This window comes from Malania oleifera, chromosome 6 (assembly GCF_029873635.1).
Source record: "Malania oleifera isolate guangnan ecotype guangnan chromosome 6, ASM2987363v1, whole genome shotgun sequence".
NCBI classification, from domain to species: Eukaryota; Viridiplantae; Streptophyta; class Magnoliopsida; order Santalales; family Ximeniaceae; genus Malania; species Malania oleifera.
In genome coordinates, this window is record NC_080422.1 from 81,157,700 (window position 1) to 81,229,788 (window position 72,089).

A 72,089-nucleotide genomic window follows, 5' to 3' on the forward strand; every position below is an offset into this window, starting at 1 on the left:
AAAGTCCTGACCTGATTGGTATGTTCCAGTACCTCATATGAATTGTCAAGCTCATAAGAGTTTGAACTACATTATGACCTGATCCTGATAAGGTACATAAGCAGCTTGTTTTGAGAATAAGTTCGGTCAACTTTTTACACAACTAAGGGCATAAATGTCATTTTGGAGAGGGGTTTTTGAGCTTTAATTTTCCTATTCTTCTGGAAACTTGTATCCTTAGTTTACACTTCGTCCTGTGTCTTAAAGTCCACCTGAGATTGGAATATTAAACAAAATACCCGATAAGACAAAGATTGCAATTCAAGATGGATAGATTGAAATGGGTTAAGTAACACAAATTAAGATGGTACTATTAGAAGTTGGCATCAAATTTATAGTGGAATAGTATGTAAAGTGAATGTGGTAGATGGGCAATGTTAATTTTGCTTTTTCCCATAAAGAAAGCAAGTATGGGGTTTAAAAAAAAGCAAGTTAAGGGTGAAAAAAATAGAGGTATTTGCTCGTTAATTTGATTCTCTAAGTTAACATCAAGGCTACGCAGCGGTAGAATACTGGTAAAGCCACTTCCGGTTAAATAAGCATGAAAACCAAGTAAATAGATAGGTGTGAGCATTTCATTTGTATCCTTAATGAGATTATGTTATATGATTATATACTTATTTATTTAACTTCAAAATGATCTAAAGATAAAGAGTGTAGACCTTAAGGGGGTGCCAACGTCAAGACATTTCAGTGAAGAATTGGTTAATCAACATTTTTTAGATAAACAGGTCAAGTTGAATAACTTGGTCACAAGTAGCTTGAGGCAGATGACATGCCAAGTTGTGAGAAAAAAAAATCTTGGGGCACTCACAACAGACAACGTGAGAGATATTTTCTACTCAAGATCATAGTTTTTTGAAGATTGTTAACAGAGGCATCATTGGCAAAGCATGAACTTTCTGCTCCATCTATTGGAATTTTAAAAATGATGAGCAAAATTGATATGACAAAGATGGGTTCTATAATCTTGTCTGTTGATTGGATAAGAATTGGTTCACGAGCATACTTGAATAGAAAATCTGTGCATCTTCATGCATTGCATGCATAGCATCAATAGCGATAGGAAGCAATCCACGTGTACTTTGTAAAATCATTGCATGAGTAGAATTAGTATGTGTTTTCACTTCATGCATCATAATGTTCATATCATACAAATTTCTTTCATAGATTTTGTGAATAGTTTTCATTTCACTTCTTATATCTTCAAGTCATTGTCTCCATAAATTGGAATGATTCGTATTCTACTTAGGGTATGGGGGTTTTCGTACCCAAATCTGAGTAGTTCCTTTCAAGTTGTTATATCTGTTAGAGATTTATACTAAAAGACATGCTTTGTGTAATCAAATTTATTGTTCATTAATAACTTTAGTTATTCCATTTTAATGAGAATCTTTGTGAGCAATGTTTTCCTTTAATGATTATGCATATGTGTCTTTTATTCTATATAGTAGGTGATCTAGTGTGTAGAGTACGACTTACACACAGAAGATTAGATCATTAGTTCTTATAGAATATAAGTTTATTGTTCACAGTCTTAAATGGAATTGGACACACCATAGGTAGGACTGTAGCACAAGGTTTTAATAGGTCTATTTAGACTATGGGGAATGGTACATTTTCAACTCCTTGTACTAGTACACTTTGTGTGTATTGAACAGGACCATCTTGGGGTAATTTTTTTTTATACTGACTATATAAAACAATTAATACCTCATGATTATTATGAGTGCTTATGCTCTTAATCCTGATATGATTATTGGACACGTGCATGTAGTGTTTATTATTTTGATTCATAGAAGAGTGAGATTCTTTATGGGTCAATAAACTCAATAAGTTGGCTAATGACATTTTGTGTATGGTGAACATTAATTATTGATGGAATCCATGTCTTTGTATTAGGATTGATGATACCCCCTTGAGGAAGCTTATAAGTTTTGATTGTGTCAAACTCTGCAGGTGGATTTTGAATCCGACACATCAATAAAGTTAAGTGGAAGGTCTCAGGGAACTGATATGTCAATTAATTAAATTGTCAGTAATTTAATTTAATTGACGGGTATCTGTAATCTTTATGTAGGAAGATAAATATGCATTTAACAATAGGAGCTCGAAATTTAATTTGGAATATGACAGAGAGTGCAATTATAATTCTTTAGTGGTATGAATTGTAATTAATGTAATTAAGGATTAATCTGGGTCGGATTAGGAATTTTTAATTACGTTAGAAGCCCTAGTCATATTTGCCTAGAGGTACCTGCTATAGCCTATATACATGCGCTCCATTCAACGATGAGGGTTAGACGAAAACGCACACATAGAGGCAAACGTTTTTATGAGAAGAAAACCTTAGCCGCCGCTGACAAGTCCACTCTCTAAGGAGCAAGGAGTGTTCGAGGAATATAGTAGAAGATCCCTGGTCTTCATCAAGAGTTCTTCTTCAATCTCAAAAATCCGGATGCACTACAGCCAGATCTTAGGGCTATTCCACAGCAGACCCCTTCAATTGGTATCAAAGCCTTGACTGATACTGTATATGAATAATAATACCATGTTCTTTAGTTTTTGAACCAGTGTATGCGTAGGGTAGAATGTGTGGATGCACTGACTTCTATTTTGCAACGTTCTGCCCTGTTATTATGGTCACACGAATGTATGGTTTATGATTACAATTGTTTAAAAATTCATAGTATGTGAACTCCGGATTATGGAGGCATAGGATTCTATAATCTAATTGCGAATGTTTGTTACAAGATTCATAACATGTGAACTCCGGTCATAGAGGCATAGGATTCTGTAATCTATCGTGGGTTCATCTGAGACGCGGGCACAGTTGCGGAACATAGTAGTGGCAGAGAAAAAGAAAAACCCTAGAACACTGTTGCAGTTTAAATTTGAATTTGAATTTAAACGAAAATAGACTTGTAGCCACATTCTACAGGTCGGACCCCACCGACCGCCAGGACTCCGTAATGGCAAGCAAGGAATCACGATTTTATGATGCGAGCTGGTAGACCATAATAGCTGGGATTTTTATTATATCATATTTATTGTTTATATATGCTTGCTTGGCGTGTTTTTTGTTCTTATGTTATGTAATTAGCATGTAAGATTTACTATTTCAATATTGGTTTATTCATGTGCAACTAGAGAATAAAATTAATTCCCAAGTTATAATTTTTTAAAAAATAATTTAAGGGAATTTGGAATTTTATTTGTTGCGCGTATTTTAGTTACCAATATTGGAATATTAAATTTATTGGAATATTAAACATGAGCAAATTTGCAACCCTCATGAATTAAAGAACTAAGTGGGTGAGGGAATTTATTACATATAAATGTCATGATCTCCATCACTAGTTTATAGGTGATGTAATTAATTTTATGAGTTGATATTAGTATCTTCCTGCCCATCGGATGAAATTAATTATAGACTCACCAAGTATAAACTCTAGTAATTGTTAGTATTGGGCCTCTCCATTTGGGGAATTCACTACGAGACAATAGGTCTAGTATTATGTGATGGTATACACTTAACTATGAATAATAGTATTCTCACCATCTGAGTCACTGCTATTGTTTATAGGACCAAGTAAAATTAGCAATTTAATTTTGCTTGGCATAGTCACTTGCCTAGATAGTAAAATTAATAGGTCCTCACTTGTCTACACAAATGTTGAGTAATAGACGGCCTTCCCATCGAGGCATATTACTCACGGTGTGCTAGGTTGCTGATAGATTCTTTAAAAGAAAATTATTGGTAGAGGGAACCATATTCTTTTAATTGAATTAAAAGTTTATTATTGCTTATAATATTTTTCTTATAATATGTGATTCTCAGGATTAAAATGGCTTTCAATCCCCTGACTACTATTCTCATAGAAAACAAACTGGTTGGACCTAATTATATTGACTGGAAAAGGAACTTGGATATTGTACTGATTTTAGAGGAGTACAAGTATGTGCTTACAAAGGTATGTCCACAGAAACTCGGTGAAGGGGCAATCGATGAGGAAATCCAGGCTTACCAAAAGTGGATTAAGGCTGATGAGATGGTGCGGTGTTATATTTTGGCATCTATGTCGAATGTTCTGCAACATTAGCATCAGTCTATGCCTTCTCCCTATGATATAATACAAAACCTCAAAGAAATGTTTGGGGTTGAGAAGTCCTTGGACCACCCAACACGTATATCTTATTCACTAGTAGTTGAAACATGTTTAGCAGTTATATCTACCAGTACCTGGTGTGTAGATACGGGAGCCATTAATTATTTTTTGCAATTCTTTGCAGGGGTTCCAGCAAACCTGCCAGCTAAGTGATGGGGAGATTTACGTATGTCTAGGAGATGGCACGAGAGTGTTAGTAGTTGCAGTAGGAGATATTCACATTTTTTTTGGTAGAGATAGGATTTTAATATTGAAAGACTCTCTTTCTGTACCTTCCATTAGAAGGAATTTGATTTTAGTTCCAAGTTGGTGGATAATGGATATTCCTTTTATTTTAATGACTCGGTTGTTATTAAGTTAAATAAATGTTTTATCTATTCTGGTACATTGGTGGATGATCTTTATATTATTAATAATGCTTCTCCTACAATGCAACTAAATGAATTGAATAACACTGATAAACAACCATGTAAGAGAAAGAAACCTTTTGAATTGAGCCAAACTTATCTTTAGCACTTGCAAAGTAAGGTGTAGTCCCAGGAGGGGGGGGGTGTGAATTGGGTTTTAAAACTTTCTTTTACTTCCTATGAGAACTTCTTCTTGGTTAATTAATTTTAGATTTGTTTGTTTAATTTACCAATCACACAAGAACTTAGTTTCTTTTGTACAATCAACAACACAACTATGTAAACATCCAATCAATTAAGCACAATATTCAAACCAAACAACCAATTAATTTTCCAAGTATAAGTTAACTGCAGCACTATTAGATTAATGGAAGTATGCAAGATTCAACACTCTTTGGAATATAAACACATTCAAACTTTAAACCATTCAGCCACAATATATCAATATATTAAATTCAACTTTCAGCTTTTATTGTCAGTCCTGGTTATAAATTTGAATTAAGGTTTGTAGTGAATGATAATTTGGGTTTGCTGATGTGAAGCTTTGTATTAATTGATTTGCTTAATATGATATGTAATATAAAATCCAACACAATATTCAAACTCTTCCCAATATTCAAAATTCAAATAAACTCTTAGTTAATTTATTTTTGGGATATTTAACCAAGTAACGTACTCTCATATGATTTCCACAAGATATGGTTTAACCAACGTACTCTCTTTCGGTTTCCGCAACCCAAATAAAAATAAGACTTCAAGTTTACTTGATTTTCAAATATACGTAGTATATATGATTTCCAATTTAAACCATCCACGCAATTTAAATATGTACTGAAAATAAAGAGTAAGGGCAAGAAAGAGTGAGACCAAGATTTTTACGAGGTTCGGCTTATACCTAGCCTACATCCTCGCCTTTGGCAAACCATCAAAGGATTCACTAAACCTATTCCTTTGAAAGGTGGAACAAACCTTTACAACACTCCTTGGGTAAGGCTAGAGTCTGCCTTCTCCAAATGATATCCTCTCGTCTGGTCACTCCTTAACTAGGTTAGAGCCTGCCTCTCTAAGCAATATCCCTCGCTTAGCCAATGATCCAAATAATCCTTGGAATCATCAATCTACAAGAAATAAATCAAATAGATGCGTACAAATAATTTTCTCCTCAAAGAGCTGATTAGTACAACAATTCAAAACTACATACTTCAAAGTAAATAATAATATGAAATTTTAACTTGGAGCTCATTGAAGTATATCACCGATTAATTCTTTCAATGATTGAAAGATTTAGAATTTGTAGCACAATTCCGGTGGAAGAAGATTAGCAAAAACTCAGTCGAATTCGTGCAAGTTGAGAGCAATAGAGAGCCTTGAGAATTTGAGAGCAATTGAGAGAGATTTTGATTTTTTGCTGAATTGAATTCTTGGTGCATAGTTTCAATGATCTTTGAGACTTTTTTATAGACTTTAAAAAGTATGTAACTTGATCCCCAAGTGACTTTGAGTATTCCCCAAGTTTTCACAAATTTTGAGCCCTAAGCAGCCTCATTTAAAAATTTGACCGTTATGAAAAAATTCAAAATAGCCGTGTGACAGATGACTGTCCATTTTTGGCAGTCATCTGCCAAGTTAAACCAAAGGGACGGTAAGGTGGCAGTCGGCTGTCCAAACACGAACAGACGCCTCAAAGTGCACTGACAGTCATTTGATCATAACTTTTTTTATGTAACTCCAAATTTAACGTTCTTGGTGTCAAATGAAATCTAAGAGAAAATTCTAAAACTTTCATGTTGAACACATTTTAAAATAAAGATTGTTTGATGAAAAAAAATGTACATCAATGCAGATGTAGAAAAATTGACAGCATTTAAGAAATCCTCTTTTTGGTGTTTTTCATTCCAAAAATGATTCTAACCTTTTTGAAACAAATTTTGACCTTATAAAAATATTTTCCAAGTATGTTAAAAAATATCTAGGTCCAATAAATTAACTTAAGAGTTTCATGCATCCATATTGAAATTCTTTGAAGTACTTACATGACATTTCCTATAAACTCTTTCAAATTTTCAATTCTTGAATTCCTTGAGGTCTTTATGTTTGCTTCATCTTTCTTTGAGCTTTCCATGTTGATCACTTGGACTTTAATTCTTGAAGCTTTTTCTTTTATATCAATGCTCTCATGATCTTCAAGTTTTAATCCATGCCTCAAGCTTGATATATTCATCCTTCTTTGAAGTACTAGCTTACATTAATTCTTTAACCTTGCATTTATCATTGAGTCCTGAAAATACATCACTTAAACAAAGCATGTTAAGTTCTACTTGTTTGTTAGCATCAAAACAAGATGTTAAGCCTTGTAAGGCCAACAACACTTACGCCTAGGTTATATTAATCTGAGATGGATTTCAAGGCTGATTCAGAATGGGCCATTAGATTTATTAGAAGTGGAGGCACTACCAGTCTTTGAATCTTGCTTAGAAGATAAGATGACCAAGTGGCCCTTTTCGGCCAAAGGCTATAGAGCAAAAGAGGCATTAGAACTGATTCACTCTGATTTGTATGGCCCCATGAATATCAAGACTAGAGGTGGCTTTGAGTATTTCGTTACTTTCATTGATGATGACTTAAGGTATGAGTATATTTATTTGATGTGTCGTAAGTCTAAATGCTTAGAAAAATTCAAGGTATTTAAGGCATAAATGGAGAAGTGTCAGGGAAAATGTATCAAGACACTACGATCTGATTGTGGTGGTGAGTACCTCTTAAGAGAATTTGTGGATTACTTATCAGAGGATGGAATTGAATCCCAATTGTCTGCACCTAGTATGCCACAACAGAATGGTGTAGCAGAAATAAGGAATTTGACTCTTATGGACATGGTCAGATCTATAATGAGTTATTTATATTTGCCTAATTTATTTTGGGTGCACGCACGATAAAATAGTAGCCTATATTGTGAACTTGGTCCCATCTAAGTCAGTACCTACTACACCCATGGAATTATGGACTGGGCGCAAACCTAGTATGCGACATGTTTGGATATGGGGTAGTCCAGAACACGTGCTAAAAGGGAAAGCAAATAAGTTGGAATCAAGGACAGACGTGTGTTTATTTGTTGGTTACCCTAAAGGAACAAAAGGTGGTTTATTTTATTGTACTAATGATCAGAAAGTCATTGTTAGCACCAATACTCGATTCTTAGAAGAGGACTATGTATGAACCACAAACCCAAAAGTAGGATTGTTTTAGAAAAGTTGAAAGGAGATATACCAGTTATACTAATAGTGCAAGAAGAACCATAACAAGACACAGTTATTGACATCCCATTGCCTTGTCGTAGTGGGAGAAATGTTGTAACTCGAGTTGAGTCAGACCCCTCACGTGCAACTATCATCAATACGCCGGTTGTACAACTAGGGCATAATGATAGTGCACAAGGATCAAGATCAACACAGCAAAACGTGCCTCGTCATAGTGGGAGGGTTATACACCAGCTTGGTCAGTGTATATTCTTGGGAGAGTCTTATGATAGGGTCCATGATGAACTAGATACCGAACCCAACAACTATTGTGAAGCACTTTAAGATAAAGATGCAGAACTCTGGCATAAGGCTATGAAATCAGAGATGAAGTCCATGTACTCTAATCAAGTCTGGGATCTTGTAGAGCCACCCAAAGGGATAAAACCCATCATATGCAAGTGTATCTATAAGAAGAAGAGAGGAGTAGACGAGAAGGTGGAAACCTTCAAGGTTAGGTTTGTTGCGAAAGGGTTTACTCAAAAAAAGGGAATCGACTATGAGGTAACTTTCTCGCCGGTACCCATACTGAAGTCTATCCAGATTCTTTTATCCATTGTAGCTTATTTCGATTATGAAACTTGGAAAATGGATGTCAAGATAGCTTTCCTTAATGGAAGTCTTGATGAGTGCATCTATATGGTGCAACCAGATGGTTTTGCAGTAGTAGGCCAACAACACATGTTGTGCAAGCTTAAGAAGTCCATTTATGAACTTAAGATGGTGTCTAGGTCTTGGAACATCCATTTTGATCAAGGCATTAAATCTTATGGTTTTGATCAATGCCCTGATGAGTCATGTGTATACAAAAAGAATGATGGAAATGTGGTTGTATTCTTTTTTTAGATAATGCTCCGGGTGTCCACGTTCGTTTAACGGTCCGCGACTAATCCCACGCCCCGTGCCAGCCTGCCCCACAGTCCACGGAGAGGGTAAATTTCAGGAGCCTGCCGCAGGAATCGAACTCGGGAGGGGAGAAATCCCTGACCTCGTCAAAGGCACTCCCAAGGTCCGCCCTGCCAACTAAGCCATGCCCTGGGGGCAAATGTGGTGGTATTCTTGGTGATATATAAGGATGATATCTTATTCATCGGAAATGATGTGGGGGCATTATCTTAGGTTAAGGTATGGTTATCCGGACAACTTGACATGAAGGACTTGGGAGAAGCCAGTCACATCCTTGGGATCAAGCTTTTGTGAGATCACAAGCAAAGGATGTTGGGCTTATCACAAGCTACTTATATCAATATGATTCTTGCCCATTTTGGCATACAGGATTCCAAGAAAGGGTTACTCCCTTTCAGACATGGAATCTCTCTATCCAAGGATCAGTGTCCTAAAACACCGATTGAGGTAGAGAACATGAAGGCAGTTCCTTATGCATCAGCAGTAGGAAGCCTCACGTATGCTATGCTTTGCACTAGACCTGACATCTGTTTTGCCATAGGCATGGTCAGCAGATATCAATCTAACCCAAGGCGGGAACACTGGACTGCAGTAAAACATATAATCAAGTACCTGAAAAGGACTAGGGATTATATGTTGGTTTATCAGGAAAATAGTCTAGTATCCATTAGGTACACAGACTCAGATTTTTAGTCAGATAATGATTCCAAAAAATCAACCTCGGGAAATGTGTTTACCCTAGGAGGTAGAGCCATTAGTTGGAGGAGTATCAAGCAATCATGTGTTGCTGATTCCACTATGGAGGCCGAATATGTGGCAGCCTCTGAGGTAGCCAACGAGGTCGTTTGGCTCAGGAACTTTCTATTGGATCTAGGAGTAGTGTCTTCGGTACAATCGCCTATTATACTTTACTGTGATAATAGAGGGGCAGTTGCTAACTTAAAGGAACCCAGGACCCACAAGAGGGCAAAACACATCGAGCCTAAGTATCACCTAGTGCGAGATATTGTGCAAAGAGGTGATGTGATGGTGACCAAGATTGCATCGGCAAGCAACCTAGCAGACCCGTTTACAAAGAGCTTACTAGCTAGTACTTTTGATAGTCATGCAAAGGGATTAGGAGTGCGATGTATGATAATATGGCTTTGAGTATAAGTGGGAGATTGTTAGAGATTTATACTGAAAGACATGCTTTATGTAATTAGTTTTATTGTTTATTTATAACTTCAATTATTCCATTTTAATGAGAATCTTGTGAGCAATGTTTGCCTGACATTATCTATTTAATGATTATGCATGTGTGTCTTTTATTTTATATAGTAGGTGATCTAGTGTGTAGAGTACGACTTACACACAGAAGATTAAATCATCAATTCTTATAGAATATAAGTTTATTGTTTGTAGTCTTAAATGGAATTAGACACACCATTGGTAGGACTGTAGCACAAGGTTTTAATAGGTCTATCTTGACTATGGGGAATGGTATAGTTCCAACTCTTTGTGCTAGTACACTTTGTGTGTATTGAACAGGATCGTCTTGGGGTAATTTTTTTTATACTGACTATATAAAACAATTAATACCTCATGATTATTATGAGTACTTTTGCTCTTAATCTTGATATGATTATTGGACACGTGCATGTAGTGTTTATTACTTTGATTCATAGAAGAGTGAGATTCTTTATAGGTCAATAAACTTAGTGAGTTGGGTAATGACATTATGTGTATGGTGAACATTAATTATTGATGGAATCCACATCTCGATATTGGGATTGATGATACCCCCTTGAGGAAGCTTATAAGTTTTGATTGTGTTAAACCTTGCAGGTGGATTTTGAATCTGACACATCAATAAAGTTAAGTGGAAGGTCTTAGGGAATTAATATGTCAATTAATTAAATTGTCAATAATTTAATTTAATTGATGGATATCTGTAATCTTTACATGGGAAGATAAATAAGCATTGAATAATAGGAACTCGAAATTTAATTTCGAATATGACAGGGAATGCAATTATAATTCTTTAGTGGTATGAATTGTAATTAATGTAATTAAGGATTAATCTGGGTTGGATTAGGAATTCTTAATTACGTTAGAAGCCCTAGTCATATTTGCCCAAAGGTCCTTGCTATAGCCCATATACACACGCTCCATTCAGTGAGGAGGAATAGACGAAAACGCACACACAAAGGCAGACGTCTTCGTGAGAAGCAAACCCTAGCCCCCGCCGATGAGCCCACTCTCTGAGGAGCAAGGCGTGTTTGAGGAATATAGTAGAAGATCCTTGGTCATCATCAAGAGTTCTTCTTCGATCTCGCAAATCCGGGAGTTCCTCTTCGTGCTTGCAAATTCGGGAGTTCTCCTTCATACTTGCAGTTTCGAGATCAAACCAGAGAGATCTCGCAAGTATGATCCTAATCACGGAATTAGGATTTGCAAGATCGAATTTTTATTGTGATTCGGGTTTGAAAGATCGAATTTTTGTTTAACCCGGGTATGCAAGATTGGTTTTTTTTTTTTTTTTTGTTATCCATATGCACTACAGCCAGATCTTAGGGCTATTCCGTAGCAAGGCCCCTTCAATATCTATTTTAGATACTTGACACATTAGTTCCCAAATTTGAATAGTTCCTTCCAAAATTTTCTCTCTATTTCAGACATGTGGGATAATTTTTCCCAAATTCAAGTAGTCACTTTTAAATTATTTTGTCTATTTCAGATAATTGGGACATTAATTCCCAATTCTAAGTAGTCACTTCCAAATTGTTTTATCTACTTCGGATAATTGGGACATTAGTTCCCAAATCCAAGTAGTCACTTATTGTTTCGTCTACTTCGAATACTTGGGACATTAGTTCCCAAATCTGACTAGTCACTTCCAAGTTGTTCTGTCTACTTCAAATATTTGGGACATTAGTTCCCAAATATAAGTAGTCACTTCTAACTTGTTCTGTCTACTTCAATTATTTGGGACATTGGTTCCCAAATCCAAGTAGTCACTTCCAAGTTGCTCTATCTACTTCGGATATTTGAGGCATTAGTTCCCAAATCTGAGTAGTGAATTCCAAATTGTTCTTCTACTTTGGATACTTGACACATTAGTTCCCAAATTCAAGTAGTCGCTTCCAAATTGTTCTGTATACTTAAAATATTTGGGACATTAGCTCCCAAATTCGAGTAGTCAGTTTCAAGTTGTTCTGTCTACTTCAGATATTTAGACATTAGTTCCCAAATCCGAGTTGTCACTTCCAAATTATTCTATTTACTTCGGATATTTGGGGCATTAGTTCCCAAATCCGAGTTGTCACTTCCAAATTATTCTATTTACTTCGGATATTTGGGGCATTAGTTCCCAAATCCGAGTTGTTACTTCCAAATTGTTCTGTCTACTTTGGATATTTGAGACATTAGTTCCCAAATTCGAGTAGTCACTTCCAAATTATTATGTTTACTTCAAACACTTGTGACATTAGTTCCCAAATCTAAATGGTCGTTTCCAAGTTGTATTGGCTATATTAGAGGCATGAAGCAATGGTTTCCAAATTTGAGTAGTCGATTCCAAGTTATTTTGGCTATCTCGGTGGCACATGGCATTAGGTCCCAAATCCGAATAGTTGTTTCCAAGTTGTATTGGTTATCTCAGAGGCATGTGACAATAGTTCCCAAAATTAAGTAGTCATTTCTGAGTTATTTTTGCTATCTCAGAGGCATGCTTCCCAAAATAGAGTAGTTGCTTCTAAGTTGTTTTGGCTACCTCGAAGTTATACGTCATTAGTTCCCAAATCTGAGTAGTTGTTTCCAAGTTGTACTGGCTATATTAGAGGCATGTGGCAGTAGTTCCCAAATCTGAATAGTCACTTTCAAGTTGTTTCTGTTGTCTTAGAGGCTTGTGACATTAGTTCCCAAATTTGAGCAGTCATTTTGAAAGTTATAATGATTTATCTAACTTAGTGGTATGTGGCATCGTTTTTCAAACCCGTGGTAGTGATCTTTTCATAAATTAGGACAATTTACACCTTACTCTATAAGTTTGTTGAGTTAACTTAGATTTTATGCATTTTTGTAAATCCATACATTTTCTTTTGTTAAGGTTTTGTTATATAAGGTCTGGTCCAAAATTCTTGTCTCTTGTCTTTATAGATTTATTACTATAGGATGCCAAGAGTTAGGTCTTCCCATCATCCTAAGTAACAAGTTTATAAAGGGGGGTAACTGTAGACACCCCATTTTGTTCGAGGCTTATATAACACAAAATTGGGCAAAATTTATGAATGCAATACAGTGAGAAAATATAGGAAAAATAAAAATAAAGGGAAAATTACCATTTTAAGTTGAAAAAAAAAAATAGAAAAGGAAAAAAAATGAAATGAAAGAAGAGGTGGGCCAGATTCTCCATGCTTACACCTGCAAACACAAACACAAAAGAATTCCAGTTAGGAGATTAGAATAAAAGGTTAATTGGTTTTTTAAAATATCATTGAGTGTTTTTTTTTTTTTTTGAGATAGAATTATGAGGATTAAAAAGAGAATTCTGAATATTTGAATTAAGAATGTGAAGAAAGATAAAGGATTGAGAGGCTTGAATTACATAAGTAGTGAAGGAGCAGCAGTGAAAGGGTTTAAAAAAAATCAGGCAAAGGAAGAAAAGGTTGTAGATTGGAGAATTCAGGAACATAAGTAGGCATTTTTAAATTCTACATAAGCCTTGTTTAAATTTCTGGCATGTTGAATATTGAACTTAAAATTTTGTAATTTAAGTTTAAGTTTGAACGTAATAGGAATCAACAAATCCAAAAATTTTCTTGAAATATTCCAAAATAAAAACCAAACATTTGACCCAAATACCCATACACATACTTATATCCAGATCCAATAACCTGGATTCAAATGCCTCAGATCTGACTTAGATCTGGGCCAACTTGACCTGGGTCCTATTTAGATGACCTGAAGACTCAAAACCCAAGTCCAACTTTGACCTTGATCCATTGACCTTTGATCTTTGACCAAGCCCTAATATTAGCCTAAAACTAATAGAGCCCAATCAACCCTAAAACCTATTGGATCCTAGGAAAATGCAAGAAAAACTCAAGGAAAATCATTAAAAAATCACATAATAATAGAAAATAAAAAAGGTTAGATACTTATCGTTAGGGGCTTGGATTTGTTGTTCTCGGCTCCTACTTCTGAATTAAGGCCTACAAAAGAAAATTAGGGAGAGTCGGAGAAATAGAAAGAATAGAAAAAGGAAAAGTGAGAGTGAGAGATAGAGATATAGATCCTTGTGAGAGAAAGGAAGAGTGAGAAAATAAGAGATTGATTTGTGAGAGAGAGAAATAAAGAAAGAGAAAGAATAGATAAAGAGAAAAAGAGCAGATTTATGCGAGAACAGAAGGGAAGAGAGAAAGAAAGGGAAGGCGAGAGAGAGAAAGCAAGATGTGTACGAGAGAAAGAAGAAAGCAGAGAGAAAAAAAGAGTGAGAGATAGACAGGGATTTGTGAAAGTGAGAGAAACACAGAGAAAGAAAGTGAGAGGCAGAAAGCGAGTAAGAGAAAGAGAGAGAGAAGAAGGAGAAATAACGGAAAAGAGAAAGTGGGAGAAAAGAGCACAGGGAAGAGGGAGGACAGAGAAAGAAAAGAAAAGATAGAGAAAAAAAGGGTTTTAACATATATATATATATACAAGTGGGACATGTGTCACCGTCCATACGTTGACACGTAGCACAACTAGGACTGCGTATCTAGAAAGCGACATGGCGCAATCCTAGCCGTCCAATGTGTGTTTTCTCTAGACGGCTCGATTGCTATCACGTTAGCGATCTGCATCAAATTCCTAAAACGAACCATGTTCTACCACATGGCAAGGTGATGTCATCCTTGCTGCAGATTTTTTTTAAAAAATAAATTTAAAAAATAGTGCCACGTTTCGCCATTACTGGCTGACACATGGCTAGCCACCTTTCCCTAACTAGGTCAACCCGATTCGACCCAAGTCAACCTAAGTTGACTCGTTGACCTGATTCAGATTGGGTTTGACTTGTCTGAATTCCCGGTTCATTTTTTTAAATTTAAAGATTGATTTTTAATTTATTTTTAATTTTTGAAAAATAGGGAAAATAATATAAAAATAAAAAATTGGAAAAAATATTTAAAAAACGAAATTTTTTTTTTAAAAAAAGTGAGTTATTTTGAATCAAATAACTAAAATATGGAAAAATAAAATACCAAAAATGAAGAAAAAAATCTTTAAAAATCCCAAAAAGTTGCATAAAAGTATTGAAAAAATTTCAGAAAATTCTAAAAACTTTTGGAAAAAATCTAGGAAAATTTTAAAGACTCTTTTGGATGAAATTTGAAGAAATTGTTCAATTTTTATCTATATATATTTTATTTTTATGTGTGTACGTTCCAATGATTAAACAAAGGGTAAAGAGTTATTTCATACCTCATCTATATTAGTTTCGAAGGAGGTTATCTAATAAGATTCCCTCATTTAGAAGTTTTATTATACATTCCTAAATCATACCTTAATATTTATTTATTTATTTTATATTTTCTTTTAAATTTTAAATTTTATTTATTTTTCTAAAAGGAGTTAATTAAATATCATTAGATTTAGTTTAGGGATAATTTATGGTTAATTAGGTACCATTTGTAGAATGGGTGTGTAGGGTGTGTAGGAGGTGCTGGTAGTTTCTCCTCACATAATTGAACTTCCGATCCCAATTTTGGTAAATGTAGACTCAAACTACTGGTTTCATTTAAAGACCAATCAACGAGTAGTAATTAGGTGAACTAACCGCACCTAAGTAAATTATAGGTTAATGGCGATTCCATCGAACTTTCAATTTCTCGCCATTACGTACCCTTCTTCGGGACGTTGCGACACAACCATTTTTATTTTTTTATTTAGATTTTAAAATAATAAAAAAAATACTTTTTTTTTAAAATTTTACTAACTATCATATTTATATTTGTTATCATGAATTTTGGAAAATAGAATTTAGATTTGTATATTTAGAAGAAATTATATCATAGCCTACACAAGTTAGTCGACTGTTAAGCCTAGTGGAAAAAGTTAACCTTAATAAATTGATAATTTTACCTTCTTATCCAATTTTGATAAGATAAAATAAGAAAATGACATTATTTAATAAATTAAGTTGTGGAAGTTTAGACACCCAACAATGGTTTAGGTCAACTGGTCAATATAAACATGACAATATAACTAAATTATTATTTAAAAATTTTAAAAATATATAAAAAATGAACTAATCATTTATAAAAATACTTAGATATTTATATTGTTGACTTTTTGAGTTCGATCTTTGGTTTTGATGCCGACGAAACACAATGATCTTATGTGTGCATCTAACTTGTGAACATGTTTACAATATTGCACACTCATGAGAGAGGATTGATGGAAGCCTGAGGGACATAAAGATCATACCGTCTGACATATTCCATGTTTTGAGAAGCAAAAGAAGAAGAATAAGAAGATACTTATTTTAAATGTAAATGCATTTGGTATTTGTATTTTGAGTCTATAATATTTGCATAGCATGCATGATATGTATGATTATCTCAACATGACCATAGATTAACCATAGGGAACCAAATGACCGTTTCAGTCGACCAATGTCAGATTTTTAGGGTTAATGCTCAAAGACCATAGATTGACTTTAAATGAAAATTCGGACCTAAATGCACGATTTGAATGACCTTGGTCGACCGAAGTTATCAGAGTCAACAGTTTGACTACTCGGTCAACCGAATCTGAACCTACATAGTAGCTTCGGTCGACCGAACCTTCCTAGGGTCAAAGTTTGAACATTTGGTTGACCGTCCTTAAAATGTACACCAACGCCTTGGTAAACCAAATTGACACGTGGGGAAATCCTAACGCCTTGGTCGACCGAACTTGAAGAAGAAAAATGGCTCGATCGACCGAACATCCAAATTCAGTCAACCAAACTTAGGCTAGTCGACTGAACCTCGGAGGTTCAAAAATCGCCTTAAGTCTGGTCGACCAACATCTAAGTTCAAAAACACTCTAATCGATCGAACTGAGCAATCTGGTCGACAAAACTTTAAAAATGGTCAACCGAATCTCTCGGGTTGCTCGAATTTTATCGAGGTTAAGACGTGGTTATTCTTTATTAACCCTACTTAAACTTTCTCAAAAATGCCAAATATGTCAATAACGGTCAGATTTTCTAAGGAGTCTATATAGACCCCCCCCCCCCTCCATTACTCATTTTATCAATTAGATTAGTGAGGAAAATTCTCCCAAATTTTGTATCTTTAAAAAACTTTACTGTACATACTCTCTTATACTCTTTTATTTGAAAATCATTTTGAAGAGAGTTTAATTAATTTCTTTACTTCTTTCACTTGCAAGTTCTTTACATTTGAAGGTTGTTGAATAGGAACATTTATTTTTGGGCATTCGGTTTTGTAAAGCATTATACTCTCACTTGTGTTTATTTGTTGAAAACCTTTGAAAGTGAGCTTATAAGTTTCTCCACATATTTTCTTGGTAAATAATCTTTGGATATATAAACACCTTCTAAGTTGGAAACCTTTTTGCACATAGATTTCAAACGCTCGTATTTTTGTTTGTGCAAAATCATTTGAAAAGCATTAACCCTAAGTTCTCCTATATTTTCTTTGAAAAATAATTTTGGAGAAATAGCTATTAAGGGTTCAAATTTTTGAGGTACTTATCATATACATTTTATTCAAAGATCGAGAAATTTATTTTTTATGAAAATTTCACTTGAACTTACCTTCATATCATATATGAGTGCATTAGTTGTTTATGCATAATGGCACATATCTACTTGTATTAGAAGTATTTCTTTGTACACATTTGATTACTTGTTGTATTCCTGGCATATGATCGGAAAAGGGAGACTAGCCTTGTGAATAGTCTCGGACTGGTTCAGACCCTGTTAAGAGAACTAGGTGTATTATCCTAGTAAGATGTTGTAAATGATGTCGCTCCACCCATGAAGTAAGCAACTTAGTGGAATTCTCTTACTTGTGAGATTGAGGCGGAGACGTAGACAGTATTGATCGGACCCCGATAACATTTCTTGTGTATGCTTTTAATTTCTGTAATTTAAATTTCAGCACTTAAATGTTTGCGTTTAATTCTTAATTAAGTTTATTATTGTATAGAAAGACCCTAAGTTTGTGTAATACTGCTGTTGGAATTTGAATTGACCTAGAGAGAAATTTTAAATATCTAATTCACCCCCCTCTTGGAAATACACTAATTCGAACATACATTATTCCAAAATATTTATAATATACATTTCATACAAATTAAATAACTAGATATATCTATATAAAAAATAAAGTATAGTTTAAAATTTGGCTTAGATCAACTGTTTGGTGGAATTGCAGCTTGTTTTTCAGGTATGGTTGAATATCATATTTAATACCATAAAGGGATTTGAATAAAATCAAGAAAAATCAATGAATTGTCTCGAACACAGGTCAATCAATTAATATAGATTTACGTTTTCTTTATTTATTTAACATTCATATTGTACATACAAAAAATGAATATTCAATTTTATAGTTTTAATTTATAAAGTATAAATTTTGAATTTACTATATATATATATATATATATATATATATAGGTTACTTGAGTTTAAAAATATTAAACTATATTTTATTTGTTTTATGATTTATTTAACTAATCGCTGACTTTTTATGAAAATTACATGAAAAAAATATTTGTTAAATTATAATTAATAGTTTTTTTATAATTTTTCTAAAATATATATATATATATTTTAAAATTAAATAATGATATATTTTTCTCATATATATATATATATATATATTTATTTATTGATCCACGACGATTAGACTAGTTAGACTAGTCATTCGAAAATTGGTTAAGTCTTGACTTCCCTCTTTTCAAGGTTTATACTATCCAATTTTCTCAATCCAGATTAATATTTTAAAATATCATTTTATTATAGGTAGTTTTTTGTTTTTTTCACGTTCTTGTTGGAGGTCTTAGGTTTGAATTTTGTGAGAGGTGGAAAGGGATATAAGATGAGAGATGAACTATTTTTCATTGTGTTACCCAAATTCAGTATGGACTCTTACCTAATTTAAAAAAATAAAAATATATCTTGGGAGGGATTTTTGGAAGTTTTTAAAAACTTAAAGGGTAAAGCATCATCAAAATAAAATTATTTTCACAAGCAAATAATGTTAATTTTTATTTATTTATTTATTTAATGTAAATATTATAAAAATGAAAAATTAACTAATTTTTTTTTGTGATTCTTTGAAAAACTAGAGTGAAAAATGAAAATTATTTTTGATAGGGTTCTAAATATTTATTTAACTATTTAAAAATTTGTTAACTTGTTAATTTATTAATCATTTAAAATTTTATATCAATTATAATTCTGTCCAAACATGGTCACAACTTTCTTTTAGTTTATTGCGCATGGGCAAGCGTGTGGACTGTGGGCCCATCTTGGATAGTTATATGGGCTTTGTGGGCCAGTCCATATGTGTGGCCTCGCTTTTGGAATAAATTTTTTGCCCGGGCATTATGCATTAGCAAATCTCGAAACGAGTCCGGCCCAAACCCATAAAGTCGGCCCACAGGATCAGGGGTAGTTTCGGAAACTCACACTCGCAAATCCCGGATGCAATCGAACTCTTGCATTCCTTTAACCTCTTCATATTTTCACTTCATTATTTTCTCTCTCTTCCTTAACTCCGCGGCGCTGATCCGAGGAGTTTGGGAAACCCTAGCTCACTCTCGTAAGTCTCCTATCTGGCTCGTTTCGATTCTCATCACCGATAATCAGCCTTCTCGTCATCATCGTCATCATCATCATCATTAGGTATTTCTTCTATCGATCGAACTGTTTTTATTGATTTATGTCTTGTGCATTTGATTGGTTTAAATCTCGATTTGCCGCAAGTTATGCCTTTTCTGATGAATTGAAGTGATATATTTCAGTATGTTATATTGTGTTTCAAGCACTTGTGTTTCTGATCTGCAATGTTCGTAAGCGATGTTGAAACTTGACAGTAACTTTGGTTCTCATTGAATATTGATATTAGTGATTGTGCTTGATCATGCTCTTTTAGTTGCCGAGAATAGGAAGGAAAATTGAATGAAAATTATAACCTAATATATTCTGTATAAGGAGTTAAATATTTAATAGGTTGGCTTTGGGGAGTTGGAGGTTCTAAATTTAAGGGAGCTAGTTTTGAGGAGTTAAAAATTTAGGAGATATATTATTTGTTTATTTTTTCTTAAAAAAAATTTCAATCATTTTACAAGAAACAATATATAATGGCATTTTAACATTTTTAACATTGACAATGTTTGGCAGCATAAAATGCCCTTATTATTATTATTATTATTATTATTATTATTATTATTATTGTGATTCCTCAATCATCAATCTCTGCATCATTATGGTCATCGTGATCATTGGGGTACTTGTATTGATCTGATCATTTTTTGCCAATTAAGCTTTGTGCAGGGTGTCTTTTAAATCTTAAAATTTTCCAAAGATTATTTGATTCCTGCTTATTGATAGATTCTCCTTCCATTATTTTTCCATGCAATCAACAGCGTTGTCAAGCACAATTAAAAATATAAATATTTAGTAAACATCAACATTACTTTCAAGTTTCAATATAGCTTGCATCATACAGGATATATATTGAGGATTTTTTGGTCGTTTGAGTGTGGCTATAGCCCACATTTTGACCATGTAGATCTGCTTCTGTTTACAAAGTTCAAAATCAGAATGCATAGAAGACGATAAAACAGACTGACATGAACCTAATTTATTAAGTTGCTTTGATTGTGAAGGGAAAAAGTGACTTTCCATGTGAATGAGATGTATTAGGCTTGGTTGATTTAAGGTGTTTCCATTGTTTTTGTACAGAATAATGTACAGTAACATAAACAGCTTCAATATTTTATCTTTTGCTACACTTCCTGTGCAACCAAAAAGGCATCAATTTCATTAATACAATTATTTTGATAACATATCCTTTAATACAATGTGGCCAATGCATATTCGAAATGAAGCAGTTCCCTATATTGATTTTAGGATGGTATTTGTATACCCTGTGTTTGGCTTCCCCCTTCCCTCTCTCAATGTGCATGAATTGTGAATTAGGAAGAATTAATGAATTATATTCTATTATGCACTTTTACATGCCCAACGGCCTAGCTGGTTGGTGTAAATTATCATATCTTGTATAATGCATTCTTTGCTTATGTCAAGTTTTGCTTGTTCCTTTACTAGGTGTTTTAGTGCGACTCTTTAAATCCTCCTGGTCTCATTCAAGTTGCATTTTTCTAGCCAATGCTAGTAGGAGATCTTTTTTATCCATCTGAAGTTGAAGTATGACATAACAGATATCAAAATGCTGAATTAATTCCTAAAGAATTTAGGTTGACTAGGAGCTCAGTTATTCTGTTGACAAGTTACCTGAAAATCTTTTTTTTTTTTTTTCATTTATGTATTGCTTTTAAAAAAAAATATCAACTTTCGAGCTATACTGGTTCTGACTTTTACATTCCTCTCTTTCTCTCTCTTGTGCACACGCACACACACACACACGAACACGTGCAGTCTTGTGCGTCATGCTGGCACTCTATCATGATGGTCTTAACTTTAAAGCATTATTGATCTCGGTTAAATTTAATGCATTATTTTTGTTGTTTATTGGAACTTTTGTACTCCTTGCAGCATGGCAGGATTGGCACCAGAGGGAGCACAATTTGATGCGCGTCAGTATGATACCAAAATGAATGAATTGTAAGAATTTCATTTTCTAGTTTTTCTTTTAATTTTTGATCTTGTAAATATCGCACACCCGGGATGCTAATCTTTTGTGGTTTGGTGAATATGATTGCAGGCTTTCTAGTGATGGACAAGATTTCTTTACATCTTATGACGAGGTTTATGATAGTTTTGATGCTATGGGTTTGCAAGAGAACCTTCTGAGGGGCATTTATGCTTACGGTAGATCCAACATTACTTGTGTAACCTGGTCTTTTGTTTTTCTTCATATTGCTTGCTTGCCTAGACCTTATTTCATGCAGTGGCTTTATATTATTTTATAACATATAGTGCTTATTTTTTCTTCTTTGTTTTCTTGGTTAACTGATGGGTTGGCAAGGAGGTTGGGTTTTCAATGTTTCACCATGCCTTTTTATTTTATGTTTTTATTTTTTTATTTTTTTTATTTAACAATTTATGAGCTGATGTGCTTCTACAATGTATGGGTGATGATGTAAACATGAAATATATATACATTAATGATTTGTAAATATTTTGGCTATCTTGTTGGCTTGCCTGTTTGATGTGTATGATCAAGTACTGACGGTTTACTGATTTTAGGTTTTGAGAAACCCTCAGCAATTCAGCAAAGGGGAATTGTTCCATTCTGCAAGGGACTTGATGTAATTCAACAGGCTCAGTCAGGAACAGGGAAGACAGCAACTTTCTGCTCTGGTATTCTGCAGCAGCTTGATTATGGTCTGGTAGAGTGCCAGGCATTGGTTCTGGCACCCACTCGAGAGCTGGCACAGCAGATTGAGAAGGTTATGCGAGCACTTGGCGACTATCTTGGTGTTAAGGTACATGCTTGTGTTGGTGGAACCAGTGTTCGTGAGGACCAGCGCATTCTATCTAGCGGGGTTCATGTTGTTGTTGGAACTCCTGGTCGTGTATTTGACATGCTGCGAAGACATTCTCTTCGTCCTGATTGCATTAAGATGTTTGTATTGGATGAGGCAGATGAAATGCTTTCACGAGGTTTCAAGGATCAGGTATGCGTCTCCTGCCTTCTTCAATGATGGTAAAATTAGCCCAGACAACCATTTAAGCCTTCTGATTGTTGTGCTCTTTCAGGAGGGGGTCAGGTAGCCCGATGAAAGTGTATGTTTCGGATATCTGTCAGATCATGTCTTAGTTTTGAGTGATTTATTATGCATCTCAAGATAAAGTTTCTTAACAAAATTTCTGATTAGTTTTGTTAGTCTACTCACAGGTTTTTATTGTCCACGAACCCAGTACATGCAATAAAACCAATGAGTCAAGGCCTATGTATGAATTAGTTATTGAAAAAACTATCAATATCTGGTAGTTGAAAGCCTGTCTGTCTGGGTTTTAATCGCTAAGATGGGTGTGGAGATCTTTGATTGTCAATCCATATAATTTTCCTTCTTTTCCCCTCTGTAAAGATGCATTGCTGTCAGTAGCTTTAGATCCATCAAGATTTCCCATATTCTTTGTCATTGGTTTCTTTATCAACCTGAATTGTATGTTGGGAATACTAATTCAATCTGGAGATACTGTTTTGTAGGACCTGATTCCTGTGTGTATAGATTGCTTTTTTTTTTTTGGAAAAAGTACGAGATATTCCCTGATACATTTTTTTAATGCCTCCCTATCCTACCTAACATAGCTTTTTCTTGCTTCCAGATCTATGATATTTTCCAGCTCCTCCCTGCAAAAGTTCAGGTTGGGGTTTTCTCTGCTACTATGCCACCTGAGGCCCTTGAGATCACAAGGAAATTCATGAACAAACCTGTGAGGATTCTTGTCAAACGTGATGAGCTCACTTTGGAGGGTATAAAGCAGTTTCACGTCAATGTTGAAAAGGAGGAATGGAAACTTGAGACCCTGTGTGATCTTTATGAAACCCTAGCCATCACCCAGAGCGTCATCTTTGTGAACACCCGACGGAAGGTTGACTGGCTGACTGACAAGATGCGTAGCAGAGACCACACAGTCTCAGCCACCCACGGAGACATGGACCAGAACACCAGAGATATCATAATGCGGGAATTCCGTTCCGGGTCTTCCCGTGTTCTAATCACCACTGATCTTTTGGCTCGTGGTATTGATGTCCAGCAAGTTTCCCTGGTCATCAACTACGATCTCCCTACTCAACCGGAAAATTACCTCCATCGAATTGGACGTAGTGGGCGGTTTGGGAGGAAAGGTGTTGCCATCAACTTTGTGACGAGGGATGACGAGAGGATGTTGTTTGACATTCAGAAGTTTTATAATGTGGTAATCGAGGAGCTGCCCTCGAATGTTGCTGATCTCCTTTAAACAGGTTTTGTCTTCCATTGGGTAGCCGTGAATGGTAAGGCGGGGGAATCCCTTTAGCGAGGACTATTTATTGCTTTCCTTTTGTTTTGGTTTGTTTCTGTTTTATTAGTAATTTTTGTTTTTGGCCCTGTTAATGAGTCTAATGTCCAAATTTAAGTATGTTCAAATTTATCACTCTTGCAACTAAGATTTGTATTGTAATGCTATGTTGTCCTCTTTAACTCGCTCAAAATATTATTCAAATTTGGGCTTTTGCTTGGAGACCTGCGTCTTATTAAGGTTTCTGGAGAAACCGTGCTGGATGGGGAAGTAAGTAAGTCGTACATTTCTGCTGGTGATTTGGTTTGCTTTTAAGCGAAAGTTATTGAGTTGTTTCCGGAAGTAAATGACGAGTCGCTTGGGGTTGGTCTTGGGACGTTCTGGGCACCTCGACCGAATGGAGATGTGGCATTTCTTTTCTTGGGGTCGTTTTCCGAAGTAAATGCCCCATGCTTCATGTTCAGGTGACGCAGAAAATTGCCCAGAAGTTTCAATTGTATTTTCCATCGCAGCGCTGGTCTCTCCTTCAAAAGGAAAAAATATATATATATATATATATTTTAGAAAGTAGACGTCAATGCGTGATTTCAGTAGCTTTAACGTTCCTTCACTTCAGGTACGTTACGCGTGGTGTGCCTTGAATGACGTGAACTTGTCTACTTTTTTACCTTAGTAATTTTCTCATTTTTATTTTTCTTTTTAAAAATTAAATATAGCCACGGTCAAGTTGTTGATTGTATTTGTAATTTTGCCTCTCATAAAAGCTCATTTTTCACTTTTAAAAATAAATTGAATGTGGCCAAGAGAATCTAAATATTACTTTGGTGGTGATCTTTTACCCAATTTTTTAGACGCACGCTGTCTTTCTTTTTTTTTTTTTTTTCTCTGTAAAATAATATTTTGTTGAGGTTGTGGCCTGAATTGGTTCAATATTTTAAGTGAATGGGCAAAGGACACAAACTTGGGATTTGGTGAAAAAAAAATGTTTCAAAAATTTTATTAACCTCCCTTAATGTTTCAAATATGTTACAAACATTTCTTCAAGGAAGTTTTAAAAAAAGAAAAAAAGAAGTAAATTTTAGATAGGTTTTGGATTTGAATTTGTATTGGATTTAAATAAAATTTAATATAATATTATATTAAAATTTCTTCAAATTTATCTTAATTTAAATTTAAAGTTTCAAATTTATGCTTCCAAATGAATTGATGTTTGAACAAATCAATTAATTAAATTTTTATTGCCTTAACCGGATCAGCATTTGCCAAGTGGTCATTAGTAATTGTCAAAGCCGTGGTTTATAATTTCCCTGTGTGGAGCAGAAGGAGCAGTGCCGTTTCTTCTTCCACCCCGCCCCTTTTTTTCCCCTCTCCTGTAGCTCGTAGTCTTCTGTGAGAAATTATCGAGGCAGTCCGATAATATTATATTTTAGACAATAAGTTATTTTTCTACATTTTGAATGATTTTTAGTAGTTTTAAAAAAATTTAAATTAAACGGTTAATTTTTGATTCAAAATATAAAAATTTAATTGATTGTGTAAATACGATTTGATTAGTTCACATTATTTTACATCCTTCACAATCATTTCTGTCGCGGGATAAAAATAGTGATGACCTGCAAGACTACTTTCAGACTTCCGAGAAGACTTGGGTTGTACTCTGGGGGTTACTCCGATGCTTAAGTAAGGGAATGCTTCCAAGAGGTCGAATACAACAGTAAGATTAGGTTAAGAGTGAGTTACCTTACCTTATTTGCATCACCCTTCTTTATAGCGGCGATATTTGACCATTGGGGTGATCCGTTATTATGACACGGGGGCGTGGATCGCTCTGGAAGTTTAAAGCACCAATGTGGATCACTCTAAGCGTTTAAGGCGCCAACGTGGATTTCTCTCTTCATTATTGGATTAGAGTTAATTGTTCCTACCAGAGGATTTGACTTGGGTAGTGATTGCTTGATTTTAACTTCCTTTTATAAGTTGATATATTGAGGGCATATCAGTTTCTTTTTTGGTTCTCCAATGAGCAAGGTGTAACTTGCATTCTTCCTCTCTGTACCTATCAAACTTCAATATAACCAATTTGTTCATCCAATTTTTACCACTCTTGTAGGAGAAAAAATTAAGTCTTCGGAAGGACCAAGTCCTATTAGATCCTCTCATATAATAAAAACACATTAAACAATAAGTATCACATGGTAGGATCTACGGATTTCCATGATTTGGTATATTTTTATTGAATGAGCGGTTTGATGCAAGAACCAACTTAGTTCTTCTAGAAGTATAAATGACAAAGATACATATATTCATCTATTTAAAATTTATTTCAGTATTTAACACTCACTGCTTAATTTATTAAACATTCCACTAGTAAATAAGAAGATGTAACTAACCAATTTTTCTTCACTTCGTAATCGGAATTTTATTTTATTTTTTTTCTATCTGTATATGAAATTTGAAAAATATTATTTTATTAATCTTGAATTTTGCACATAAATATAAAAAATATAAAAAAAGCTAACATATTCGTAACTCTTTGGAATTTTTTTTAAAAATTATTTCTCTCAACTAAACATTTGATGGACTTTGATTTTTGTTTAAAAAATGTTTTCATAATGTAAATTAAATATTGCATTCAAGATGTACATAAACAATTGTATTTTATTATTAAAATAATGCAAAAAATCGATTTACTCTACTGCACATAAATATTCAATATGATTATGTGAAATAAAAATATAAAATAAACAAACTGAATTGAATTGTTAAACCATTTGACAATCATGCAGGAAAATTTTGCTTGCAACTATTATGACTGATAAAAGAAAATAACACTGGTCATACATAAAATTAAAAATATAATTCCAATTAGAAATATAATAATTCATTTATGTAAAATATGAATAAGAAAAAATATAGATTTTCCTTTTTTTTTCTCTGGAAAAAAGAAGTTGTTATGGAATGCATGAATGAATGAAACTGCTGAGATCACACCACTTGGCCTCGTGCACCACCACCAAACAAAACGACACCGTAGCCCCCTGGTTTGACACCAATACAACCCAAAACGCGGCAAGCCCATGCCGCCTGTCCGCCCCCGCCCCCGCCTTGCTTGCTAAGCTAAGTTTCCCCCATGCGCCTTTTGAACTCACCTCTTCTAATTGATTTAGTAGAAGTAAACCCAACGCGTATTAAGATATGAATAATGTATGTTCCTATACGAATCCTCTAGATATCATAAATTAATCTTAATTGAATAATTTATTGAAATTTTTTTTCTAAATAATACTATATCTAAATACAAGAATCGACCAATAGACTTGAAAAAAGGAGAATAAACAAATATACTTCTTTTAATTCTTAAATTCTTTTAGTGTAAGGTGTCTGAAGAGTGTTTCTGTACCTTTTTCGGGTTTAGGCGATAATATGACTTTAACCCATAAAAGAAGAAATTCACAAGAAAACAATTCTTAACAAATATTTATTATATTAGGTTATGCACTCTCAACTAAGCTACTGAAATTTTATGCATTAAAAATAAATTAATATTTTTGTTAAAAAAAAAAAAAAATACAAGACATTCATTGCGGCATTTACAAATTATTAAACGCAGGCGCAGCGCAACTGAAGCATCTCATTATATACCCCCAAATTCACAGTTGTACTTGTGCCCGTCACCGCCGCCACCACCTTCCCTTCGTATATTTCTGCGTTTTGCATGTCCCTCTCTCTCTCTCTCCACAGGACCAAAACCAGCCTTTTCTCTCTAGCTGGAACTCTCTCTCTCTCTCTCTGTCTCTCTCTCTCTCTCTCTGTTTCCATCCATGGCGATCGCGGACTCGCACGATGGAGGCGTAGGCGCGAAATCGAGTCCGCACCACGACTCGGATCTCAACCTCTCTATCAGGAGGAGACCCAGCGCTGGAACTGCCAGAGCTGTTCCCGACTCGTCCCCGACGGCGGACTCTTCGGGAGCTAAGAGCTCCGTTGTTGGTTCGCCCAGCGACGGTTCCCCGGCCGGACTGAGGTCTGATGACGATCGGACAGAGCCGGCGAAAGATTCTGGAGAAAGGATTCGAAGCGGTGAGAACGGAGGGGTCGATGCTACCTTGAAGTTTGCTCATCGGCCGTCTGTCCCCGCTCACAGTAGAATCAGGGAGAGTCCTCTTAGTTCCAATGCTATTTTCAAGCAGGTTGCCATCGTTAATTGTTTTTTCCTTTCTCTCTGTTAAAAATTCTTAAATTTATTCATTCCTTCATTTATGGTTTGCTTGCGCGGGTAAATGTTTTTGCATTTTTCAATATGTTCCAATGCTATTTCAAACAGGTTGCGTTCGTTGATTAATTTTTTATTTTAGCGATAGCATCGACAATTATATTAAGCTGTCTTTCTTTATTCATGGCGTTAGTTGCTTATAAAGAATTAGAATTTATCACACATTGGAATTTGAGTAATATAACTACTGCAGCAATAGTTGATATTGACACTGTTTGGCGTCTTGCTTTCAGTTCTTTTTTTGTCATTGAAGTACGAAATGTTTCATTTTAATGGCCCTCCCATTATTCTGTTCATACAAAACTTTTAATTTTTTTCACCGACCAAAGTTTCATCAATTAACCGCTTGTACTTGAGGGATGATGGTTGTTAAAAGTATTGGGGTGGGCTTTTTATTACTTTTGCGGGGTTAATGTTTTAGGCATTTTTATGAGTTTTGATGGCCACAAGCATGTTTGAACACTTTTTGATCTTAAGCACTGTGGAGAAGAATATTTGTTATGGATCTGTTGAGAAATGAAGCTATACTTTGTGCAGTGCTAACTATAAATTATGTTTTGTGACAGAGCCACGCAGGCCTCTTCAACCTCTGTATTGTGGTGCTTGTTGCTGTAAACAGCAGGCTTATCATTGAGAATTTAATGAAGGTTTGTCCTGCTCATGTTTCAATTCAGTTGGACAGTTATGGTTACTGTATTAAGCACATGTTTTTTTCTCACTCAGTGGCTTTTCTAGTACAGGTTTTAAATCTTAACTGCTTTTTTTCAGAAGAAGCACTGTTTTAGGATTTGCAGTTTTTAAATGATTAATTCTTGACATTTGTTGCAGTATGGATTACTAATTGGGTCTGATTTTTGGTTTAATTCGAATTCGTTGAGGGATTGGCCCCTTCTTATGTGCTGGTGATGTTTCTGAATTTTGCTTGACATTATATTTCATTATATTTCATTTTTGTCCTTCTAATATTCTAGGTGGCTCTCATCACAGTCTTAGTCTACCAATCTTCCCGCTTGCTGCTTTTATAGTTGAGAAGTTGGCACAAGAGAAATATATAGCTGAAACAGTGAGTGTTTTATATCTTTTTATTTTCTTTTTATTCCTCATTAGTTACTATTTAAACATTCATATCTTTTTATTTTCTCTTTATTCCTTGGTAGTTACTATTTAAACATGGAACATAAATTCCCTGATTAGGAGTTTGCTACTTGTCTTATGCTGATATATATAATTCTTGTCCTTATTTTCTAAACCCTGTTGATGATCCATTAAACTTTAATAGTGAAATCTCTCTATAAGTAACTTTAAAAATTTTTTATGGGTGATGTTTTTTTCTTCCTTTAATCTAATTGATTGAAACCTTCATGTGCATTGTGTTCTTTTTTTATTTTTATTTTTTTAATATTTTGGCCATCGAATATTGCTCAATCCTTCAATAGATCACCCATCGAGTTTTTCAATCTTTATGGGAATTCAACTAGTCAAGTCAAGATAAGAGCAATGGTAAAAAGATGGAGGCAAAAGATACAAATTTGGTGGGGCTGGTTTTTTGCTGGAAGCATTTGGGATTACAATAGGAAGGAACTCTGAACATTGTTCAAAAATTAAGGCAAGCTTTGTATAATGCCTATTACTGATCCCTACTTCACTACACCAAGCCTCTATTTCATCTACTTGGGGTTGGGTACACAAATCCTTCAACATCACCCTGCTCTATCAATGTCACACTTTCCCTTAAACTTTTGAAAATCATGCCTTTCCTCACTATTTAACCTATTGAACTCCAAACCATCTTGCTGAGTATGGCGGTAGCTTGTTTCCACAAGTTGGAGTTTGAACAGTTATGTTGCACTGATTAGGATTGTGGTTTCTTTATTTCATAATTATGGTTGTTAATAAATCTATGCATACAGATCTAAATTACAGACTGTATGTATAAAGAATACAAGAATAACCTGAACCGATTAGGTTTTTCAGTTTGTGCATTTCATAACTGGTGGTTGAATTTTAGCCAAGATAACCACCTTCATGTGGCTACTTAAATTCATTATTTTGTTTATAATGGGATTTCTAAAATTGCCATAGTAGAGTTTGCCTACTTCTTCTTCTTTGTTTTGCATGATCATGCGTTAAATGAATTAACTTCTAATCTGATGCTGCAGGTTGTTGTGTTCCTTCACCTAATAATAACTACAACTGCTGTCTTGTGCCCAGTTTTTGTGATTCTGAGGTTAGTTTCTAAGTTATAGACTTCTAGTGTAGATGTAAGAGTAATATGCCTTACTACTAATAGGTTTTCCTTTTTATACTTTCTGTTTGTTATCTTTATTTAGTTTTGATTGCATTTATGAAGATATGGAATGGTGAATGATGCTGAAAATTGGTAGGTTCCTGCGGGTAACAAATGCTTACCTTTGTTGAAACCCAAACCCGAATTTAATCATGTAACGAAAAGCATGCGGTGCCTTTTAATTTATCAAACATCTTTTCATCTCTATCTTTTAAGTTCTCAAAACTTAATTACAGGGATCTAGTAACTGATAGCCTGATACTCCTACTCGTATATTGCAATTCTGAACATTGAACTTTAAAAAAATTTTAAGCATTGCTGCTTTTGAATATGACCAAAGTTATTCTGATATTTGAGGTGCATGGACCCAAGCTGCTAGGAATTTTTAGCCAATCCATTCACTGCTATCTGCAGAGTTGGATTAGTAATTTTGTACATGTCTTAATCTCTTGTTAAGGTTTCTCCTTGGTTAAAACCTTGTCAAAAGAATTAGCAAAAAATTTTGATTTATACAATGATTAGTTCTAAATTCTGTAGGTGTGATTCAGCTGTCTTATCTGGTGTCACATTAATGCTATTCGCTTGCATTGTGTGGTTAAAATTGGTTTCTTATGCACATACAAGCTACGATATGCGAGCACTTGCCAAGTCAGCTCATAAGGTATGAAATATCTGTTCCTCATGTGCATATTTTAGGGAAAAAAGATTTGCTGATTGTCATTGTTGTCATTATTTTTCTGGTTAGAAACTAGAATACTTCCTTTTGCTGGTTATATTGTTTCTTTATTTGTAAAAAATAAACTATTGAAAACTGGGGATGAAGAATCTGAAAGAATTCTGTAGATTTGTTTGATGAACTTGCAGAATATTGGGGGATTCATCTGCCTAAAATTTTAAGGTTGTTATTTTGCTATTTTAGTCTACTGCAAGTTCTCTTTCTGCCAGTGTATTAACAATATCAATATAGGTTTTGTTTTCACAATTTTACTGCATCTCTCTCTCTCTCTCTCTCTGTGGTGGATGAATTTTTAATTTGCAGCAATTTCATGTGTTGGATTGATGAATAAGAAGTTGTTTTCTCAATAATCATTAATGCAGTCCAATTGTTGTGTTAGGAGGAAGACTTTTCTGGATCAGAGAATATAGAGCATCCTTACAGCGTTAGTTTCAGGAATCTGGCATACTTCATGGTTGCTCCGACATTATGTTACCAGGTGAATTCACTTTTAGTTTTCTCCTGCTAAAAACCCAGGAATTTTTTCATCTTGTATGGCATTATACGTATACTACTGAACTAAAAAATATTCGTAATTTTTTAATAAATAGTGGCCTAAATTGTCGCTTGCAACAATAATGATGAGTGATGATATTCTTATTTACTGATTGATTCTACTATACAAATGACTAGAGATAATCTTTAATGTTGATGCATCATTTGCAACAGAATATTAGTGTGATTTTTGAATGGAAATAATTGTTTGATAAGTTTGGGCTCATAATACATGGTGCATGCATTTGCCTCCTCTGCTTCTTCCATATCTTGTTTAAGTCTGTACTTCTTTTTGTTTTACATGGCACAAGTTTGCTGCATCTCATTTGTAAATTGGAACAGTACTGTACTTTTAGGGTGCATTTGTTATGGGGCTTGCCTTTGATAGACTAAGCATCCATGGCCTATGTTTGGTGCAACACATGAGTGGGATAGGACTGGCCAAGAGGGAGGGCCTTAGAACGTCGAAGTATTCATGTATTGATTTATTCATTTATGATCATCATCATTATTATTATTGCTAGTACTATTATTATTATTACTACTACTACTATGATTTACAGTTACTACGATCTGTTCATGACATTTATTTTTATCTCACATATTGAAGCCAAGCTATCCTCGTACTGCATGTATTCGTAAAGGCTGGGTGATTCGACAACTAGTCAAGTTGGTGATGTTTACAGGTCTTATGGGATTTATCATTGAACAAGTAGGTGTTGTTTTTTTTTTTTTTTTTTTTTTGGCAACTAAACTATTCTTTGAAGTTCTTTTGTTTTGCTAGATTTGTTGTATTCTAACAGTTTTCTCCCCTTGGTATGAGTCTCCAGTATATTAATCCAATTGTCCAGAATTCTCAGCACCCTTTAAAAGGGAATCTTTTATATGCCCTAGAGAGGGTTTTGAAGCTCTCAGTTCCAACTTTGTATGTGTGGCTCTGCATGTTCTATTGCTTTTTTCATCTCTGGTATGTACAATTTCCATTTTTATAGATTTTTTTACTCCACTGACAGCCCTTTAATAATAATATTCTTTTGTAATATTATGAAGATTTTGAAGCATTGGTTAATCATACGTGCAAAATTTGATCATTTTACTATAAGGATTATAGACTTGCTCCTTTCAATTTTTCAAACCTTTGTGGTTATACTATTGTTTTATGTATTGTATTCTCATGGTCAGTGGAGTTGAGAAATTGTTGCAAAATTTCTTCCTTTCAAAAACTGTATGCTGATTGAACAACTTCATTACCTATATATTTATTTCCTTACCCATTCATTATTCTGAATATTCAGTACTTCATTTTGCATTCTTGATGGAACTTACAGATTTGCTGATTTAAGCAACTGAGCCCTTCAGTGCATTCCATTAATTTATTTTGTTTTATTTTATTTATTTATTTTTCCGGGGGGAGGGGGATGGGATGGGGGTTTGTGTTGGAAATACCTTGTTTGTGGATTTCATTTATATTTCCTTTGGTTGTTCAAATACCGAGGAACACTTGTTTCTAATCATACCACCTTTAAGGCATGTCAGCTTACACCGACTCTTGCCATTACAGGCTAAATATCCTTGCTGAGCTTCTTCGTTTTGGTGATCGTGAGTTCTACAAAGATTGGTGGAATGCAAGAACAGTTGATGAGGTTGGTTTTTAAATGCTGAAGAATGTTTTTTTTTTTTTGGTGTCTTTGATTGAAATTGCACTCATGAACTTTTTGTTTGTTGCGTGTGCTTCCTGGTTTGTGGCCTGTCATCTCATCAGTACTGGAGAATGTGGAATATGGTATGCCTCTTCACTCAAGTTTTTCATATGTATGCACATGCCCACGCTCGCGTGCACACACACACACACACACACACACACACACACACACACATGTATGATTATAGTAAATTTTAGCATTATTATGCCAACATCTGCTTCAATAAAAATGAATAATAATAAAGAAGTTCCCAATGATTTTAGTTTTCAACTTAATTGGTTCAAGCTAATCGAATGTAATGTATCAGAGTTCTACCATGCTCAGCCTGATGGTTTGAAATTTTGGTGGTTGAACTTGATCAAATGATTATATCTAGTGCAAATTTGATTAGTTTCTATAAGTTACTATTTGATTACAAGTTGGTGTTATAGAAGTTTCATGACCCTCAAGTGTGATCAGGGGGAAAGGCTTTCTTGCTTTGGGTACTCATCTGATATATTTGAAAATGGGATTGAACTTGCCAAATATAACTTTAGGGGCAATTTTCTGCTTGATTTTCTATTATTATATTTTGGTTATAATGAAATAGTTTCTTCTTCATTGGTATTTTGAAATATTTTTGCCATTCAGACATTGCAGAATGAAGTTTACCCATGTTCCACCCGCCATTTAGTGCCTTATCATGTTTTGTTCTTCTACTCCATAAACTAACAAGAATAGACATGTCACTTTGTTGCCTCTACTAAATTCCAAAAGATACTCAATTTGAAATATGCAGGAAAATTTGAAGCCTCAAGCCTTGTGTGTGTGGGGGTGTGGAGTCTCTTGCATGATCAAAAACATCCATACACCTAGGGAACAAGAGCCTTAGATTACAATGAAACAGCTAATCCCTTAACCAAGACAACAAGGATGCTAGCCGAAAATAGCATTTATTCTATAACTATATAGCCTCCTCTTGCTTGGATATTTATAAAGATCCAATGTAGAAGTTATACTCCATTTAAAGAGACAAAATTGAGCTCTACCATCTAGACATGGAAATCAGATTTTGTAATTGTGATTCTACTTGCTTATGCCCCTTTTGTTTAGTTGCTTGGTAAAGTTATGATGCTTCTTGGGAAATATGGAGTTTGAATTTTGGAAAAATAAATGTGGTTGGTGCTTCATTACTGACGTAACTCTTGTTGGTTACAGCCTGTTCACAAATGGATGCTTCGCCATATCTATTTTCCATGCCTACGAAATGGGATACCAAAGGTAGGGAACCTTTCACTTAAGATTCTCCGCACTGCTTAATGCAATGACTTCGATGATATCAATATCTCAACCTCTTTAATCGTAATGTGTTGGGTCTACGATTGCTATCTTTCTGATTCTTTTTTTCTCTTAAAAGTTTGTGCCAAGAGATTTTGTAGTTCTTTCTAGTAGAAGGTCCAAAGAGTAGCCCTCATATGGTTGACAGTTCGATTACACATATGTTTCATATTAAATTGTCAAATACTTATTTCAGTGGCAATATATCAGATATTATAAAACATGCAAACTTTAGCTATGTAGCTTGAGTATGTTTCCACTGTGTATGAATTCGGCTTTGACTATGGTTATGACAGTGGCAGTATATTAACTGTGAACATGCAAATTATTAGAAATATAAATTTAGGTTTCAGGAACTTCCCACGCTATTTACCCTTATTTAAACAAACATGTAGTGATTGCTCACTAGCCAGTCATTAGGGAAGGCTTCCAATATTTCACATGCATGCACCCACAGAGAAATACTTACCTACACTTATTCATGTGCATACATGTGTGTGTTAAAGGTATTATGATCAAGCAATGTGCAAGGATGTTACAATATGCCTTTGACTGCAATTCTGATAGCAAAACATTTCGTGATATTGGATGCATTTGAGTGGAGGATTACATGGACGGTAAACAGACACCAAGCAACTAGGTGGTAAAACTTGAAAGCAGAACAACTGTGTACTGAAGATAAATTTCTTTAAAAAGAAAATTGAATTATGTTGTGAGGAAAATATTAAGAGAGTAGGAAAGGAGCCTGAATGGAACTTGCAAGTGACAGAAGGAAATTCAGTATAAGGCTTCACATATGATAGAAATGGCAGAAGGTTTGAAAGATCTAGGTCTGTGTGAAAGGAACCTCAAAATGTGGAAAGTGAGACAAATTTAGGGTGCATGATGGTCTAATGTAGGCCTTCTATATGTCACACATATTTTAGGTGTAGGCTTAGGAAGTAAGGAGTATTATTTTTGGTTGGAAATCCAACTGTTTTAGCAATTTTATTTCTTTTGGAGTTATTTTTAGAAGTTAGTTTTACTTCTAAAAGACATGGTTGGAATGTTTAGGGGCACCGGGTTGTTTTGAATTCCAATTCTCTTCTCTCCCCTCCCTCTCTCTTTTCCCTTTGCCTGTTGCATTTCCTGTTCCTCCTCTTCTCTCTCTCTCTCTCTCTCTCTCTCTCTCTCTCTTGCATGGGATGGATATGAAGAAAGGTGCATAAAAATTTTAACTGCAAGGAAAGAGAAAGTGGGGATTTGGATCACCTTAAATTCACTGTGAGTGTGGATTAGGAATTTTATATTAAATTAAGAAGAAGTGAGTGGTCTGTTTCTTAAATTTTATTTGGTAACTGTGAAACAGAAGTTTAGACTGTAGTAACTTTACCGAGTGTAGAAGTTATTGCTATTATTGTTAATGTTAGATATATGCATGACAAAAATGGAAGAAAAAGTGTAACATTGATTTAAGAGAACTAGATGGTGGAGTCTAAGAGGAGAAAATGTAATAAAATTTAAGATAAAATGATCAAAGATGGCGAATGGACAATAGGGGATAGAGTATATGCAAACAATCTTTGGAGTTGGATAGCTAGTTCTACTGAAAATATGGCCAAAGAGGTTTTAGCTGAATTAAGGGAAGATTCATGACTAGTAAAGAGAGTTGGTGGTGGGATCAAGATGTCCAAAAAGCTGTTAAGACAAAAAAAAAAAAAAGAAGTGGTTTAAGACATGGAAAAATATAAAAATATGGCAAACTTTGAAAAGTATCCTTGAGGTAAGAAAATATGCAATAAAGGTCGTTCATGAAGCTAAGATAGAGCATATAATACTTTATATACTAGAATAGATACAAAAGAAGGGGAAAAGACGTATTTAAACTTGGTAGAGCTAGAGAAAGAATGAGCAAAGGGTAATATCAAATGCATAAAAAATTAGGTTGATAGTGTTTTTGTTAAAGAAGAAGATATAAAGGAAAGATGATGAGGTCACTTCAATAAGTTTTAATGAAAACCAAGTAGGAAGCTTGAACTTAGAATTGAAAAGTGAGGAAAATGTTAGAAATTTGAGATTTATTCATAAAATTAGATTTATTTAACTTTGCACGGGAAAAAAATGAAAAATAGGAAATCAATAGGATGACATCCCAATTGAAATCTGAAAATGCCCAAGTGATAATGGAGTTATTCAGTTAACTAATTTATTTAACACAATTATAAGAACTTAGAAAATGGCATATGAATGGACCAAAAATAAAGTAGATATTCAAAATTACAATAATTATTGCAGAATTAAACTTATGAGTCGTATAATAAAACTTTCAAAAATGATAATGAACAAAGACTAAGGTTAGAAACAAGGGTTTCAAAAAATCAGTTTGTTTTTATGCTCAGGAGATCAAAATTGCAGAAGCTATATAATTAATCTAAAAGTTTAGGGAAAAGAAGAGGAACTTACACAAGGTTTTTATTGGCCTATAGAAATCCTATGCTAGGGTATCTAAGGAAGTTCGGTGGGTTCTAAAAAGAAAAGGAGTATGTAGTAGGTATACAAATGATATTAAGGATATGTATGCTAGAGTAATGACTAGTGTTTAGGATGATGGGTGGAGAGTATTGATTATAGGTGGAGAGTATAATGAATTTCCAATCAAGGTGTACATGAAGGGTCTGGGTATGCTTTGAGTGTTTATCTTTTTGCATTAGTGAGGATGAACTTACTTGGAGTATCCAAAGTGAGGTTCCATGGTGTATGCTATTTGCATTTGGTGTGGTGTTGAGTGATGAAACTAGAGAGTAGTAAGTTGAAATTTTGGATAGCAGCTTTAGAGTTTTAAGATAGGTAGAAATAATACAGAATATGAAAGGTAATTTTAGTCATGGTTGGAGGAATAATAGAGAAAGGATGAAGCTTGATGGTCAAAAAAGTAACAGCACTAGAAGATTTCGATACCTTGGATCTATTATGCAAGTTGAAAGAGAAATTGAAGATGTAATGCATAGAGTAGAGCAGGGAAAAGGGATAAATGGTTCAGGTGTGTTTTGTGATCATAAATACCCCTAAAAATGTAGGAGAAGTTCCATAGGACTGCTATAAAACTAGCTATGCTATATGGTTTAGAGTGTTGAGCAAGAAAAAAACATATTCAAAAAGTAATAGTTGCTAAAATAAAAAATGCTTGAGGTGGATGAGTTGTATAACTCTAAAAGATAAATTAATGAATGAAGACATCCTTGGCAAGTTAGGCATACCACAAAATAAGGGAGAGGTGGCTAAGATGGCTTGGGCACTGGAAGGTAGGCCAAATATTCCACAAATGAGGAGCAAGCTTGGTAATGTTAGTGGCAGTAGAAGGGGAGAGGTGGTAAACCTAGAATAACTAGGAATGTGATAGTAAGGATTTAAGAGCCCTCCATTTGTTAGAGGATATTGCCCAATATCGTGCAGATTCAGAAATGATTCATGTGGCCCACTCTTTCTAGTGGGACTCAATGTTGGACTCAAGGCTTGGTGGGGGTGGTTGTTCTTGTAGTATTTGCTAATAAAGACACTCTGGAAAATTCAATGAAGATTTGGTGGACCAATTTAATTGATGGATGGAAGAATGAAAGTGTGTCAGCAGGCATGGTGTAGTCACTGTAGTATATAGTTGACTAATTCAATAAAGCTATGAAGACTAAGAAGAATGCATGATGCATGGATGGGTGTCCATAAATAGAAAAGTGAAGGATACATTTTTCAAACAATAGAGAAGGCAGTGGTTGAAGATAAGATAATGAAGCCGTTGAAATTTGTCAATGTCCAGTCATGTCCTCGTTAATTCAATTAAAAATCACGACAAACAAGTGGACAAACCAACAGTCAGTTTAGACATTGAGATAGTACATGGTTACTTATGATTCCATGGAAGATGTGGCATTAAATAGAGTTGACTGGATTCATATAGTAATTTATATCTTAAGGCCCTAGCTGTCACTTGCTAGAATATGACTTTGGGATCTTGAATGATATTGATGCCATGTTAAATTGAAATCTGCAATTCAGTTATAAAAGTGTAGTTCTGGTGACTGCTTTAATGGTGTGACACAAGTAATTCTTGTCTGAGTTCTTTTGTTTGTGAGGGTTACGACTGTTAGTTTGATTCACAGTGCTGGCCCATCCCTAACAGCCGCTTGTGCTTTTGGGGCCAAGTGGGTACTTAACATGGTATTAGAACTCTGTCTTCTTCTTCTTAATGAATTTTATTGTCATTTGATCATTCCTGTAATTTTGGGATGGAAAAGGCTGTCAAATCTGACCCTTCAATGCCCTGCTTTGGCAGGGGCTCATGCACTGGTTGCTTTTTCTCTTCAGCTCAATATTTCCTTTTTGTTACTATTCAATATGTTCTGAATTATTTTTGGGTGGTTTGCTTTTCTTCAGGTAGTTGCAATCCTGATTGCCTTCATTGTGTCTGCCATCTTCCATGAGGTATACTTCTGCAAATGTTTTTGTCTTTTTGGATAATGAAGTTTTACTGTAAATCTTTTTAATCTTCAATTATATTTTGCTCTTTGTTTATTCTTGGGAAGAGGTTAGGTGGCATATGCTAATTAGAAGATTAGGCATCAAACATGATTAACTAAGACACCATAACTGTGTCAAATATAGGTGGCAAAACATGATCAAGTGAAATTAAATTGCCTCTCCATCTGGTTGCATATGCTACCAAAATTATTGTGTGGTTGTACAATGCCCAACAAAGAAATAAATTATATCTAAAACCCTGGCACTTATACCAAACTGGAAGATTAAGTGAAGTGGAAATGCCTTGCCATCTGGTTACATAACATATACTACCACTATTTTTGTGCAGTTGTGGAATGTTCAACATGGCAATAAATTATATTTAAACCAACTGATTTCATCTTGATTGAAATCCTGGCAATTATATCAAGCCATTCTTCCGGTGAAGTGGCTCAACTCAAGCCTTCTTAATTACTTGGCAGAGCCTGAGTAAATATTTTGATATGGGTTCAAGTATTTGGTAGTGTATAGTGTGCTGCATGGGATCCAGGCTTTGTTTGCATAATTTCTCTTTTTTTTTTTTCTATTTTCTATTAAATCATTGGCATCTCACTCAACCCGCAGTCTGTCCTTTCAAGCTTAAATTGCATGAAATAATCCCAGCCGTTGTAACAACTTTTTTCTCATTGGAACTTCAATTGCGGCAGCCTTTGATTTTTACAAACTCTAATAATTTCTTGTTCAAATGTTTACATTAAATATATTTTTAATAAATATGAATGAATCTTAATTTGTTAATTTAAGGGCTTAAATCCTGTCATGCATAACAGTAATTGTAATTCTATTGTTAAAAATTGTAGTTTGTTGGCAGCACCCCTAAACTACTCTTAGTCTGCTAAAAAAGGATTGATGTATATCTAGTCTTTAGATAATTGGGATCAGGATTAACTGAATTCATGTATCTAACTACCTAAGTAGCCTGGATATGAGCAACCATGTCTTAGCTCTTCTAGACACTTCTCGGTTCTCATAGGCATGAACATGACAACAACAGCAGATGTGTTTGTGGAATTCAAAAATTAATTTTAATTTGGATTCTGTGCAACATGAAAGTCAAGGTGTTATCCCAAGAGGGGGGGTGAATTGGGTTTATAAAAATTCTTTTAAGTGTTATTTCACATTTATAGCTTTTTGTATACTTAAGCAAACACACAAGAATGACTTAATTTTAAATCAACCGCTATCCAAAACACAAGTCAAATACCAATCTCAAACCAAACAATAATCAATCAACCAATCTCAATACTAAATCAATTTTGTGAGAGCTGCTGTACTAAGCGTTTGCCAAATTTCAGTTTGTAGCCCTGTATGAATGATTTTTTAAGCACTCCTTTTAATCAAGAGTTCCGCAAGCGGTTAATCAACGTACTCCCTTTAAGGTTTCCGCAAAATATTAATCAACGTACTTTCTTAGATTAAAAAGTCTTCTCAATCTTAGTTTTTCAGCAAACCTGCACTTTGAAAAAACAATTTTATATGCTGGAATTTAAATAGAAAAGGGTAGAGAGAGTGAGACCGAGATTTTTTACGAGGTTCAACTTATCCCCAGCCTACGTCCTCGCCTTAGGCAAGACCACCTAAGGATTCCACTAACTTGTTCCTTTCCGGGCGGAATAAACCGTTTTATAACCCTCCTTTAGGGTGGAGCCCCCTCTCCAAGCGATGCCCCACGCTCAGTTACAACAATCCAATCACCTGAACCGTCAAGAAACAAGAAACAAGAAACAAATTTCTTTTGTACAAAGAATGCTCTCAGATAGAGCTGGTTAGTAGAATTGAAAACACTATATACTTCAAAACTTAATATCAAAAGAAATAGAGTTGAAGCTCAAGAACAATTTCACCGGAATACTTCTCTAGATGGAAATCAACTATTCAGATTGTATAGCTCAGAGAAGAATGATCAGCAGCTCAGAATTTCTGTAATTCTCAGATTGCAAGAGTGAGCAAGAGAGAGCTTTGAGAGAGCAAGTGAGCTTTCAGCTTGAGACAAGATTTTCAATTGCTTGGTGTATGTTTGATTTGTGAAAACATATATTTATAGGCTCAAAAAGATTAATTCGTGTTGCCCAAGTTTACTTGGAGTGTTTCCAAAGTTTTAACAAAATTTGGGGCACAAGAAACTTAATTTTGAATTTTAAAACTTTTGAAAAATATAGCCGTTAACAGTGTTCAGGCGCCTGAAGTCTTGGGGGTTAGTTGCCTGAGGTTCTTTAAAACAGTGAAATTTTAATTGAAAATAGGGTCAGGCGCCTGTGGCGACAAGGGTCAGTTGCCTAAGGTTACACTGCTTCTTCAGAAATTCACTAGGAAAATCTTCAGACGCCTGAACTTATTCTTCAGTCGCCTAGGGAAAATCTTCAGGCGGCTGAGCCTACACTTCAGTTGCTTGAATAGACAAATTTTCTATTTTTCAGTTTAGTTTTCAAAAACACTTAGCTCTCTTGCTTTGTTACTTTATAAAATCTTTTTCCAAGGTTTTAAAACAGGGTCTCTAAGTTCAAGACAAACCCTAATGAGCTTCAAAACATTTCCTCATGATATTTAGCATGAAGTACTTACATAGATAATCCTAAAGCCTTAAAAACTCTGAGCTTTGAAGTCGTCATATGAGTAATGCTTTGAATCCTCTTAGACTTTGAGCTTGAGGCAACTTTAGGTTTCCACATGCTTTTGATCATTTTAGTTCAATTGAGCTTCCTTTGGATCACTTTGAAGATGAGTGTGGCTTTATGGTCCTTGGTGATCTTGAACTTGCAATTCTTTTGAACTTTGTCAATTAAGCATTCCTGAAACATCATCATTTAACACAATATGTTAAATCAACCTTCATTTGTTATCATCAAAACGAGATTCGAAAGCCATGTTAGGCCAACATAGCACCTGGCCGATCTTGCCTCATCATGAACACTTTGGGATATTTGGTGCTTGTGTTGTCTTCTTGGGACGTTTACTGTATTTGACATGCTTGTCTTGAGTCGATGTATGTGCAATGTAGTATAAACGTTAATATATAAGTGGCTTGGCTGTGATCTATCACTAAAATTAAGTGGATATGGCTACTTTGAGACTTCATATCGTCCTAATAGAACTAATGGGTTGAGTTCGAGATGATTGAGAGTTGAGACTCAATTGTATAAATTAGATCTTAGTCTGCATTAAATTGGGGGCCTGTGAACCTCAATATAATCATTTTGTTGCAGTGCCTGGAGTTCCTTGGTACTTGAGTTATTCTTATGTCACATGTCATATCACATATGGCAAGTCATATAATGCATACCAACATGTTTTTTAAAGAATTTTCTGAGTTATCTTCGGTAGAGATTTCATTTCGCTGTACGTGCATGACCATGTACATGTAACAAAGGAAATTAGCTCCAGCCAGTTAGTGATAAATTTTTTATGTACTTGTAAGCATTACGACATTTAATATTCTTGATGACATTGATTTATTGATGTTTGCTTCTAATTTTTTTCTACAGCTATGCATTGCTGTTCCTTGCCACATGTTCAAATTATGGGCCTTCATTGGAATTATGTTTCAGGTAATCCTGCTTTTATATTATTTGTATGTGTCTACTGTCTGGTTCATATTTTCTGTTCTGGTTTAAGAAATTATTTAAAAAAAAAAAAACTGGAAAAACTGAAAAATAGCTTTTTATTTTATTTTATTTCTAGCTTTTCTACACAAATGTTGGAAAATTGAAAAACAATGTGACATTTAGTAATTATTTGGGAAACTAAAAATAGAAAATGAAACCTTTTAACATTGGAAAACGATTAAACACTGTAGTTTTTTCATTATCATCATACCCTACAAGATTATGGAGAGTTGTTTGTGGACAAGAAGTTATGTGGGCTGATTTTCTCACCTATCTTTCTATTTTTTTTTTTTGTGTGTGTGATCAGATTCCCTTGGTGTTTGTCACAAATTACCTGCGAAACAAGTTCAGAAGTTCTATGGTATGTTTTTATTTTGGACAATGAAGCATATTTTTGTACTGTTCATCTTGTAGACATCAAATTTCTTATTTGACCCAAAGGTCAAGGTGTACCGCCTTTTTGTCATATCTTGAAATTTACCTAAGATGATTCTAGTGACCATTAGAGGCCAATCTTAAATTAAGGTTGCTTCCAAACCCAGACAATACTGGCAACAAGTATTCCGTTTCCTAGTCATTATGAAAGTTTAGTATACTTTCGAGGCACACCAATGAATCGGAATGCGCTTATTGCCATTCCATTCACCTCTCTGGATTCACCTCTTTGTGGATTTTTTGGATTACTTTTGTATGACAGCTTTAACTGACTTCATTATTTTTTCTTTTTTTTGTCTTCAAATGTCAGGTTGGGAATATGATCTTCTGGCTATTTTTCAGCATTCTTGGTCAACCAATGTGTGTGCTTTTATACTATCATGATTTGATAAATCAGCAAGGGAGGACCGAATCAACTTCCAGCCGCTGAAACACATCGTTGATTGGCAGATGAAAGCTTCGGAAAGGATGTTGCTCTGGTCATTTCTGGCATGGGGACTGCTATTGAGGTGTTCATCTGTATCTTTTCTTTCCATTTTCCTTATCGCAATTGTGGTATGCGGATGAGGCATCGAAATTTTGTGAATTAAGTTCATGTGCAAAAACAATTTTGTTGAAAACATAATGCTTCGTCAGTCATTGTTGTTGAAAAAAAAGAAAAAAATGTAACTTCGTTTCAGCCTCAGCTGTTCAATTATTAGTGGAAAATTTGTAAATGGTTTGTGTTGAGCTTCCCTTCGAGGAGTTCTGCTGTTCTGTTGATTCCTTTTCAGCAATACTAACCTTGGCAGGCATTTGATACAATTTGTATTATGGGGTATTGAAGCTTTGTTTGATTGCTGGTCAATTTTTATTGTTTATCATTCTAGTCACCAATACTTTCGGCTCCTTCTGAAATTTGAAAAATATTAAGGCAGTGTTTGGGAGTATGAATTTCAAAGCTTTGATTTAGATGTGTAAATTTGGACAAAATGTAGTATCAAATTGTTTCAAATTTCTTTTAGATCTAGTCCAAGGGCAAGGGGTGAAATTCTTGTTTTCATACGCTGTCAGCATGAAGAATGATGATAAAAGAAAGTGAGAAAAATATATATAAAGTAAATTAGTAATTAAAATTTTGACTTTCTACATTAATATTTATTTAAATTTGTTTAATTAACCCATACTAATATTTTTTTGATAATATTTGATATTAAGAATATAAAGAGAAACTACAATAAAAAATCAAAATTTATTATTTATTATTTATTTTTATTTTTTGAACTAAAAGCTTCATCCAAGCCTTAATACTTTTGGTTTAAAATCAAAACATGTTTGTCCTCACTTAGGTGAAATTTTTATTTTCATCTTTGGTTATAAAAAAAAAATAAGAAAGATAATAAAAAATATATTAAATTTTATAAACAAAATTTAAATTTTACACCTTTAATATTTAGTTTTTTTTATAATAATTTTTAATTATATTATAATTAATTTTTATTTTTGATAATATTTAATAAAGAGAAAAATATTTAAAAAAAATGAATTTTCTCTTCATTTTCCTTTACATTCTTAATGTCCAAACATTACATTTTCCCCCTTTTGGTTTTATTATAATTTGTGCATATGGAGATAGAGTCTCCTATTCTATTGTGCACTTTTTATTTTCTAAAATTAAATATGCTTTTGTAGGGTAATAAGGCAATACACGAAAAATATTATCTGACAAAAACTTCTACCCGAATATTCTATATCTAACTCACAGCTATTTATAACTTTCATTATCTATTTTTTGCATACTAAAATAATTTTTATATAAATTTGAAATTTTTTAGGAAGAAAAAATGTGCTAGTATTTGTGATATTTGTTTAACAATATATGAAGTGAATGTTAGAAGCATACAAAAAATTAACTAAATTATAAAATGTTTACTAACACTATCTTGAAAAATTAAATAAAATTTTGGATATACATTGTAAAAAAGGAAAAGAAAAAAAAAGAAAATTAAAAAACTCGGGATCTAATTATGCGCTATGGGCTAAGGCCCCGGGCCAATTATTATATATAAATGGAGAACAAGAGATTTTGTTTGCTTCCAAATTTGCAATTTTTGGTACTTATGAGTTGAAATTAAACAAAATTACAAGAACTAATCAAAATGAGAAATTATATAGGGAACCTCTCTCTCCTTGTGTCCATGTGTCTGGGTTTCTTTAATTATATATTTATTGAAAATTGGTTCATTTGTTTTTTTTGAATACGTTGAGTTTCCTGAGCTTACACGCTAGACTGATTCCACGCTTACGCCAGCTGTGCTCTCAGCCAATACGAAAGAGATAAATCGCGGATGTGCACTGCAGGTGGCAGGATTTGAACCTCAGACTTCACCTTTGTCTAAGGTCGTCTAGTGAACCTTCTTATCACCTGAGCTTATGTTCGAGGAAAAAATTGATTCTTCTTTTATATTAATGAATATAATACCAATTTGTCACTTATCTAACATTTAAAATATAGACATGCGGATATATGGAGGGAAGGTCCCCAATATAAATTTCTCCCTAAAACCCGCGCCCTTTCAGCTTTCAGGTATGTGCTCATATCACCCAAAGAAAACATTTTGAGCAACAAAAATGCCCCATAACTTTCATCACTAAAACTATCCTCAATTCCTGACGGGATTTTATTCCCGGCACAGCTTCATCTAAAGGTTTGCGTGCCTTTCCCCAGTTAACCTTCGACTCGTGAGAATCCCATTCCTCATCTCTCCATAGAAAAAATTTGAACTTCCTTTATAGATCAACTGTGAGCACCTCAGAGCAGAATTCCAAAAATCATACATGGTTTGTAGAATAGAGTTGATGAGCTGAGAGTCTTCCGGCGGAAGATAAAAATTTATGAGACCGAGAATGGCTCCTAGCCAAGATTATTTCAACTAACAATTCACAATCCGCCATTGATAGTATTTTTTGGCGACTGAAGGTAAGCCCAAGCGCTTCATATGGGAGATGCCCTTTTCAGAAAGATAAAATTTGCATAATGGCAGTCGACGTTCTCTTAAATATGCCAGCACCATAAATCCGTTATTTATCACCTTTACCCAGAATCAACAGATCACCAGCGAAACAAAGACCTAGCAGACCTATTTTTTTTTTTTTTTAAATTTAGGATGAAAGGAGAGCTTCCCATGAATAAATGAAAAGAGCACGACTCTAGTGAGCACTTCCACACCAACATAACAAACAAATACAGAGAAATAAGATCTCCTTGCATAGAATTATTTATGATGATGGAAAAAGTAGGGAGTGGTTGTGCGTTCTTCGATCCAACTAATAAAAATAATTGGGGTCTCAATGCATTTTGAAGAAGACGATTCCAATCAACAAAATCAAAGGCCTTCATAAGATCTAGTTTGGGAGGATTTTCTAAAGAAAGAAATTAATCTTGTATATTTCAATGTTTTTTGATACATGACTTTATGCATGTTCAAAAATGAATGTCGTAGATATACATAGTAATTGCAGTCAAGATTTAAGGAGAGAATTGAGGCTTGACTGGAGGAGTGATTGATTGCTTGACCGGAGGAAATTAATCTTGTATATTTCAATGCTTTTTGATACATGGTTATACATGTTCAGAAATGAACGTTGGAGATATACACCGTAAATGCAGCGTAATTGTAGTCAAGATTCAAGGAGAGAATTGAGGCTTGACTAGAGGAGCGATTGATGGCTTGATCGGAGGAGCAATGGTAGGTGTTGACTTATCATGTCCCCACAAGATTGACTGGCCGTGGAGGACACCAATCTTGGTTCGATGAGTAAGAAAGGGGAATCGAGGCAACGTCTTGGTAAAACAATTAGTTAGTTGATCAGAAGTATGAATATGGGAAATACATAGACAACCTTTAGCAACTTGATCATGAACAAAGTGGAAGTCGATGACAATGTGTTTCATATGAGAATGAAAAATTGGATTGGCTCATACTTAAGTAGTATTCACATTGTCATAGTAAATGATCGGAGTAGGGGATATAGGTACACGTAGCTCTTGAAGGAGATTCATTACCCATTTACTTCAGTTGCAGTAGAGGCAATGGCTCGGTATTCGACCTCGGTGGAGGAGCGAGCGACAATCTTTTGCTTTTTAGAACTCCAAGAGATGGAATTGGCGACAAGAAAAGAACATAAGCAGGGGTTGAAGTCCAATCATTAGGATCACCAGCCCAATCAACATCAACAAATGCATGAATGTTGTGGAAATCGAGTATAGGATGCATGGCGGAATAAGTAAACTTGCAGCAATTGATAAAACACCAAGTAACAATTGATGCACAACTAGTATAAATGAGAAACAACAACAAACAACACAAGAATGGGGGCAATTGGCACAAGAGTTTCACTATAATGTGAAAGTACACAATACACTTTCATACAATGATACAATGATCTCTCTTCCTTCAAAATATGCCCAGAAGGACCTATTTAACAACCCCTCGGAGGTTTCCCTCCAAATACCCAATCGTCCTAACATTCTAATTCAAAATTTAAATTCTTCCTCGCAGCCCAGGAGCACTCGTCGATGAGAACAGGACACTCATCGACGAGAGAGAGAAGACTACTCGTCGACTAGTATGACCACTCGTCGACGAGTCTAATTTCATGCTCTGTGTATCTCAGAGACTTTGCAATTTTCAGCCTCTCGGTATCTACTCATCAATGAAAACAGGACACTCGTTGACAAGTTAGTGCGAGCGCTTGTCGACGAGAATAGGACACTCGTCGACAAGTCACTGCTGCACTCTTCAAGAATTCAACCAATATGCTTTTCATCTTCTATTTATGAGCCTAAAGTATAAGAGCCACATATACAAATACAACAATCTCTACCTTGGCGATTATACACCCCTTAGGAAAACCCAAAAAACATATCTGACTTCTCCACCTTGAACTTGGACCGCCCGATTGGGTTTGTCTCCCTTCTATCACTTGGAGACATGGAGTAAGTTCAAGCAATACTTGAAATTTTCACTAGTGATAAGCTTTGTCAAAATATCCGCTGCATTTTCAGACGTGTTAACCTTCTCCAATACAAGCTCACCTCAAGTAATCAACTCCCGAACCCTGTGGAATCTCACATCATTATGCTTGGTTCTAGCATGGTACACTTGATTCTTTTCTAAGTAAATAACACTCTGACTGTCTGTTGGAATTGGTCTATTCCCAAGAGGGGGTGAATTGGGTATTCAAAAAATTTCTCCTAGGTTTGGTCCAAATCAGCAATAGTATAACACAACTTAGGGTCTGTTTATGCAAGTTCCAATAACCCAACAAAATATAACTAAGCAGATAATCAAAGTAAGTATAACAGGCTTAGTTTATCCCAATCATTCACAATATCAAAAACATAAACATTCAAGTGCTTAAATTTAAAATGCGGAAATTAAAGTAGGCACGAGAAATGTTATCGGGGTTCGGCTAACTGTGCCTATGTCCTCGCCTTGGCTCGCAAGCCCGAGGATTACCACTATTGCTCACTTAATGGGTGGAGCGGCACTGTTTACAACTAGGTCAAATTACACCAGGGCTGACCTCAACTTTTACACTCTCCTTACGGGGCGGAGAAGGCCCTAACGATCCTTATGGGCTAGATCAATACCCCATCAGGCCACGCCTGGAATATAACAAATTCACAATACAATTTTGTGTACAAAGTAAGTGCTTCTCCAATAAGCAGATTTGTACCAATATCAATCAATGCACCTCAAACAGATAGGAACTATAAGCTCAGTGCAATACATGTGCAATAACACTCAATCTAATATTAATATGCAATCAAGTCCAAGAGTGTATAATTAATCTATCTTTGAAATTATGTATCAGAATTAATCAATCACAACTAGGGTTTCAAAGAATTCCAACCAGCGCATTCAAAATATCTCAAATATGATTATCTCAAAATATTAGCTCAAGAGATATTTGAAGTATAAGTTTGTCAAAATAATTTTATCATAATCAAAATACAAGCCTCGGAGTCTTGCAATATGTTGTGATAATGGATCGGTTAATGAAGATGCACAACAGAAATTAAACATCAAGTAAATAAAAATACACAACTAGAACAACAAGACAAAGATTTACATGGTTCAGCAAATCCTACATCCACGGAAGCAATGACATACAAATTTTCACTAAGAAAATCAAGATGTACACAATACACTTCCCTAATAATCATCCTCACTCTCATATATGCCCAGAATAACATATATAAAAGTTTCTCGGAGGTTTCCCCCCATTTTCTCAACCACCCAATGTTCAAAATTCAAAAAATTTTGAAAAATTGCTCGCAGCCCAGGTGCCTCTCGTTGACGAACACAGGGCTTCGTAGAAGACCCTTCATCGACAAGAACAGACTTTTGTCGACGAATCTAGAAGTCTGAAATTTCCTGCTCTCGGTAATTACTTGTTGACAAACTTTAGAGCCTTCATCAACGAGCCTTTGCTATGTCCTCGTCGACGAGGCTGTTGTTCTGCCCCCTTTATGTTTTTTCTTCTTCCTTCTTTGCTTATAAAAACAAAATTATAAGAGCCACAAATAACAATTTCCGAATTGGTGATTATACGCCCCTTAGGAGAGTCCCGAAAAACATGATTAGCTCCACCTTGATCTTGAAAACATTAGGTTTGGGCTTGTCTCCCTTCAATCACTTGGATACATGAAGCAAGTCCAAGCAATGCTTGAACTTCTCTGAAGTAACTGCTTTGGTCAGAATATCTGCTGCATTATCAGATGTATGAACTTTCTCTAACACAAGTTCACCCAAAGAGATCAATTCTCGAATCATGTGAAATCTCACATCAATATGCTTGGTTCTAGCGTGATATACCTGATTCTTCGCCAAGTAAATGACACTTTGACTATCACAATGCAACACCACACCATCTTTCTGTATTCCCAGCTCTCTAACTAAACCAGTAAGCCATAAGGCTTCCTTTGCAGCTTCGGCAACTACCATATATTTCGCCTCAGTCGTGGACAATGCAACCAGGGACTGTATTATGGATCTCCAACATACCGGTCCTGCTACAAAGGTAAATACATATCCCGTTGTAGATATTCTGTCATCCATATCTTCAGCATAATCTGCATCAACGAACCCCATAATTGAAAGAAAATCCTGTTGCTTGCCGAACATGATGCCATATCCCGATGTACCCCGCAAGTCTCTGAATATCCATTTAACGACTTCCCAATGCTGCCTTCCTGGATTAGAGAGAAACTTGCTCACCACGCTTACCACATGCGCCAAATATGGTTTTGTACATACCATGGCATACATTAAACTCCCAACATCACTAGCATAAGGGACCTTTGACATGTCCTAGATTTCCTCATCCGAACTTAGGCAATCTACAGTAGACAACTTAAAATGATTCGCTAAAGGTGTACTCACCGGTCTTGCATCAACCATGCTAAACCTCTCCAACACCTTTTGCACATAACCGCCCAGAGATAACCATAATCTCCCTGTAGTTCTGTTACAGCAAATCTCCATCCCAAGTATTTTCTTGGCTGAACCAAGATCCTTCATGTCAAATTCATTATGCAATAGATCCTTTAACTGATTCACCTTAGTTAAATCCTTTGCGACTATCAACATGTCATCGACGTACAATAACAAGAAAATAAGAGAACCATCCTCAAGTTTATTCACATAAACGTAGTAATCATACTCAGACCGTTTGTAGCCAATCTTGATCATGTAGGAATTAAACCGTTTATACCATTGCCTTAGAGATTGTTTCAACCTATAAAGAGACTTCTTCAACCTGCAAACAAAATTTTCTTTTCCTAATTCAATAAATCCTTCCAGCTGTACCATGTAGATTTGTTCCTCCAAGTCACCGTGAAGAAACACCGTCTTCACATCTATTTGTTTCAAATAAAGATCGTAATGAGCTACCAACCTCAACACAATTCTAATAGAAGTATGTTGTACCTCTGGAGAAAAGGTCTCATCATAATCTATTCCCTTCTTCTGTAAGTATCCTTTTGCCACCAACCGTGCCTTGAATTTCTCTCATTTCTTTTTTGAAATTGCCTTATTCTTCCTATACACCCATTTGCAACCTATCGGTATCTTTCCATCTGGAAGCTTCACTAAGTCCTATGTTTGATTCTTATGCAAAGATTCCATCTCCTCAATCATCGCTCCCATCCACCTATCTTTCTCCTAGTCGTGCACTGCCTCCTCAAAGGTAGTTGGATCGTTGCAACAAGTAAGAAAGGCATAAGATACTAACTCATCAAAACCATATCTTGATGGAGGCCTGATAGTGCGTCCAGATCTCCATATAGGAATATCGTTGACTTTCTGGTTTCCCAAGCTAGAGCTCCCTGCAACTAGGGACCATGATCATTTACGTTGCCCTGAGCTTCTAACTCCACCTGCACAACATGTTCATCACTGTCCTAACTTTCTAGCTCCTGTTTTTGATCATCAAACTCTTGAGTACGCTTCACTATAGCCTTTTCATCAAAGACTACATCTCTACTGTTCACCATCTTGTTTGTTACTGGATCCCACAACTTAACCCCTTCACACTCTCTGGATACCCCAAGAAGATGCAACGACGAGACTTCGGGTCAAGCTTAGACCTCTCCTCACTAGACACTTGGGCATTGGTTGGACACCCGAATACCTTCAATCCAAAGTAGTCTACTGCATTCCTCATCCAAACCTCTTCCGCCACTTTACCTGCTAGTGATGCCCTTAGTGATCGGTTTACCAGAAAACAAGCCATACTAACTTCCTCAGCCCAAAAATTCTTTGGTAGCCCTGTATTCAATATGAGACACCAAGCCCTATCAGCAAGAGTCTGGTTCATCCGGTCTGCCACACAATTTTGTTGAGGTGTCTGGCGAATTGTAAAATGTCTCTTGATGCCCTGTTTCGTACAAAACTCCATAAATCGAGAATCAGCGTACTCAGTCCCATTATTCGACCTTAAGTATTTGATTCTCCTCCCTATCAGGTTTTTCACTTCAACCTTCCAAATCTTAAACTTGGAAAACGTACTAGAATTGTGATGCATGAAGTAAACCTAAACCTTCCGTGAGTAATCATCAATGAAACTCACGTAATACACATGTCAAACCTTTGATGTAACTCTAACAGGTCCCCAAACATCTGAATGCACATAGTTAAGAATTCCTTTCGTCTTGTGTGTAGTAGAACTGAATTTCGCCCTATTCTGTTTTCCAAGAACACAAAATCTGCAAAATTCCAATTGACATGATTTCAAACCTTTCAAAAATTTTATTTTTGTGTAGTTCTTTCATGCCATGTCCTCCCATATGTCCAAGACGCATATGCCACAAGACCATCTCATCTGATTCAACATCCATAGCTACAACTCCACCTACAACAATAGTTCCCTACAACGTGTAAATATTTTCATCCAGTTTCTACTCTTTCATTATAGTCAGATTACCTTTCAATACCGTTAAGACTCCACCTTTGGACTTATAATTGAAACCATTACAATCCAAAGTGTCAAGTGATATCAAACTCTTTCTCAACTCAGGTATATGTCTTACATTACACAATGTTCTTATAGCACCATCAAACATTTTTATCTTTACATTTCCTATACCAACAATCTTACAAGAAGCATCATTACCCATAAGAACTGATCCAGAGTTTACTAACTTGTAAGTGCTGAACCACTCCTTATTTGGAGTCATGTGATAAGAACATGCCGAGTCAAGTATATAAGAGTTCATTAGTTTATCCAACTTCGCTGAAACTGATAGAACATCACCATCCACTGAATCCTCTTTTTGAACAACATTCACAGATTTTAAAATCCCCTTATGCTTATTAGCATTTCCCTTCTTCCAATCTAGACACTCCGGTTTCACATGCCCCTTTTTACAGCATTTATAACACCGGATTTCCTTCTTCTTAGATTGATTTTGGGATTTCTGATTAGACCCATTCTTAAACTTTCCTTTGCCTCACTCATTGCTACCATTTATCACAAGTCCTTCTCCTTCTTCACAAATCTTCAATCTTTGATGAAAATTCAACAAGGCACTTGTTACCTTTTCTAAATCAAGAGTTTCTTTTCCCCACGTAAGAGTGGTCACAAGATTTTCATAGGTATGAGTTGAGGGCAAGGAATTTAACAGCATCAAAGCCTTATCATCCTCATCAAACTTCATATCAACTCTCATAATATCACTTATGATTTGATTAAAAACATTGATGTGTTGATCTAGACTAGATCCTTCTACCGTCCTAAGCCAATATAAATGCTGCTTAAGAAAAAGTTTGTTGTTAAGGGATTTAGACATGTAGCAACTTTCTAACTTTCACCAAATAGCCGCTAGAGAATCCTCCTCCATCACCCGATAGAGAACTTCGTCGGCCAAACACAAGCGTATTGTAGACGCTACCTTTGCTTTCAAATTTACCCATGTTGTCTCATCCATTCCTTCCGGTTGAGTATCAAGTAGATCCTTAGCCATTCCTTGTTGCACAAGAATGTCCTTCACTCTCCTTTGCCATAAACTAAAGTTTCTGGTTCCATCAAATTTAACAATGTTAAACCTTGCAGAAGACGATCCCGATGCCGTAACAACTTCTCTTTGATACCAATTTGTTGTGATAATGGATTCGTTAAAGAAGATGCATAGTGGAAATTAAACAAGAAGTAAATAAAAATACACAACTAGAACAACAACACAAAGATTTACGTGATTCGGCAAAGCCTACATCCGCGGAAGTAATGACACACAAATTTTCACTAAGAAAATCAAGATGTACACACTACACTTCTCTAATGATCATTCTCACTCTCATATATGCCCAAATAACATATATAAAAGTTTCTCGGAGGTTTCCTCTCGTTTGCCCAACCACCCAACGTTCAAAATTAAAAAAATTCTGAAAAAATGCTCACAACCCAAACACCTCTCGTCAACGAACATAGGGTTTCGTCAAAAAAACCAAGAAGACCCTTTGTTGATGAGAATAGACTTTCTTCAATGAATTCAGAAGTCTGAAATTTCCTGCTCTCGGTAATTACTCGTCGACGAACTTCAGAGCCTTCGTCAACGAGTCTCTGCTGTCCCCTCGTTGACGAATATAAGCCCTCGTTGATGAGGCTGCTGTGCTGCCCTTTTCATATTTTTCCTTCTTCCTTATTTGCTTATAAAAACAAAAGTATAAAAGCCATAAATAGCACAATACAAATGCCAAGGCTCACAAGATTCAAAGTTTTCCCTACACAATGAAGTTATTAAATAAACCAGGGGAAAAAACTTTGGCTAAAACTCTCAATATAAAATCAATCAATCAACTAAATCAATGAGAGTTTAAGTTAATGGGAATCTATGTAGAATCACTTAAGGCACTCTCACCAAGCTAGATTTAACAAAGGAATAACAAAGGGTGAGTGTATAGGCTTTGTTTTTGGAAAAATGAGCTTTGGAAATTTTAGAAAATTTTCACTTAATCAAAATGCTAATCAATGGTTAATCTGAGCAAATGAGGCCATATATATAGACATGGCACAAATTATGACCATTGGGGACACCAGGGGAATTATTAAATTTGTTTTAAATGTATTTAATAAAATTAAACCTGTTTTACCCCAATTAACACTCGGTAAAATTAGGCCAACCCGAGAGTTTTGATCGACCGAGCCATAGGTTCGGTCGCCTGAACAGACACATGAGAAAAAGTGAATTTTCTATGTTCGGGCGCCCGAGGATAGGTTCAAGTGGCTGAACTAGGCAATTTTCCAAAATGTCTAAGGTTCAGTCTCCTGGACTTAATTTTGGTTTACCAAACTTCTCAGTTCGGATGCTTAAGGGTATTTTGAACATGACGTTCGGGTGCCCGAGTTGTTGGGAAAGTCAGATTTATATATTCAGTCGACCGAGAACATTACGTTCTTTTTAGTTTGGTCGCCCGAAGTCAAGTCAACACTTTGACTTTTATATGTTCGGTCGGCCGAGACGTTTTCAATGCCAAGGTTCGATACAACCAAGAAAGGCTCCCCCTAAAAATATGCATAAAGGAAATTTATAGCTAAAGCATTATTTGCCCAAATACCCAGTTTTGCCTACTTCTCCCCCTTTTGGCAACAGCAAAAAAGGCAAAGGAAAAATTGAAGCATATAGGCAAGCAATAGGTAGACATCATTCAAATACAAGATTATGGTTTTGGGAAAAAAAAATTTAGAAATTTTGGCAGCATGCCGTTTGAAAGTGGAGCATTTCCCAAAAAAAAAAAAAAGTATTTCTATGACCTGATTGAGTTCAATTATATAATTATCCACAATAATCAACTTAAACAGTCCAGTATGGATCGAAATAATAAATAGAAGTATAACTTTCAATCATTCAAGGGATAGAATAACCATACAATGCAAAATGAATAACAAAGATAACCTCATAAAGTATGAAATATAGCAATTAAGCACACAAACAATATAATTGGTCATTTAAATGATTTAAATGACATGAAAACAAGGCTAGACCATAAATATACACAAACCATTGCAATTGAAACATATCATAAGACTCGTGAACAATTTAAGTTTAACGCACACAACATATGATAGCAAATAATTGGTTTGAGCACAAACACAGTCTAACAAGTTCGCATGCATTTACATGTGAAGTTACTGAACCAGTTATGCAATTTTAAAATATATGCATATAATAATAATAAAGCAAGAGATAAAGATGTTTGATTTGAAAGAATTTCTTGCCAAATGATAAAAATTTATGTGTGTGTGTATATATATATATGTATAATAAATATATATCCCCCTTAGGATGTTGTCAAGAAATACTAAGGGTGCTTGCTAAAAAAGAAACTTTAAAGATCATGCAAGCAAGCAAACATTATTCTGGTTTATCAATTAAGCACACACTAAAATATAACTAGAAAGGACAACCATATAGATCCTAAAAATTAACAATCACATACAAGATCATATGGCAAAGAAGAACTATTGTGGCTAAGCAATATGTATCTAATTATGATTTTCAATAACAACATCATTTAACACATAAACCACAATGAATTCAAGAACTGATCTAAGAAAATATTTGTGAGCATAATAGGATGAAATTTTATTTTGGATGCTCCCCCTATCTATTTGAATCCTAACTTAGATACAATGAATTGCTTATACTAGTCATAAATTAATGACACTGAGTAGGCCAAGCAGTATAAGCAATCATTTTTGAATCTCCTAAAAACAGATATACTGGATCAAGATTAATTCACTTTATTTACGCCACCAATATAATTATCCTTATATTTCACAAATGCATCAGAAAAGAGATGTCAAGGCATACACTCGTGCTAAAAAACTTGAGAACAATTCATATCAAATTATGCTGGATATGATGTTCCAGTTTTCCAAAGGGGCCTCAATATTCAAGAAGCACAACATGATACATATGAGTCCATTATGCTCTTTTCTAGGGATGGAGCTGAGCTCCTCTAACTATTCTATGATTATACTAGGATGAAATTTAATATTCAATTAGTTTTCACTTATCCTTTCAAAAATGTCTTAACTTCTATTTTAACATAATCGTCTTTGGACAAGGTTTTATGTTGGGAAAAATTCTGTTGAAATTTCGGCAGCATGCTGTCTGTAAATCGTTCCATAAAACATGTACCTGATAATTGGTTGTTTTCATAAAAATAAATCATACAAAGCACGCAACAACCTAAAATCAACTACCAGCATGCAATTCACATCCACTGGATCTGTCATGCAGGAGGCATTCTACATTAAGCATGCAATTAGGTAGCAAGCAACAATTCATGAAATATAATCTATCCATCAAAGAATATAAATAGTAGAGAGTAGAAGATAGATTTGAGTTCAGAATAGTGCTGCTATTCATTAAGGCATATAAACTATGATCATGAGAGCATTTAATATAAATAGTCATGAAAGAGAAATGCTCCCCTTGAGTTATGAACTTATTCATTTTATGCCTTTTCTTAATTTTATAATTCTTTAGCCAAGTGTTTTAAGTTGTCAATGATTATATCTTGGCTTTAAATGCTTTTGGCTTAGAGGACCAAAAAGTCACAATAGATATTTCTTTAAGTGAACTAAGCCAATAATGCCTTTATTGTTATGAGTTTCAATATGTGTGAGAGGCAAAGGTTCAAATGGCTTCTAATGTTAATCTCATGTGCAGAGTTCTCCTTGAAAGATTAAGACCTAGTGCAACCAACTTAGCCATTCAACTCATCTCTAAGGGAATGAAGCTCTAAGGGATTTAACTTAAAGTTTGAGAGCTTGTAGGAAAATTGAATACTTTTAAGGATTAAATTTCTACTATGTTCAGAAGAGTATTTTGATGAAACTGGATGTTATGCATGATGCGCACGCCAAACAATATGTCCTAACTAGTTTTAGAAAAGAGCAATATGGAGTATATGATTATTTTGACTGTAGCTCTTTAGTGATTGGAAGGTATCCTTTAGATATAATCACGATTTGTGGCAAGGATACAATCCAATGGATAGGTAAAATCTCTACCTGATGTGATCATGGTATGGTAAGGGTTTCCTATGGAGAAGATGGTGAATCAAAATTGAGAATTTTTATGTTTAAGGTTCAAAGGGAATGTTTTGATTCAATGATAAAACTTTAATCCCTCAAAGGATGCCTTAGTTTGATTCAGGAAGGATCTCTTTTAATAAGCACTTATAGAATGGGAATTTTTGATGATCAGTGCTTATCACTTGTGTGATGACTGTTATATTTTTGATTTTGGACTTTATGTTCATAGTTAGTTTGGGGAAAAATAATATATATCATGAGACGAATTCCTAAAGCTCACATTTGATTAATGGACAGAGTATGCTTAACTAAAGATTTATAATTAAGTGAGACTTAAGCAATAGGAATTATGCTTAACTAAAGATTTATAATTAAGTGAGACTTAAGCAATAGGAATTATTTACCAGGCAGATGTGCCTTGTCCTTTTGGAAGTGGATTTTCTTTGCCATGCTTCTGAGAATTTATTCAAGATATGATTTATGTTTTTCATCTCAATATTTTAAGGTTCTAGAATTTTTGCTTTAGGCACAAACCACTACCTAGGCCTTTTCAATATCATAACAACTAACCCTAAGATTTAAAGATGGATTAAATGAATATATAATTTAAATCTGAATCCATTCATCTTTTGGTTTTGAGAGGTTTGCCTTTAGGATTACCCACATCATTTTCTTATTTAAGCCTCTGGCACTTCTACATGATGTACCCTTTAATATAAGCAAGTATTATATGCATGTGAATAATTTTGCTTACATCTCCTATTTTCATTTGATGAGGCAGTTTAATGACTATGGGCATTATGAACCAAGCCTGAACCCTTTTTAAAGTGATTTTTCTTTTTATTTCCTAAGGGTTTATTATGAATCTTCTTTTCACTTCCTTCCAAGCAGACAATTTTCAATAACTTCTCAATCTTTTTCTTTTCTAAGACAACATGATATTCTTTCAAATTTTCAAACTATATTGACAACTTCTTAGTTCCGTTCTTAAAAATATTTTTCTACTTAGACACTCGAACTAGAAACTTGTGCATTTTAAATGAGGTCTTTTCTAGTTCTACGGAGGAAGACATGCTTTCAACCACAAATTCAATAGATGATTCATTATGAGATATATCAAAATAAATGACACATGAATCATTGCATGCTTTGTTAACAATATCATCACAAGATTCAATAAATGATGTATGACAACATTCAACACAAGAAACATCGCATGCATTCTCAATAGAACTATCATGATTTTCAAAAGATGATTCATCATGTAATGTATCACAGTATTCAACATAAGAATCATCTATTGAGGCTGAGTAAGGATCATATACCTCTTTGTCTGTTAGTGTAACTACCCTGTCATTTACTACTTCCTGAGTGGTGGTCTCATTCTCTTGGGATTCTCCATATTTCCTTTCAAGTTCATCCAAGATATCCTTTGCACATGTACATGCCATAATCTCAAGAAAAATATTAGTATCTAAAGCGCAAAATAGTAGATCCATGGTATGTGAATTTGCATGCATCAAATTAATATCATTTTCTACTGGCATACAAATTCCTTTATTAATCACCTGCCAGGCCCTCCAGTTCATAAATTTTATAAATATTCTCATTCTAAGTTTCCAGACGATGTAATCAATACCACAAAATAATGGAGGACTGGAAGGTGATCATCCCTCTCCAAATGGGGATACACCAATGTGAGCCATCTCGATCTTTAGCAAAAATGTTTAAGTCAATGCCACGAGGCTCTGATACCAATTGTTGGAATTGGTCTATTCCTAAGAGCGGGGGGTGAATTTGGTATTAAAAAAAGTTTCTCCTAGGTTTGGTCCAAATCAGTAGCAGTATAACACAACCTAGGGACTGTCTATGCAAATTCCAATAACCCAACAAAATATAAATGAGCAGATAATCAAAGTAAGTATAGCAAACTCAGTTTATCCCAATCATTCACAATATTAAAAACATAAACATTCAAGTGGTTAAATTTAAAATGTGGAAATTAAAATCAGGGGGTTCAGCCAACTGTGCTTACGTTCCCGGCTCGGCTCGCAAGCTTGAGGATTACCACTATTGCTCACTTAACGGGTGGAATGACACCGTTTACAACCAGGTCAAATTACACTAGGGCTGATCTCAACCTTTACATTCTCCTTATGGGGCGAAGAAGGCCCTACTGATCCTTACGGGTTAGATCAATACCCCCTCATGCCGCGCCTGGAATACAACAAATTCACAATACAATTTTGTTTACAAAGTAAGTGCTTCTCCAACAAGAAGATTTGTACCAATATCAATCAATGCACCTCAAATAGATAGGAATTATAAGCTCAGTGCAATATGCGTGCAATAACACTCAATCTAATATTAATATGCAATCAAGTCCAAGAGTGTATAATCAATCTATCTTTGCAACTATGTATCATAATTAATCAATCACAACTAGGGTTTCAAAGAATTCCAACTAGAGTATTCAAAATATCTCAAATATGATTATCTCAAAATATTAGCTCAAAAGATATTTGAAGTATAAGCTTGTCAAAATAATTTTATCACAATCAAAATGAAAGCCTCAGAGTCTTGCAATACAAATGCCAAGGCTCACAAGCTTAAAAGTTTTCCCCACACAATGAAGTTATTAAATGAACTATGGGGAAAAAATTTGGCTAAAACTCTCAGTATAAAATCAATCAATCAACTAAATCAATGAGAGTTTATGCTAGTGGGAATCTATGTAGAATCACTCAAGACACTCTCACCAAGCTAGATTTAACAAAGGAATAACAAAGGGTGAGTGTATAGGCTTTGTTTTTGGAAGAATGAGCTTTGAATATTTCAGAGAGTTTTAACTTAATCAAAATGCTAATCAATAGTTAATCTGAGCAAATGAGGCCATATATATAGACATGCCACAAATTATGACCATTGGGGACGTCAAAGGAATTATTAAATTTGTTTTAAATGTGTTAAAAGTTAACCCTGTTTTACCCCAATTAACCCTCGGTAAAATTAGGCCAACCCGAGAGTTTTGGTCAACCAAGCCATAGGTTTAGTCGCCTGAGCAGACACATGAGAAAAAGTGAAATTTCTATGTTCGGGTGCCCGAGGACAAGTTCAGGTGGCTAAACTAAGCAATTTTCTAAATTGTCTGAGGTTTGGTCGCTTGGACTTAAGTTTGGTTTGTTGAACTTCTCAGTTCGGTTGCCCGAGGGTATTTTGAACATGAAGTACAGGTGCCTGAGTTGTTGGAAAAGTCAGGTTTAAATATTTGGTTGGCTGAGAACATTACGTTCTTTTTAGTTTGGTCGCCCAAAGACAAGTCAACACTTTGACTTTCCTATGTTCGGTCTAAGGTCTCTTGATGTCCATGTGATGTGTAGGGACCTAAGGTCGTTCTAAGGCCTTTGAACTTGTAGTTCCTACCATTCATGACATGCATCAATCATTACAAACCTTTTGATTAAAAGTACAGACCCAAATGAATTAAGTATAAATTACAAATGTAAACACTTTGTCTTCAAATTCTTTGAGTCACTATATGCCTTTGCCAATTCATACAAGACTGATCCTACACACAAACTCGGCAAACATTAAATACTAAGGTATTTGTCATAATCAAAACAAGATATGACTTATAAGGTCAACACTGTCACAATGCGGCACAATCTCATCTTGCTGTAAGCCTAACCCTTTGACCAAACCGGTAAGCCATAAGACTTCCTTTGCATCTTCGGCAACTGTCATATATTCAGCTTCAGTTGTGTACAATGCCACCAGAGATTGAACCATGGATATCCAACATATAGGTCCTCTTATAAGGGTAAAATCATAACCCATTGTAGACCTTCTATCATCCATATCCCCTGCATAATCAGCATCTACAAACCCCATAACTAAAGGACTACCCTATTGCTTGCTGAACATAATGCCATAACCTGATGTACTCCATAAGTATCTAAATATCCATTTGATGACTTCCCAATGTTGTCTTCCTCGATTAGAAAGAAACTTACTCACCATACTCACAACATGGGCCAAGTCTGGCCTCATACACACCATGACATACATTAAACTCCCCATGGCGCTAGCATAAGGGACATTTGACATGTCCCGGATATCCTCATATATTCTTGTTCAATCTGTAGTAGACAACTTGAAATGACTAGCTAGAGGTGTACACACCAATTTTGCATCAGTCATGCTAAACCTCCCCAAGACCTTCTGCATATAACTGCCCTGAGATAACCATAACTTCCTTGTAGTTCTGCCCCGACGAATCTCTATCCCAAATATCTTCTTGGCTAAACCAAGATCTTTCATGTCAAACTCTTTATGCAACAGTTCCTTTAACTAATTTACCTCAGTTAAATCTTTTGCAGCTATAAACATGTCGTTGAAATACAATAATAAGAAAATAAGAGAACCATCATCAAACTTGTTTACATACACGCAGCAACAATACTCACATCTTTTGTAGCCAATCTTAATCATGTAGGAATCAAATCTTTTATACCATTGCCTTGGAGACTGTTTCAATCCATAAAGAGGTTTCTTCAACTTGCAAACAAAGTTTTCTTTCCCTGGTTCATTGAATCCCTCTGACTGTACCATATAAATTTGTTCCTTCAAGTCACCGTGAAGAAACACCGTCTTCACATCCATTTGTTCCAAATGAAGATCATAATGAGTAACCAACCCCAACATTATCCTAATGGAAGTGTGTCATACCACAGGTGAAAAAATTTCATCATAGTCTATTCTCTTCTTCTGTGAGTATCCTTTTGCCACTAACCGTGCCTTGAATTTTTCTCCTTCCTTTTCTGAAATTGCTTCCTTCTTCCTATATACCCATTTACAACCTATCGGTATCTTCCCATTTGGAAGCTCTACCAAATCCCAAGTTTGATTCTTATGTAGTTATTCCATCTCCTCAATCATTGCATCCATCCACCTACCTTTCTCTTGACCATGCATTGCCTCTTCAAATGTAGTTGGATTGTTGCAATTGGTGAGAAAAGCAAAAATACTAACTCTTCAAATCCATACCTTGGTAGAGGTCTAACAGTGTGTCTGGATCTTTATATAGGAAGATTGCCAATTTGATGGTTTCCCAAGCTAGAGCTCCCTGCAACCAAAGGACCATGATCATTGACGTTGCCCTGAGCTTCCAACTCCACCTGCACAACATGTTTGTTGTTGCCCCAGCTTTCTAGCTCCTATTTCTATTCATCACAATCTTGAGTACACTTCACCATAGCCTTCTTATCAAAGAATACATCTCTACTGATCACCACCTTATTTGCCACTAGATTCCACAACTTGAACCCCTTCACACCCTTTTGATATCCCAAAAAGATGAAACGTTGAGACTTTGGGTCAAGCTTAGACCTCTCCTCACTAGACACGTGAACATAAGTTGAACACCTGAATACCTTCAATTCAGAGTAATCTACTGTATTTTCCGTCCATACCTCTTTTGCCACTTTACCCTTTAGTGATGCCCTTGGTGATCGGGTTATCATAAAACAAGTTATACTAACTGCCTCAGCCCAGAAGTTCTTCTGTAGCCCTGCATTAAGCCTGATGCATCAAGCTCTTTCAGCCAGAGTTTGGTTCAGCCTTTCAGCCACACTGTTTTTTTGAGGTGTTCGACAAATGGTAAAGTATCTATTAATGCCCTGATGCTTATAAAACTCCATAAACCAAGAATCAGCGTACTCGGTCCCATTATCCGACCTTAGATATTTGATTCTCCTCCCCATATGATTTTCCACTTCAGCATTCCACATCTTGAATATGGCAAACGCATCAGACTTATGCCACATGAAGTATACCCAGACTTTCTGTGAGTAATCATAAAAAAAAACTCACATAATACACATGTCCACCCATTGATGCTATTCTAACCGGGTCCCAAACATTGGAATGCACATAATCAAGAATACCTTTCGTCTTGTGAATAGCTAACTTGAATTTTGCCCTGTTTTGTTTTCTAAGAATACAAATCTTGCAAAAATACAGTTGACATGATTTAATACCTTTCAAAAGTTTCCTCTTGTGTAGTTCCTTCATACCATGTACCCCCATATGCCCAAGACACATGCCACAAAGACAGTTTCATCATATTCAACATCGATGGCTACAGCTCCACCTACAATAGTAGTTCCCTGCAATGTGTAGATATTCCTATCTAGCTTTTGCCCTTTCATCACTGTCAGACTGCCTTTTCATACTTTCATAACCCCACCTTCGAACTTGTAATTGAAACCATTACAATCCAAGGTGTCAAGTGAAATCAAACTCTTCCTTAACTCTGGTATGTGTCTCACATTACTCAAGATTCTCACAACACTGTCAAACATTTTTGTTGGCCTAACAAGGCTTAATCTTAGGTTTTGATGATAAAAAATTAAGAATACTTAACATGTTTGTTTAAGTATAGTTCTAGGCTCAAATGCTTTCATGTGATCAAGATCGAGTATTGGAAGAACTTGAATAAAGCTTGAGCTAAAAGCCACAAGGAATGATAAAGTTGAAATATGTTAAAGAAAAAGCTCAATACGGATACAAAGAATGGAAGCCAAAGCATGAAGACTTAGAGTTTAGATAGTTTAATTTTTTATAAGTCTCATGTAAGTACTTCACAATTTCAATATGGATGTATGAAGCTTTTAGGAAATTTCATTGACTTAGAGACCTGATTTTAAAATCAAGAAAATTTTTTCACAAAGTCTCACTTACATTTTCCAAGATCAAAAGTTAAAGTTTTGAAATCAAAATTTGAAAAACAAATAAGCTGCAAGCAGTACAAGCGACTAATGGATTTTCATCAAGCGATTGAAATTTTTATGCCGATAATTTTAAGCAAACAAAGCCGAGACAGACGTTTGACCATTTAGAGCCCAGTCGATTGACTCAACACTATGTTTCAAAATAGGCTGAAATTTAAAGGCACATGTGACTAACCCTCATGTCACAGTCGACTAAGGTACATGTTTTAACTTTTAAACAGGGTTTGTAAAGTTTCCAAAACTAATTTCTTGACTCACAAACTTGGAAAATACTTGGGAAATACAACAAGAAACTTGGGAAAACGGTAATATGAATACTTGTTATTTTCACAAATTAAAAAGAACAATCAAGCACATACAAACTACAAATTCAAGGTTATCCTACTGAAATCTTCTTAAAGTTTTGTTGTGCTATTGCTGAACCAATCCACGAATTTCTAATCTATTCTACTGAGATTTTCAAATCTAATCAGAACCCTAGTGATATTCATCTTAGCTTCATCTTCTATATTGTTTATTGATTGAAGTATATTGATTTCAATTCTACAAATATGCTCTAACTGAGAGTACTTGTTGTATGAAAAAAAGAAGAAGTTGTTTCTTGTTTCTTGTTTATTTGACGATTAAGGATTGCTGGATCGTTGCCTTGTGAGAGGGGATTCTCGTTAGAGAGGCAAACTCCACCTTTGAGGGAGAGAGGTTTTAACTTCACCTAGTAACAAAGTTGAGAAAAGGAAAATCCTCATAGTGTGTTATTTGGGGCAAGACATAGGCTGCTCGCCAAACCTTGTAAAAAATCAGGTCTTCAGCTTCTCTTCCTTAATCTCTTTACATTCTTGCAAAATTGTGTGCATGTTTATTTAACTGTTGAGTACTTGCTGGATATTAAGAGTTTGCTGGAATACTAATTTTGATTAATACTTGAATCAAGAAATTGATTGGCTGTATGGTTAATAAAATTCGGAATACTAAGTTTTTGAAAACACAATTGAGGTATATTTTGTAAAATTGATTATCTCATTAAAACTAAATTGCAAGGCATTTGAGATTAATCTTGTAAAATTTTATCTTGATATCTTCATTGAAATTTGCTGAAAAGAAAACTAATTTTGTATATAGCTTATCTATTAAAACATTGAAATTTGGATTTGGTTGATAATCACATATTTACATTCATTCATACATAGGATTGTTGGTTGTTTTAGTAAGGTAGCTAATAAAGATTGTTGAAGTTGTGTGATCATATCTAATTAATTTTAAAAAGGGATAACACTTAACTAAAGAGTTTACAAAGATTTTTTTTTAAAAAAAAGCCCAATTCAGCCCCCCTCTTGGGAGTACACCTTACTTCTCAATTTTTATCTTAACGTTTCCTATGCCAATGATCTAACAAGAAACATCATTACCCATAAGAACTAAACCCGAGTTTACCAACCTGTAGGTGCTGAACCACTCCTTGTTTGGAGTCATATGGTAAGAACATGTCGAGTCAAGTATCCATGAGTCCATAAGGTTATCCGATCTCGACGAAACCGAAAGAACATCACCATCACTACAAACTGAATCTCCTTCTTAAACCACATTCATTGATTTTGACGTCCCTTCATGCTTTTGAACATTTCCTTTCTTCCAATCCGGATACTTTGGTTTCACATGCCCCTTTTTACCGCACTTATTACATTGGATATCCGTTTTATTCTTGGATTGAGTTCGTAATTTCAGACTTAATCCATGTTTCGATTTTCCTTTCCTACGCTCATAGTTACCTTTCACCATAAGTCCTTCTCCTTCATTACATATTTTCAGCCGTTGATGAAAATTCGATAAGGCATTTGTCACCTCTTCTAGATTAAGAGATTATTTTCCCCATGTAAGAGTGGTAACTAAATTTTCATTAGTATGAGTCGTTGGCAAGGAGATTAGCAACATCAAAGCCTTATCATCTTCATTAAACTTAAAATCAACGCTCATCCAATCACTTAAGATTTAATTAAATGCATTTATATATTGATTTAAGTTTGATCCTTTAACCGTCTTAAGCCAATAAAGACGCTGCTTAAGAAAGAGTTTATTAGAGAGTGATTTGGACATGTACCGACTTTCTAACTTTTGCCATGCAACCCTTCGAAAATCCGCCTCCATCACATGTGTTGGCTTAACAAGGCTTATGAATCTTATTTTGATGATAACAAATAAAGGAAACTTAACATGTGTTTGGTTAAGTGATGCTATTTCAGGAAATTAAGCATATAAGTTCAAGATCAAAGTGCTTACAAGCTTTATTGAAACCAAAAGCTTATATACTTAAGGAAAGTCAAATGAAAGCTTAAAGGATATTGAAGCTTGGATTCAAAGATAGATAAATTTGATGAAGCTCAAAGTATATTGAAGCTTGAAGTCAAAATGGACTCAAGGAAAGAAAAGTATGAAGACTTAGAGTGCTTAGAATATTTTAAGTTTAAGAAAGTCTCATGTAAGTACTTCAAAATTAAATTTCAATATGGATGCGTTGAAGCTCTTAAGATTTAATCATTGACTTAGAGACCAAAATTTGAAAATCCCGCAAAATATTTTTCAAAGTCTCAAAGTAATATGGAAAGTATAAAAGTTAACAATTGTTTTTTGAAACAAAAGTAAACAAGCATATGAGTTTTCATTGTTCTGGCGATTGACCTTAATTGGTCAGGCGACTGACCTTTTTACAATGAATAAATATGGGAAACAGAACAGGCTCAGTCGACTGACCCTGTAAGTTTAGGCGACTGACCCCATTTTAACTTTGAAATTGTGCTAAGTTTTAAAAGCTCAGGCGACTGATCTTGAAGTTCAGTCGATTGACCCTTCGGGAAATTCAAATTTAAAAAGCAATGGGAAGTTTCCAAAATTAAGTTTTTCAAATATAAACATTATGAAAACTTGGGAAACACTCCAAGTCACTTGGAGAACATGAAAATCACTTTTTAAACTCTCTCTCTCTCTCTCTCTCTCTATATATATATATATATATATATATATCCCCTAAACCTAATGATTTTTACAACAACTACTTACAATCAAGCATTCAAAGTCTCTAATTCTCATACTCATCAAAAGCTCTCTTGCTCACACATCTGTACTGAAGTAATACTGATTTTTTGCTGATACGACTACTCGGTTCTTGTGCTCTTAATGAATTTCCTTCAATCTAAAGTAGAACCCAGTATTAAATTTCTTAAGCTTCAAATTCATTCTTTATTGATATTTAATTTGAAGTAAATTAGTGCTCTAACTTGTACTAATCAGCTTTGTTGAATCGTTGTACCGAGCGTGGGGTATTGCTTGGAGAGTAGGGCTATATCCTATTTGAAGGAGTGTAAACAATTTGCTCTACTCTGTTAAAGGAGTGGCATAGTGCAATCTGTAATGACCCCAAAAATAGTTATATATGATTAGGGTTATGATTCTAAAAATAAAAAAAAAATAATTAAAAAATTTAAATAAATAAATAAAAATAATTAATTAATAATTATTAATTAATCAATTAATATAATATAATATATTAATATAATGTAATATAATATAATATAATAATATAATATAATATATTATATTATATATAAAGTTACCTAAAGGATCTAATGTCACGCCCCGAACCCGGAATTGGGCCCTAGGGGTGAGTTAGTAACCTAACCTATCCCTGTATCATACAATCATCAATGACACAACACAATGAATGAGGGTCTAATCCTGTGGGGTTCCCGTACACCATATACACATTCATTAATATTACAGATACACAGCGAAAAAAGGTCTTTCTATACATAATCGGTACCATACCAGAGTCTATACAAAAGGAATCCATGTTTCATAATACAAAACATAAACTCGGGTGTTAACCAAAACCACAAAAGACAACCCAATATAGTCCTAGTACTTACCTAAGTACCTCCCACAGTACACTGACCACTACGCTCCCAACACAAGGACGCTAGTTCCGGTTACTCGAAGGACCTAAAAAATATGTATGTATAGCAGGGATAAGACACCTCTCAATAAGGCAGATCCAGGTTATATTGGTGTGTGACATTTGAGTGTTATCACGACACAAAACATACACAGTTAAATGCAATTCCAGTATTTTCACAAAACAGTTCCAGTACAGTGCATTCACACACACACACACACACACACACACACACACACACACACACACACACATGATCAAGTAACCCAGTGTCGTCCCACCCTGCGCCCCAAAGTCGACCCGCATTACATGGCATCCTCGACACATGGCGTAGCCCCAGGCACCCATGGCATCGTACCGGTACAACTTGTGGATCCACACCCTTCGATGATCATCTAGTAAGGCTCACGCCCTCGAATATAGAGCCAGACACTCTTGCCAAACATGGCAGGCGATATTTCATGCCCTCGGATATAGAGTTGGACACTTTTTCAGTACCTAGAACAATTCGGAACCCAATTCTTATTGCATTTCAACAAAACACAATCATGCATGCCCATATAACCAAACAAACCATACCCATTTGGTAATCTAAAGTCATGATTTTCCAAACATATACAGTTTAAACAAGTCAAGGCACGACTATCCCTATAACACAATATATATCACAACATATTTATGGTTTTCCAATAAAACCAGACATACAGCCCATTGCCCCCTTTTTCCCAAAGTTGTAACATGAAAAACCCGTAATTTTACTCCTTAGATTTCCCCAAATGAGTAACCAAAACACACATAGGATTGTGAACCACAGTTCTACCGAGTCCGATTTCTAAAATAACCGATATAAACAGAATCCCCTTTCCTTTCCCCAAATGACAAATCCCGAACCCTAGAGCCCCTAAACAGCGAACTGAGTTCCCAAAACCTATCAAGCACAGTATAGAAGATACTCACAATCCTATTCCCTACATAACTACCTGATCAGAATTGAAAATCGAGCCTTACCTCAATTTCAAGCCAAAACTCGAAAATGGCTAGAACAAAGATCCGATCCTTAAATCTTGTAGAGAATCCTTCCCTGATCCTCGTGGTAACATCAGATCAAAGATTCCCACAACGTACGACGAAGAAATCTAGAGAGAGAGAGAGAGAGAGAGAGAGAGAGAGAGAGAGAGAGAGAGCGAGAGAGAGAGAGAGAGAGAGAGAGAGAGAGAGAGAGAGAGGGTATTTCGAGTTTCTAAAGAGATAGATAGAGATTTTGAGATTTCTTAGCTGAGAAGTAATGAAAATGGATATTTATAGCCCTTTGACTTAGCCCCCCCTTATCGACGAGATGGTGTCTTCATCGACGAGGCGCTGAAGATAGTTCGTCGACGAGACGATGGGCTTGTCGATGAGCCTAAGATTCCCGATTTCCTGAAACCTCTCGACTTCTCCTCATCAACGAGCCTCTGAAATTCGTTGCCGAGTAGCAGAAAGCCTTCGTCGACGAACTCTGGCTTCATCGACGAAGCCTGCTCAATTACCATTTTACCCTTCTCTTTATTAATTTATTCCATATATCACGGTTCGGGTTCTTACAAGCTCCCCTCCTTACAAAAATTTCGTCCTCGAAATTTGTAATCTCTCATTCATGAACTCATTCACACTACCAAACACACACACACACTCAACTCTAGAAAGAACCGGCGACTACTACAATGCAGCCTCATCACAATATATATATACCCTCACTTATGGCGGAGGAATACCGTGGTTACATACATAAACCATCTCAGGAGTTCATACATACACACCCTCCCTAAGACTAACCACCTATTCCAATACAAAGTAGGGTAATGTACACATACTTAGAACAACTGTGGATACTTCTGGCATATCTCTGCTTCTAATTCCCAAGAAGCTTCCTCAACCTCAGGATTCTACCATAATACCTTCACTAATGGTATATCCTTGGTACGCAGCTTTTGAACGTTACGGTCTAGAATTTAAACAAGTACCTCCTTGTATGCTAAAGTATCCCTAATCTCCAAGTCCTCGTAACTAACAACATGCGATGGATCCAATACGTACCTCCTCAACATGGATACGTGAAACACATCGTGGATCCTCGAGAGTGCTAGAGGCAGTGCAATCTTGTAGGCCACCGGACCCACTCGCTCAAAAACCTTGAATCGTTTGATATACCTCAGCCTCAGCTTGCCCTTATTTTCGAATCTCATCACCTCTTTCATCGGAGCGATCCTCAGAAATACCCTACCCCCCACTTTGAATTCCAATTCTTGGCGGAAAAATCTGTGTAACTCTTCTGTCAACTCTGAGTTGATTTAATCCTATCCCGAATCAAACCTACCTTCTCAGACGCCTGCTGCACGAGTTCAAGTCCTAACACCTGAAGTTCACCAACCTCATCCCAATACAGAAGGGATCAACGCCTCCGACCATACAAAGCCTTAAACGGTACCATCCCCATACTCGCTTTGAAGCTATCGTTATAGGCGAACTCTACTAGTGGCATAAACTGTATCCAACTACCACCAAAGTCTAACACGTAAGCTCGTAACATATCCTCGAAGCTCTGTATTATCCTCTCCAACTGTCCATCAATCTGGGGGTGGAACGCTGTACTGAAAGTAAGCTTCATCCCCGGTGCTACTTGCAAGCTCGTCCAGAATCGAGAAATAAACTTCGGGTCTCGATCTGACACAATGGACACCGATACTCCGTGCATTCTAACTATCTCATGCACGTACATGTCTACTAGCCTACTCAGAGGATAGCTAACCTTCATCGGTAAAAAGTGAGTAGATTTCATCAACTTGTCCACGATCACCCAGATAGCATTCTGCCAATGAAGTGCTGACGGCAATCCGGTCACAAAATCCATGGAAATATGCTCCCATTTCCACTTCGAAATAGCTAAGGGCTGTAACGGCCCTGCCGGCCTTTGATGTTCAACTTTCACCTGCTGACATGTCAGACAATGCTCCACGAACTGAGCAATCTACCTTTTCATACCACTCCATCAAAAGGTCTCATGCAAATCCCGATACATCTTCGTACTATTAGGATGTATCGTATACAAAAAACGATGCGCTTCCTCTAGTATCATCCTTCTGATCTCGTCATCATTCGGAACACATACCCTGGTCCCAAATATCATCACACCTCTCTCAGAGATGTTAAATTTTGCAGTCGACCCCTATTATACTTTCTCTACAATCTCAGCTAACTTTGCATCACTAGCCTGTGCAACTTTAATACGCTCAAACAAAGTTGGCTGGACCACCAAGCTGTAATGAAAACCTAATGATCACTGGACACTAACTCTATACT

General features: G+C 35.3%; 2 protein-coding genes across 2 annotated transcripts; both read left to right on the forward strand.

Moving 5' to 3' along the window:
• The first annotated feature begins 19,423 nt into the window (after nt 1-19,423).
• LOC131157524 (eukaryotic initiation factor 4A-8-like) lies at nt 19,424-24,211 on the forward strand. The gene is made up of 5 exons (XM_058111749.1): nt 19,424-19,699; nt 21,575-21,643; nt 21,744-21,850; nt 22,229-22,659; nt 23,315-24,211. The coding sequence occupies exons 2-5, from the start codon at nt 21,576-21,578 to the stop codon at nt 23,948-23,950; spliced, it is 1,242 nt and encodes a 413-aa protein (XP_057967732.1). The 5' UTR covers nt 19,424-19,699; nt 21,575; the 3' UTR covers nt 23,951-24,211.
• Nucleotides 24,212-27,575: 3,364 nt separating this feature from the next.
• Nucleotides 27,576-44,143, forward strand: LOC131157526 (diacylglycerol O-acyltransferase 1A). The gene is made up of 16 exons (XM_058111752.1): nt 27,576-28,179; nt 28,829-28,909; nt 29,091-29,164; nt 29,250-29,325; nt 30,422-30,489; nt 31,087-31,210; nt 31,665-31,763; nt 32,430-32,531; nt 32,650-32,786; nt 33,381-33,462; nt 33,582-33,602; nt 34,720-34,782; nt 39,247-39,294; nt 42,873-42,935; nt 43,300-43,353; nt 43,738-44,143. Exons 1-16 carry the CDS (start codon nt 27,811-27,813, stop codon nt 43,855-43,857), a joined length of 1,581 nt encoding a protein of 526 aa, XP_057967735.1. The 5' UTR covers nt 27,576-27,810; the 3' UTR covers nt 43,858-44,143.
• The last annotated feature ends 27,946 nt before the right edge of the window (nt 44,144-72,089 follow it).

Excerpts from the sequence above, each read along its gene's own strand:
- LOC131157526 (XM_058111752.1), top strand. The coding sequence starts at position 27,811 with ATGGCGATCGCGGACTCGCACGATGGAGGCGTAGGCGCGAAATCGAGT. Across the intron at positions 28,910-29,090 it reads TCATTGAGAATTTAATGAAG|TATGGATTACTAATTGGGTC; the intron begins GTTTGTCCTGCT and ends CATTTGTTGCAG. Across the intron at positions 31,211-31,664 it reads TTGCCAAGTCAGCTCATAAG|GAGGAAGACTTTTCTGGATC; the intron begins GTATGAAATATC and ends TTGTTGTGTTAG.
- LOC131157524 (XM_058111749.1), top strand. The coding sequence starts at position 21,576 with ATGGCAGGATTGGCACCAGAGGGAGCACAATTTGATGCGCGTCAGTAT. Across the intron at positions 21,644-21,743 it reads GATACCAAAATGAATGAATT|GCTTTCTAGTGATGGACAAG; the intron begins GTAAGAATTTCA and ends ATATGATTGCAG. Across the intron at positions 22,660-23,314 it reads CACGAGGTTTCAAGGATCAG|ATCTATGATATTTTCCAGCT; the intron begins GTATGCGTCTCC and ends TCTTGCTTCCAG.